This window comes from Zingiber officinale, chromosome 6B (assembly GCF_018446385.1).
Source record: "Zingiber officinale cultivar Zhangliang chromosome 6B, Zo_v1.1, whole genome shotgun sequence".
NCBI lineage: Eukaryota > Viridiplantae > Streptophyta > Magnoliopsida > Zingiberales > Zingiberaceae > Zingiber > Zingiber officinale.
Window position 1 is genome coordinate 134804765 of NC_055996.1, and position 72089 is coordinate 134876853.

The following is a 72089-nucleotide window of genomic DNA, read 5'->3' on the forward strand; positions in this document are numbered from 1 at the left end:
GAAAGATTAGCTAAACATTCCTACTTTTGTTACTTGGACGGATATTCTGGATTTTTTCAAATTCCAATTCATCCTCAAGACCAGGAGAAGACTACTTTTACTTGTCCTCATGGTACTTTTGCTTATCGTCGGATGCCATTTGGGCTTTGTAATGCTCCAGCCACTTTTCAGAGATGCATGATGGCAATTTTTTCAGATTTAATAGAAAAAATTATGGAGGTGTTCATGGATGACTTCTCAGTTTATGGAAATGACTTTGATTCTTGTTTGTCAAATCTTTCTACTGTTCTAAAAAGGTGTGAAGATACAAACCTAGTGTTGAACTGGGAAAAATGTCATTTTATAGTTAAGGAAGGAATAGTTTTGGGGCATAAAATTTCAGAGCGTGGTATTGAGGTAGACCAGGCAAAAGTGGAAGTAATAGACAAATTACCCCCACCCATCAGTGTAAAAGGAGTTAGGAGTTTTTTGGGACATGCTGGTTTCTATAGACGTTTTATTAAGGACTTTTCAAAGATTTCCAAGCCATTGACTAATCTGTTGATTAAAGATGTTGAGTTTTGTTTTGATAACGAATGTATTGAAGTCTTCAATAAAATCAAGAGTGCTCTTACAACAGCTCCAGTCATTCAAGCACCAGATTGGGATCTTCCTTTTGAAATAATGTGTGATGCTAGTGATTTTGCTGTAGGAGCAGTTTTGGGACAACGAAGGAATAAGATTTTACATGCGATCCATTATGCAAGTAAAACACTTGATGCAGCTCAAGTAAACTATTCTACTACAGAAAAAGAATTATTGGCAGTGGTATTTGCTATTGATAAATTCAGATCCTATCTAGTAGGATCAAGAATAATAGTGTATACTGATCATGCAGCTATTCGGTATTTACTTGGAAATAAAGATGCTAAACCCAGGTTAATCAAGTGGATTTTACTTTTGCAAGAGTTCAACCTTGAGATTAGGGATAAGAAAGGAGCTGAAAATGTAGTAGCGGATCATTTGTCTAGAATATCTCAAAAGTCAGAAAATGAGGTGGATTTTGATTTACCTATTGATGACATATTCCCGGATGAACACTTATTAGCTTTATCAAGTGTGAAAACTCCTTGGTACGCAGATTTTGTGAATTTCCTTGCTAGTGGAGTGTTACCTCCGGATTTTTCTCATCAACAAAGGAAAAAGTTTTTTTCAGAAGTTAAGAATTATGTTTGGGATGAACCTCTCCTGTATAAGAAGTGCAATGATGTGATTTATCGAAGATGTATACCTGAAGAAGAAGTTAGAGATATCTTGTTTCATTGCCATTCTTCGTCCTATGGAGGACATTTGGGTAGTTCAAAAACAATTACGAAAATTCTTCAAGCAGGATTTTATTGGCCAACCTTATTCAGGGATGCTAAGTTGTTTGTTCAGTCTTGTGATCAATGTCATAGAACTGGGAATATAACTAAAAGAAATGAAACGATGTTAAATTACATTCTTGAGGTTGAGTTATTTGATGTTTGGGGAATTGATTTCATGGGACCTTTCCCTCTTTCATATGGGAATAGGTATATTCTTGTGGCGGTGGATTATGTGTCCAAATGGGTAGAAGCTGTGGCATCTCCTACGTGCGATGCGAAAATAGTTATCAAATTATTTAGGAGTATTATCTTTCCAAGATTTGGGGTGCCAAAGGCAGTCATTAGTAATGGAGGATCACATTTTATAGAGAAACAGTTTGAAAACTTACTTAGAAGATATGGAGTGAAGCATAAAGTAGCAACACCTTATCATCCTCAAACTAATGGGCAAGCTGAGATATCTAACCGGGAAATTAAGTCCATATTGGAAAAGACTGTATCCACTTCAAGAATGGATTGGGCATTGAAATTAGATGATGCTTTATGGGCATATCGAACTGCTTATAAAACTCCTATTGGGATGACCCCATTTCGATTAGTTTATGGTAAGCCTTGCCATCTTCCAGTTGAACTAGAACACAAGGCTTATTGGGCAATTGCAAATTTGAATATAGATTTAAAGGAAGCAGGGGAGAAAAGGAAGCTTCAGTTGAACGAACTTGATGAATTAAGGATGGATGCATATGAGCATGCTAAGTCTTACAAAGAAAGGACGAAGAAATGGCACGATCAGCACATTCTTCGTAAAGACTTTAATGTAGGAGATTTGGTTTTGTTGTTCAATTCGAAATTAAAACTTTTTCCTGGGAAGCTTAAGTCAAGGTGGGAGGGTCCATATGAGGTAAAAAAGGTTTATCCTTTTGGAGCTGTAGATATTTGGAACAAAGATTTTGGGATAATTAAGGTAAATGGTCAACGGTTGAAAAAATATATTCATGGTGCGAAAATAGAAGAGGTACAAATGTTGTATTTTTCTGAACCTCGTCCTCCAGATTGAATTCTTTTAACTAGTATAAATTCATTTTGTTGGTTTTTACTTGTTTTTTGATTTTATTTTCAGATTAGGTGCAAAACAGAGCCAGGCCGTGTGCTATACACGACCAGGTAAAGGTTGCAGAGAAGGGAAGTGTTAGGGCCGTGTCATCCAGACACGGCCGTGTGGGATCTCCTGAGGAGAAAAAGGTATAGGCCGTGTCCCAGACACGGCCGTGTAAATAATCCCGAGAAGAAGGATGGAGAAGCCGTGTCCCAAACACGGCCCGTGTCTGGAATCCAGAGAAGAAAGAGAAGGGGGCCGTGTCACAGACACGGCCATGTGATGAGAAATGAATATGGCCGTGTGATATCACACGGCCCGATCCACTTCTTTCTAAGGAATTAGGGCACGGGGTGTGGGCGGAACACGGCCGTGTACCGCCGCTCGTTCCTCTTTCCTATTTCCCCATTTTTAAAGGTTTAAATTACTTCTTCTAATTTTTCTTTCTCATTCTTCTTAAGGAGATTTGATTTTCTTCCATGGAAAACGTGATTGAGGAGATTTCGGCCACAAGAAAAGGGAAGGAGAAGGTGGTTGCAAGAAAGGAGAGGAATGTTTGCTTTAAAGGTATTTCTAATGACTTTGGTATTGTTTTCTCTAGTGATGAGCAACGGTATAGATATTCTTCTTTATGTAAACGACCTCTTTTAGGCACTAGGTTTCTTGATGTTGAAACTTTAGAAACTTTGGGGTTTAAGGATGATTTAGTTTGGTTATTTGAAAGGATAGGATGGAGTGGTTTAGTGAACATGAAATATCCTACTTGTCCTAGAATTGTTTTTGAATTTTTAAGCTCAATAGAGGTTGATAATGTTCAAGGTGGGGGGAAGTTTAAATTTCGTTTGTTTAATGAAAATTATGAATGGACGTTGGGAGAGTTTAATACTTGTTATGAATTGCCAAAGAATGAGCTGTGTGTGATTTTGCCCCAATTTGAGAATTCACATTTTTGGCAACAAATTTATGAACAACCGCTATTTGATCCTCATAATTCTAGAGTTTCCCAAATTATCAATCATATTTTTAAATATGCTTACTTATTCATGAAAAACACTATATTTGGAAGGGAGGACAAAGAGGGATCAGTAAGACTTGTAGATTTGTATTGTTTGTGGGTAATGGTCGAAAATGTTCAAATTAATTCTGGTTATTTCTTTCTTAAACATTTGGCAAAATTAGGAAAATCGAATTCTACCACACCTATTATTTTAGGGGGATTACTTACTCAATTGGCCTTAGTATTAGGATGTGATTTGAGTGAATTAGAGGTGGTGGAGAGTTCTTGTACATTGGATTTGAATTCATGTTTAGCAATGAAAATGATTAAGCATGAAGAGCATAGCTTTAGTTTAGTCATTAAAAATGGTTTCCCTTTAAAACTGGCCAATCATGATTTTACTACAATTCATAATAAAGAGAATTGGTGTTTGAAGTTAGCTAGGCAACAATCTAGAGCTTTGTCATCTTTTACTCCAAGAAATGTTCCTAAGGGTAACCAAGAGATTCATAGTTTTATGTTTCAAGAACTTAATTCTGCTTTAAAGAATATTCATAGTGATTTAGATTCAACTTATGAATTTCTTGAGAATAAGAAGTTTATGGAGAAGGAACTATTTAAAAAGTTACAAGATTGTTTTAAGAGTGAGAGAGAATTGTGTGATAAGATTTCTAAAATGATGAATGCTTATAAGGCTAAAATGGAATTTCAGGAAGATCTTAGAGGTTTTATGAGATTTGTGCAGGATGATATTGATAAATTGCTTGAGTATCATAATTTTTTCAGAAACGAAGTTAGATGGTTTGTTGAAGATTTTGCATTTCTCTTCCCTGATTTTCCTGATTTTCCACCTCCTCCACCATATTGATTTCATCGGGACGATGAAAAGTTTAAGTCTGGGGGGGGTGTCATGTACTGTTTAGTTTGGTTTTCATTTTCAGTTTTTAGTTTTTGTTAGTTTTTCATGTTGGTTCTTGTTGCTTTATTTTGCTTGTTTTTGAAATAATCATGGCAAAAAAAAAAAATTTGAGAACATCAATCTTCACTTATATGCTTTCTTGGATTCAAGTGAAATGTTAGCACGATTATTGTCTTGATTCATGGTGTTCGAATGATGCTAGTAGTAAACTTTGTGTAGTTCTTTTTTCTATCTTGGGAAGCATTAATAAGCTGAGAATCTTATGGTGATGAGTTTTAGTTTTGGTTCAACCTTAAGGATTTTATCTTCACTACACTTGTGCTTGATGCTTGAATAGTTGATGTCATTGAAATAGTCATGATTCATCTTGTTTGCTTAGTACTTGGTTTCCATGGTGATTTCTCAACTTTCATTTTGGTTACTGGATGAGGCTCAAATCATTAAAGCTCATTTGGAAAAAATCAAAATATTTGTGAATAAGTACATTTGTGTGCTAAAAAGTACATTTGTGAATAAGTTTTGCACAATGCAAACACTTATAAAAAAAAATAATAATAATAAGGGATATAAAAAACAGTTGTCATGAGTGGAATCTAGCAAGTCACCCCTTTGAGACCGAGTTAGGTTACTGGGGAAATGACTGCTTAGCTTCCCTTGAGATTGAGCACACCTTTGAGACCTTGGGTTAGTTGAGAAATATGAACCAAGTGAATGGTGAGTAAGTGCCTATCACTGGTTACTTGTCTTTCACTGGAAACATTAGGAATTCAAATTTGATGACGACTTGATTAGGACATGGATTGAATCTTGAAGAGTGTTGAGTTACTTTTACACTGTGCACAAGATTCTTATGCTTGAACCATACTTTACTTGTTTCTATGATCATGCTTGTTAATGAAACTTTTTGATAGAGTTAGGAAAGTGCACTAGGTTTTATGAATGTGTTGTAGAACATATGAATTTAGACTGCGACATTTTGCTTGAGGACAAGCAAAGGTTTAAGTCTGGGGGTGTGATGTGCGTAGATTATATACTCTTTTATGCATGTTTTTACGTACATTTACATACTTTGAGCATGCTTGATCTATGCATTTGTATACTTCCAGCTTTCCTTTTAGCATATTTACTCTTTTGGTTCGGAGATCTGCTTTTTGTGCATTTACTGTACGCAGGAGTCGATTTGGTGAAGAATTTATATCTTTGGGCAAGCCTTGGAGGAAACAAAGGGAGAAAGCACCAGGCCGTGTACCTCACACGGCCCTGCATTGGTATGGAGCTCGGGCTGTGTGGGGTTTGGCACCAGCAGAAGAGAAAGATGACATGGCCGCGTGAACCTCACACGGCCGTGTCAAGATTTGAAGCCAACCAGAGCAGAAGCCTTACATGGCCGTGTGGATCTACACGGTCGTGTGAGGTTTCCAGAAACCAAGCAGGCTGTGGCCGTGTGCACCACACGACCGTGTAGTATTTCTAGAGAGCAGAAGGGTCCTGGCCCCGTGTCACGGGGCCGTGTGACGCCCGATTCCCTCCTCTATTTAAACCCTCCTTCATGAATTGAAAAGGGATCTCTCCCCCTTTGGGAGAAGGCAAGATTTGGTGGTTTCCTCCCATTCTCGGGAGGATTTCTGGGCGATTTTAAGGGAGTTCTTGACAATTTCGACTCCGGAGCGAGGATTGGATCCGAAGACGAGGCTTCTTCGTAGATAAGTTTTCTCTTTCCCCCTTTTCTTGGTTTCTTGGATTGGGGATTTAGGAAATGCTTGTAATCTTCATTTCTTCGGATATTCTTCCTCGATTCATGGAGTAGATCTTGTATTCTAGGATTAAGGGAGTATTTGTATGATGGATTGATGTAATCTCTTATGGATTTGGCATTTTCTTGTTTCAATGACATTGTCTTGCTTGTATCAATTAGATCTTGAATGATTAATGGTGATTTGTGCTTAATTCTCATTCTTGATTGATTGTTTGGATTTCTTGTGGACTTTGTAAAGATAAACTCTCACTCGATCATCCGAGGGATCCACGTGACAGGTGCAAGCCCGTGTAAGGACGTTTGAGAGATAATCTTGAAGAGGAAATAGGAATATTCAAGAGAGTAGGATGGATTTTGTGATTAGATTCTTGTATCTTGATAGATTAATAAGTTGTGGGCTTCTATGTTGATATCCGAGGAAGGCATAGTAATAGGTGCGCTTCTGTGTAAGGACAACGTAGGTTCACGTCTAATTGATCATATTTAGATACATTTCTCAGTCCTTAGCCGGTTATCTATTGCAAGAGAGAACCGACAACTTTCTACAAGTGTTTGGCAATTGAGGGATAAGAATTGGTGAACCATTTACATTCAAGAAATCTTACAAAGAAACCGAAACTCCTAGAATCTCCCTTATCATAACCCAAAATACTAAACTCTTGTTTGTTGATCTATAATATTGGATTTGTTTACCTTCACTTTGCATTTGAAACGATTGGATAGTTGTTTAGCTAATTCGCATTGAGACATTTCTAGTGCTTATTCCAGTCCCTGTGAATACGATAATCTTTTATATTACTTGCGATATTTCCGTACACTTGCGGAGCGTGACACGCCACTAGAGGGGCGTTTTGCAGGAGGCGGCCAAGCACAGGAGGGAGAGGGGCCGCCGCCAACAGGGACCAAAAGAAATTCAGCAAGAGCAACCCTTCTTCCTTTCTTGTTCTTCTACTCCTAACACCAGCAAATCAGCTAGAGCAAGAGCAAGAGCTCAACCGTCAACAACAAACCATTAACAGCAGCTCTTTCCTCCTCCTCCTTCCAGCATAAAAACTCTTATAATCTTGCTGTTTTACCAGCAAGAAGCTTAGCTGAAGCAACAACAGCCCGCTCTCCTTCCTTTTTTCCAGCAAGCCACAGCAACAAAGATCAGCCTCTTTTGTTCCCTGTACTTCGGCCAAGGGCCGCTACGACTCGATCAGTGGTCCGATCGGCTCACTCATCCATCCGAGGGCGCCCCCTGGGCCAGGGTAAGTTCTCGTACTCGGTATCTGTTCATTTTATTGCTATACTATTATGCGGTTACTTATATGTCTGTGGGATTCGCCTCGAGCACCGAGGTACCAGAGACCGGGGGAACCCGGTCGCTGGATACAGGTACAGTTGACCGGAGGAGGACTTCAGACGACTTGGTCAACGCAGCGGACAGATCATCAACCGGGTCATGGGGATGCGGTCAACCTTCCAGACACGTCATTCCGACAGGTTCGTCTTCTCAGCTTCCCGACAGGATCACTACTGAATATGATCCTTCAGTTCTTTCATTTCTGCCGGAGCAAGTCGATACGGTGCCTTAGAGATTGGCACGGTACCTGGTATCAGCTCAATGGAAAATTCAACCTCCCTTTTTGGAGGAATACCAGAGACATCCTCAGGAAATACGTTAGGAAATTCTCGGACAACTTCGACATCCTCCACCTTATGACCGACTGCATCAGGTATCAAAATAACATTGGCTAGAACTCCTTGGCATCCCTTCATCATGAGCTTCCTTGCACTGATGCAAGAAATGAGGTGCAACCTCTTTTTGTTCCTGGTTGCCTCAAAAATAAATGGCTCCCCGCGGGGTGGTCGGACGGACACTGACCTCCGCCGAAAGTCGATCGAAGCTCCATTCTGCGATAACCAATCCATTCCCAGAATAATGTCGAACTCAGGCATTGGCAACACAATGAGACTTGCCTGAACCACATGCTCCTGTAGTCTAAGCTCCATGTCCTTCGTTATCTTGGTAGATAACATCTACTCACCAGAAGGTCCGGTGACTCTAAATCCAATTCCCCTGTCTTCTGGTAAGATTCCTAGTCGCTCTACTGTTACGATTCCGCAAGTGCACGGATTTGTCACCAGTAAAATAAAAGATTGTCGAACACACAAGGACTGGTTATAAGCACTAGTGATGACACACTTAGGATTAGATACACTATTGATTGTTGTAAATAATCTAAGAAAAGAGATCGAGAAGCGAGGAATGAGAACTAGCAACGAGAGGAAATCAACCTGGTTAATGAAGAGTTCTAGGAGTTCGGTTTCATTGTGGTGGTATTGATGTGTCTCATACTATCCTTTACTCATTGTCCATCGACATGCATTCGCCGGAAGCTAAAACAACTATCTTTGAACACCAGACAAAGACAATCCTTACGAAATCTTATTACGGTTAACCCCTGTCACTAGGACTCCTCGGTAGATCGCAAGGACACGACTCTTACTGATGTTATCAAGGATAGAATTAAGAAGCTAGGTTTGGTCTCTTACTTCCTTGCGAAGGAGTCGCCTCTCCTTTCGAGGAAGTACCCTAGATATCCGTGAACGAGTTACTCCTGTCACTAGGACCCCTTGGGTGTACGATCTAAGGTATTCCCTTTACGAGGTTGGCAATTCCTGCACAATCAATCAACACGGCAAAGAGATCGAGCAATCGAAACAAAGCAAACAAAATCATCCAATGAATATAAACGTGATATGAGTTTTACATTAAAACCAATCCACAATTACTCCCTCATCCTAGAACAAAGACTCTATTCCATTGATGCTAGAGAAGAACCCGAAGACATTGTGAATCTAAACATACAATCCTCAAAAACGAAGAGAGAAAGAAGAAGTATGCTTATCCAATGACGATGAGTGATCTTCGGATCTAATCATTTGCTTCTGGAGTTGAGGTGGTGATGGAAGGTCACTGGATCGATGTCCTAGATGGCGTAGAACGACACCAGAATGAATCTCCTCTTCACGGCTCGCCTCCCGGCTCCTCCCCTCCTCGGAAAAGGGGTTAAAACTCCTTTTATAGGCTAGGACACGGCGCGGCGGCACGATCGTACAAGGATGGCACGACCGTGCCCTAACTGGGCTCTGGATGTGCTGCACGGCCGTGCCAATTGGCATGGTCATGTGATGCTAGGGCTCGGTTCCTGGGGACACGGTCGTGTAAGGGTTGCACGACCGTGTGCTGCTTGGCCTCGGTCATGGAGTGCACGGCTGTGCAGGGTTGCACGACCGTGTTCTGATCTGCCTCTGGTTTGGCTGCACGACTGTGCAAGGGTTGTACGGCCGTGCACATCTTCCCTTCTGTTTGGACACATGGTCGTGCAAGGTTCGCACGGTCGTGTTCTCTGGCTTGCTCCGGTGCGTCGACAATCGCTGTTTTCGTTTCAAAAGTTATCCCTGTCAACACAAAACCAAACAAAAAATAGATATCCGTACAAAAGAGTATATATGATGAATACATGACAAAAGAGGCGATCATACAAAGCATACGTACGTATAAAGTAAGCGAATGTGCGTAAAAGCATGCATAAACTGTCATAATATTTATGCACATCATCTACGAAGGCCTCGGATATAAATGAATGTGTAGCTCCCGAATCCAGCAAAGCATAGGTAGGTATATCTGCGATGGATATCCTACCTGTGACAACAATACCATTATACCCACCTAAGCATAACAATTACCAAAAATTTGCCCGTTAACCCCTTAACATTTCGAATCGATCAAATTTTCGTCCTGATTATGTTTGGAGCTCTATATTTCTTGTCTATATTTTGGTTATTGGAGGTCCCATCTCAGATCATGTAAATCGGTCATGCTGAACATTTTATGTGATAGGCAATAAATATATTAAATTAATTGGATTACCTGTGACAAGCATAGTGTCTGGCTCTGCTTCCTTGGCATGCATCACAAATGCTCGTCCGGTCACCGGTTCTCGCAACTTTGGACATTCTTTAGCTTTGTGTCAATCTCCTCCGCATTTGAAGCACTTGTAGGTACCCCACAGGCATTGGCCATAGTACTGGCGATTGCACTCCTTGCACAATGGCTTTTCCTCTATCTTCGGGGCAGTTGCTTCCTGTGGTTGTTGCTTCATTTTCCCTTAAGACTTCGGTTGTCCTTGTCCTTTCTGTGATTCGGTATATAACTTCTTATTCTGTTGTTGTTGCTATTGTGGAGGAGGTCTCTTCCTCTGCACTTCCCACTTGATATCTTTCATGAACTACTCAGCTCTGAAGGCTCTAGTGACAGCGTCCTGGTATTCAGTTGGATCGGCCAACAGAACGTCCTAGCGGATGGTAGGCCTGAGACCATCCAAAAATACCTTAATTTTTCAGTAGCATCATTTGCAATTAGGGGCACATAATGGCATCCTCTATCGAACTTCTTGACAAGCTCAGCAGTAGACAAGTCTCCCTGTCGGAGACTCATAAACTCCCTCTTCAACCTCGATCTCACATCAACGATAAAATACTTTTCGTAGAAGATCCTCTTGAACTCCTCCCAGGTCAGGGTATTCTAATTAACCCCCTTTTCAGCTTCCTCCCACCATAGAGAAGCATCATCTTTCAGTAGATATATGGCACATCGAACTCTGACAGTGTCAGCCATATCCATGTATCGAAATATCACCTCCAAGGATTGAATCCATCCCTCAGCAACAAAGGGGTTGGTAGTGCCAGCAAAATCCATAGGGTCCATCCTCCTGAACTGCACATACACGTCCTCCTGTCGTCCCCTATGAGCATTACTAGTATGCCGCTCCAGGAGTCGAGTCATCCCTTCTAATATATGGGTAACAGCATCTGGTAGCGGAGATGGGGGATCAGGCGCGACATGTCTCTCATCCTCACGTTCTCCTCCATCAAGGTCATCTATCCTACGCCTTTAATAGACCTGTCTTGGAGGCATACCTGCACATATCATCCAATCCCACTCGTAACCATCTTACACTCGTTCGAAACATTTAACCGCCTAACTTTTATAACATATAAGCATTTAAATTCAGCATATACAATTCAAAGCGATAATAACTCATAGACTTGGAGCTCAGCTCTTGGACTTCCCGAAACTGGCAGTACTCATCCCTTATAAGATCCTTGCTCTGATACCAACTGAAACAATCCTAAGTTTTTTTTTTCCACGCATCATATAACATTCCAATAAATAAGAAAATTATTTGTAATTAATAAACCAGTCATACATCCTGGGGATCTAAATTGGAAACTACATTATTCTCTCTAAATCATAAACGTTGTTTATTTATTCTTTATGCGGAATCGGAAGGTCCTTAGGAGTGTACTGTCTAACCCATTCTGGTCAAAGGTCCAAGCCTCCAACGTCGTCTGTTTCTACACCTGCCACAAACCAAACCTAGTGAGTTTAACTCAGCACCTCCAAACCATAGCAGCAAAATTCCTTAACTACTCGCATGCATCATTAAATCTACCTTCACTTGAAACTTGTTGACAAGTATACAAGTAAGCAGGCATATAAGCATTTTTCCATAAAATATTAAATTATGAGTATCACACAATATTAATTATTTTGAGTATCCTTCAATCATTACATTATGGAGCATTTTCCTTTAGTATTTATCGTATATCATTCTTAGGTAGAGATACATTAGTCATCCTTTATCCTTTGTTCGATTGATCAATCTGTTTAACCATGGTACCAGGTAGCAGGGCGTCAACAACTCTCGTCACTGGACCGTGGCCAAATATGGAAATCTGGAATTGGGGTCCCTCTGGGGCCTTGTCCCGTAAACGGGGTCCCTCTAGGGCCTTGACCCCCACAGAATTTCCATTAATCCTCATCATCATTGTCATTTTTCATTTTTTCCATCATTAAATAAGCATTCATACCATTCATTTAAATAAGACTCACATAAACATGTATATAATTAATTACATGAGCTCAATAAACATGGATATCACTAACTAAATAAGGCAAAATAAATATGATTATTATTTACTATATAAAGATAATTAAATAATCATACCATTAACTACATGAGCTCGATAAGCATGGATATCATTAACTAAATAAAGCTAAATAAACATGATTATCATTTACTATATAAAGCTAATTAAACAATCATACCATTAACTACATAAGCTCGATAAGCATGGATATCATTAACTAAGTGAAGCTAAATAAATATGATTATCATTTTCTATATAAATCTAATTAAACAATCATACCATTAACTACATGAGCTCGATAAGCATGGATATCATTAACTAAGTAAAGCTAAATAAGCATGATTATCAATTACTGCATAAAGCTAATTAAATATTCATATCATTAATCTACATGAGGCTCAAATAAGCATGCATATTACTAACTACATGAAGCTCAATGAATATGACCATCATTAACTATTTAAAGTTAAATAAACATCCACACTCCTAAACCTCCTTGAACATCAAGTTACCAACCATCCGTCAAAATCTGCTACACACCCTTCAACAACTTCTCAAACCTTGTCACAAATAGCTCAACTAATCCTTCAGAAAATCTGCTGCTTATAGCTCCCAATTCCCCCTCAAAACTTGCTGCACATACCCTAAATCCCTTCAAAAATCTACTGCTCTTAGCCCTCAAATCTCCCTCAAAAACCTGCTACGTATGACCTCGATATATCTCAAAAACCTGTTGCTCTTAACCCTCAAATCCCCCTCAAAAACTTGTTGTGTATAATCCTTAAATCTCCCAAAAATCTGCTGCTCTTAGCCTTTAAATCCCCCTCAAAAACCTGATGTGTATAACCCAGAAATCTCCCAAAAATCTGCTACTCTTAGCCCTCAAATCCCCCTCGAAAACCTGCTGCTTATGACCCCGATATCTCTCAAAAACCTGCTACTCTTAACCCTCAAATCCCCCTCGAAAACCTACTGTGTATAACCCAGAAATCTCTCAAAAACCTGTTGCTCTTAGCCCTCAAATCCCCCTCGAAAATCTGCTACATATAACCTAGAAATCTCTCAAAAACCTGCTGCATATACAAGTTTAAAGGCATGGGAAGAAAATAAAAAAACTGCCACATATATAAATTCAAAGGAGTAGAAGGAAAAGTCGAAAAACTGCTGCGTATTTAGATTCAAAGGTGTAGAAAGAAAAGTCAAAAACCTGCTGCATACACAGATTCAAAGGAGTATAAAGAAGGGTCGAAAACCTGCTGCATATACAGATTTAAAGGAGTAAAAAGAAAAGGGTTTAAGAGGTGTCTTGCTCGGAGGCTTGCTTTTGGCGCAGGTGACGACGAGGTGCAGCGGTGGGGCATCTCTTTGGCCTCGTTGTTCCTTCCAAGGTCAAAGCCAAGAGCTCTCCCTCCCCCTTTCTTTTCTCCTGCCGAGACTTCTCCCTCCCCCTTTCTTTTCTTCCGCCGAGAGCCCTCCTTCCTCTTTTCTTCTTTTTTGTTTCTTCTTCACCACCCCTCTTATAAGAACTAAACCCTAGGGTTAGGCCTAGTCCTCACCAATTGGGCCGAACCCATGTGTCCATTAGTTGGTTATTAGCAAATTAGCCCCCCCTTGAGTAAATAAAGAGCTTATTATCATGCTCCCCCTTATTTTATTTTTATTTTTTTTAAAGTCGGGCCTTACACCTTGTCTCCCCTATTCGGGGTTGAGTAGTCTTCGAAAGCTTAGTGAGTGGGTGAGCATTGATGTACAGCCAGCCGACCATGAACCCAAGCTACTCAAAAGCTTGAAGTCTTCAGAATATAGCGATCGTTCGACGTTATTCTTTAAAATACTCCCAAGGCCGAGAGGGAGATCGCGGAATCATGGACCCTGAATACCAGAGGGGTTGATCGGCTGATAAAAAAATTATCAATGAGGCCAAGAGCTTTTACAAATAATCAAAAGGAGTCGAAAAACATGCAAAGAGGTAAAGCTCATCCGAACGGACGAGTATGCATTTAAACTAAAAATTTTGCATTCTACAAGAACGCTCAATCTTGTTGGTGCAATTTCCAATAGGTCAAGGTTGACCTAGTTGACCAAGAGTAAACCTTGGTCATGGTTTCGATGTTTGACAATACAGAAAGACGTGTAGACATGGACAATGCAGGTGCAGTTGTCCATGCGAAGAGATACTGATCAAGGTCTGATCAGGTTGAATGAAGAAGAGTCAAGTAGGTCAAGGTTGACCAGATACTTGACTGGGAAGTCCTAACTGGGATGTTAGGCAGTTCGGAAAGTCCTGGTAAGTGAAACCAAACAGTTCGGAAAGTCCTGGTAAGTGAAACCAGGCAATTCGGAAAGTCCTGGTAAGTGAAACCAGGCAGTTCGGAAAGTCCTGGTGAGTGAAGCCAGGCAGTCGGGAAATCATGGTGAGTGAAGCCAGGTGAAAATCCTAGTGAGTGAAGCTAGGTGAAAGTGGAAGTCCTGGTGAGTGAAGCCAGGCAGTGGGAAAGTCCTGGTGAGTGAAGCCAGGCAGTTGGAAAGTCCTGGTGAGTGAAGCCGGGCAGATTGGAAATCCTGGTGAGTGAAGCCATGTGAAAACCCTAGTGAGTGAAGCTAGGTGAAAGTCCTGGTGAGTGAAGCCGGGCAAGGGAAAATCCAGATGGATCAAGGGTGATCGGACATCTGGTGTTGAGAAGGTCAAGTAGGTCAAGGGAGTGACCGGATACTTGACACGAAGAGAAAAGTCCAAGTGGGTCAAAGGGATTGACCGGACACTTGGTGGGGAGTCTTAGCAGGTCAAGGGAGTGACCAGATGCTAAGCATGAGATACCAATAGGTCAAGGTTGACCGGATATTGGTTTGGAAAACTTGGAACTTGGTTTGGGCAAAAACCAAGCTCTGGATCGATCAGTGGATCGATCCAGCGATACGCTGGGTGTCTGATCGGTCTGGTGACCGATCAGATAACGATGAGTGGCTTACTGAGGTTCTTCTGATCGGTCTGCAGACCGATCAGAAAGCGAACAGAAGGCAAAGAGAAAAGGAGGGGATCGGTCTGTGGATCGATCCACATGCACCCTGATCGGTCCACAGACCGATCAGGAGACGATCAGAGAGTTGGGCAACTCTCTGCGAAGTGTGCTGATCGGGTCTGGGGACCGATCAGCATAGGGCCTGATCGGTCCCCATGACCGATCAGAGAGGCTCTGGACCGATCAGGGTGGAGCCTGATCGGTCCAGGTCCTAGCCGTTGTGACACAACGGCTAGTCTTCTTCGCTGTCTTCTGCAGGTTATAAAAGGAGATCGAGCATCTACTTCTTCTTTTTCTTCTTGCTCTTCTTCCTACTGAGCTGCTGCTGTGCTCTTGAGCTTTGTTGAGTTCCGAAGCTTCGTGTGAGCTTCTTCGACTGGTCTCGCTGCAGGCGCCGTGAAGTTGCCGCTTCACCAACGATGACGAGAAGGCAAGCGTGTTTGTTTTACATTCATATTGTCTTGTGCTTCTTTGTATTTTGTGTACTTCTATCTTGCTGTTGCAAGAGTTATTGTGGCGAGGTTTCTCCACCCACAAGGAGTATATATTAGCCGGTTCTCCGAGGACTCATCCACCGACGGATTGATAGGCTTCGTCCACCTTACGGACATGCCGAGGAGTAGGAGTATCATCTCCGAACCTCGTTACATCGACGAGTTTGAGGTTTGCTATTCTCCGTTGTCGTTTCTTTTGTTTATTTCCGCTGCGCTAACGTCAACTTGTAGAAAGAAACGAAGATTTGTGGTCGGCTATTCACACCCCCCTCTCTAGCCGCGATCATCGATCCTAACAAGTGGTATCAGAGCGAGGTCGCTCTTCGTCGGATTTACACCCGAGGGAGCATAAGCTAGAGATGGATCAACTCGGAGAGGACGTCACGATTCCACCCTTCTACGATCGTGACGACTTCACGTTTTGGAAGGTAAGAATGAAATATTTTCTTATGACTAATCTTGAGAATTGGAGGTGTGTGCAAGTAGGTTTCACTCCTCCGGAGGATGAAGAAGGAAAACCTCTCAAGAAGAAGAGGTGGACGAATGAGCAAATCCACCAATCAACCATCAACGATGTGGTAACGAAAATCATTGAATTTTCTTTACCTAATGATGTTTTGTGTAGGATAGGTGGATATAACGATGCCAAGGAGTTGTGGAATAACTTGGCAAAGCTCCATGAGGAGAACTCCACTTCAAGTCATGAAGAGGAGTCAAGTGAGCCAAGGAGCTCATTTCATGGAGGAATGGATTTAGAAGTTGAGGGTCACTTAACATCTAAAGAAGAAGAGGAGAAGAGTTCTTCTTCAAGTTCGGAGCAAGAAGAAGAAGCGTCTACCTCCGGAAGGGATGAAGAAGAGAGCTCTCATCCACTCTCAAACCTAGGTAACTCAAGCATTTCAATTTCAAATAAATTGTATATATTATGCTTTGAGTGTAGGGAATTTGGACATTACAAGAGTAAATGTCCAAAGAGGGTTAGGAAGACTCCACCGGCGCCAAAGATCAAGGAAGCCGGAGTCCCGATACGCAAGAGCAAGGAGCACGTGATGTGTTTCCAATGCAAGCGAAGGGGACATTATCGGAGCCAATGTCCGAGGGGGAGGCAACCTCACAAGGACAAGAAACCAAGCACATCGATAGGGGGAGCTAAGGCAAACCCTAAGGTAACCTTTAAGGCTCATTATTGCAATACTAGTAAGATGCATGCTAGTAGTTTGATTGCAATTGCTAATAATGATAGGCATGATAACAATAGAAATCGATACACATGCTTAGGTGCCAAACATGTTAGCCTAGGTAAGGACAATTCTAGAAATGCTAACCCTAGAATTAACTCATCTAAGGCTAAGGAGAACTTAGGTAGAAATCCCAAAACAACTAGACACATGCCTAGGAATACCTCAAAGAAAAATGAAAAATTAAAAATTGAGGTATTAGAGAAGGAGAATCAAGTCTTGAGGTCAAGACTTGATACTTTGGAAAAGGCTCTTAAGAACTTGGAGAAGTCATCTCTAGGGTTTAAGGGTCAAAAACCAATGTCCAAGGACAAGAAAGGTTTGGGTCACAAACCTAAGTCCCAAGTGGTCAAGCCCACTTATCATAATGTTCCATTCGATTATGGAACAAAATCTAGGGCTAGAAAGACCATCACCAAGGTCACAAGGGGAGTCATCCCTAGAGTTGATCTTGATGAGTCTCAAATGACCAAGGCTTTAAAGCCTAGGAGGGTCATTAGAAGGGTTGCTAGGGAAGTCATCCCTAGTGAATATTTAGTGAACCCAATGAGCTCCAATAGGTATTGGGTTCCTAGGAGCATGATTTCATCACGCTAGATGGTTTAGGGTATGCCAACCTTACTTGAATAGGTAGTTAACCTAATCATGGCAAAATGTGGCACTTTAGGATTTTTCAAGGTATAATCAAGCCTTGAAAATGAAATTAAGAATTATTCCTAAGGTGATTAGAATGTGCCAATCAAATTTGAGGAGTTTTCTAGAGTCAATCTAATTGGCACATAGTGATCTAAAAGTCTTGAGGATATGATTTTAGGTCTAATACACTTAGGAATATAGAATTTATGGTAAAATGATCAAAATTATCAAAAATAGCAACTAAGACTAGAATTAGGTATTTTCTATACCATTACATGTTATTTGCCATATGCTATGTCATGACATCATATTTATTTTATGATCATTTAAAATGTTATGATAATGCTTAGGTTAATTTAAATGTCATGCTTTATTTAAGTTTCATACTTTATGCCATGACATCATGACATTGGCACATGTTTCATTTATGATATCATTATATGTCATGTCATCATTTCTTGCATTTATAATCAATGAAATTGATATAAGGATAAGAAACACAATTTGATATGGAGATCAAATTGTTGTTTAGAAAAATGCATGAGAACTTAGAATAAGCTAACCTAAACCCATATCTCACATCAAAATTGACTTGGATGTGTTTGATACACCTTAGATGTGTGTGAGATATTATGATCATGAGTTAGGATCAAGGTGCATAGTTCTTGTACCTAAATGAGCCTAATTTTAATTGGGGATCATAGGGAAAGCTTATGTACAAGTCATGTACATTTAGCCCAAAGATTGTGGTCCTAAATTAAATGGTTTAAAATCATTTCAAAATTGATTTGAAAAACCTTGATGAAGCTTTTCTTGTAATAGCATTCATCATTGAACAAGTTGATACAAAGATAAGTTACCTTTGAGCTATTTCAAAGACTTTTGAACTTTGTATCAAGATTGAAAAATGGAAGTTATTTTCATACAAAACTATTTTTCCATGATAGTATATGTTATGAGGAATGTATCCTCAAAATTTCACAATTTTTCAAATTTTCTGTGATTTTCTAGAGGTTTCTGAATTTCGGGAGAAGAAAAATTCAGAAATCAGAAATCAGAGTTGTGGACCGATCAGGAGGTTCCCTGATCGGTCCAGGTCTGTGTGGATCGGTCACTGTGACCGATCCAGGGAAGGTCTGATCGGTCAGGTGACCGATCAGCGCGTGCCAACCTGCTGAATTTCGACTGTTTTGTCTGAAATTTCAGCTGGGAGTTGGTGTTTTGGATTTCTAAAGGTTTGAGACTCTCCAAGACATTGTTGGTGCAATGGTCAAGGGGGAGTTGACCTTTAGGGGGAGTGTTACCTATTAGTCAAGGAGGAGTAGACTTTTAGGGGGAGTTTTTACTCGTCGAAATTTTTGAGGATGAGTGATATGGGATTATCACTAAGTTGATTGGTGAACTTAGTATCAAGGGGGAAATTAAGAGTTTCAATGAAAGGTATGGGACTTTCATTAGGAAGAAACTCTTGACTTTGATTCACTCCTTTTGATGTGTGTCAAAAAGGGGAAGAATGTGTTGGTTGTTACTCGGAAAACCTATAGGTTCCACTGTACAAAAATTTTGTACAAAGGTCTGAACCTTTTCCTAGCTACCATGTGTTCTTTTAAATTAAATTTTGGATCGCCTGCGGAACTTAACACGTTTGATCCAAAACTTAATCTATTTGTTCTTTTAGGTTTTGACTTGGATCTTCTGCGGAACTTAACACGTTCGACCCAAGTCTCCTTAAGTTATTAATTCCATTAAATATTAATTTCCATAATTGGTTCCCAGTACTGACGTGGCGAGGCACATGGCCTTCTTGGATATGGGAGCAACCACCACCGACTAGACAAAACCTTTTATAGAAAGCTAATATTTAATTTCCTAAAATAACTTTAGGTTAACCAAAGAGAACAATCAAATCACAAGGAAAAGAAAAAACAAAAGAACACAACATCGAAAAATATATTCGAAATTCTAGAACGTAAGCCTCTTGTATTTGGTATTATTTCCATAAATAACTAGCATGATGCGGAAAGAAAAATTACTAGTTATACCTTGTAGAGAAACATATTGATCTTCTACCGTATTCCTCTTCTAACCTCGGACGTTGTGTGGGCAACGATCTTCCGAGATGAGAAACCACCAAACACCTTCTTCTCCTCCTAGCTAGGTTCGGCCAAAACAAGAAAGCTTCACCAAGGAAGAAGAAAAACACCAACCAAGCTCTAAGAGATGCAAGCTTCCTCTCCTTCTTCTTCTTCTTCTTCTCCAAGTAGTATCCGGCCTCCACAAGAGCTCCAAGCAATAGAGAGTTTCGGCCACCACAAAGAGGAAGAAGAGAAGAGATGATGGCCGGCCACAACACCAAGGAAAAGAGGGAGAGAAAATAATAGAGGTTGTGTCTCATGAAGGCACCCTCACCCCTTCTTTTATATTCCTTGGCCTAGGCAAATTAGGAAATTTAATTACAATAAAATTTCCTCAATTTCCTTGACAGGATTTAATTGAGAAAAATAAAATAAAATTTCCCAATTAAATCTACATTGGCCGGCCACATCATTGGAGAACAAATTGGACAAGTTTCAATGAACAATTAAAACTTCCTAATTTATTTTCGGAAATTTTAAAAAATAAAATTTCTTTTTAAAAATCTCTTCATGGTTGATAAAAGGAAATTTCTATAATTTTAATTTTATCAACATGTGAATAATTTTAAAGCGAAAATAAAATATCTCACCAATCTACAAATAAGGAAAGAGATCTAATCTCTTTCTTTAATCTTTTGTAGATCTTTTATAAGAGAGATATTTTAATTTAAATTCTCTTTAATATATTATTTCTTCCACATAATAAAAATTAAAATTAAAATTCCTTTTTAATTTAATTTGGCCGGCCCCCACTAGCTTGGGTTCAAGCTAGGGCCGGCCACCCAAATTCATACCTAGGCCGGCCCTAGCTTATTCCCAAGCTAGCTTTGGTCGGCCCCTATTGGGTGGGTATAGAAGGTGGGTATAGGTGGGTATAGAACTCTACAAATAAGAGGCTACGATAGGGACCGAGAGGAGGAATTGGTTTTGGTCTCCCGATAAAATTAAGCATCCCGTGTTCGCCCCGAACACAACTTAATTTTATCAATGATAATTCATTCCACTAGAGAACTATCATTGAACTACCTCACCAATCCCAAATTATATTTTTGGGCTCCTTCTTATTATGAGTGTGTTAGTCTCCCTGTGTTTAAGATATCGAATGTCCACTAATTAAGTGAGTTACTGACAACTCATTTAATTAATATCTAAGTCCAAGAGTAGTACCACTCAACCTTATTATCATGTCGGACTAAGTCCACCTGCAGGGTTTAACATGACAATCTTTATGAGCTCCTCTTGAGGACATTATCAACCTAGTAACTCTAGGACACGCTTCCTTCTATAATCAACAACACACACTATAAGTGATACCATTTCCCAACTTATCGGGTTTATTGATTCATCGAACTAAATCTCACCCATTGATAAATTAAAGAAATAAATATCAAACATATGTGCTTGTTATTATATTAGGATTAAGAGCACACACTTCCATAATAACTGAGGTCTTTGTTCCTTTATAAAGTCAGTATAAAAGAAACGACCTCTAATGGTCCTACTCAATACACTCTGAGTGTACTAGTGTAATTATATAGTCAAGATAAACTAATACCTAATTACACTACGACCTTCTAATGGTTTGTTCCTTTCCATTTTAGTCGTGAGCTACTGTTTATAATTTATAAGGTACTGATAACATCATCTTCTGCATGTGACACCACATACTATGTTATTTACAATATAAATTATATGAACAACTACAAACAAATGTAGACAATTTGACCAAATGTGATTCTTTATTCATAATGAATGTTTTACAAAGCTTAGGCTTTCAGTATACACTCCAACAGAATGTCTAGAGAATGTTCAAGGAAGAACATTGGAGTTAGTGGGAGAGTTTGTTGATCACGACGAGTGAAGTTGTGAACAACGATAACTTACTCTTCAGGGGGAGAGTTTGTTGATGTGTGTCAATAGGGGGAGAATGAAGGGTTTAAGTTAGGCCTTCATTATCTAAGAAGGAGGTTGCCTTCTTAGAAGGAGAATGTAAGATTGTAACTTATGTTTCATTACCTAGTGGCATGAGGAAAGTTGAGGCTATTGGATTAGCCTAACTTAAAGGTATTGTCAAACATCAAAAAGAGGGAGATTGTTGGTGCAATTTCCAATAGGTCAAGGTTGACCTAGTTGACCAAGAGTAAACCTTGGTCATGGTTTCGATGTTTGACAATACAGAAAGACGTGTAGACATGGACAATGCAGGTGCAGTTGTCCATGCGGAGAGATACTGATCAGGGTCTGATCAGGTTGAATGAAGAAGAGTCAAGTAGGTCAAGGTTGACCAGATACTTGACTGGGAAGTCCTAACTGGGATGTTAGGCAGTTCGGAAAGTCCTGGTAAGTGAAACCAGGCAGTTCGGAAAGTCCTGGTGAGTGAAGCCAGGCAGTCGGGAAATCATGGTGAGTGAAGTCAGGTGAAAATCCTAGTGAGTGAAGCTAGGTGAAAGTGAAAGTCCTGGTGAGTGAAGCCAGGCAGTGGGAAAGTCCTGGTGAGTGAAGCCAGACAGTTGGAAAGTCCTGGTGAGTGAAGCCAGGCAGTTGGAAAGTCCTGGTGAGTGAAGTCGGGCAGATTGGAAATCCTGGTGAGTGAAGCCAGGTGAAAACCCTAGTGAGTGAAGCTAGGTGAAAGTCCTGGTGAGTGAAGCCGGGCAAGGGAAAATCCAGATGGATCAAGGGTGATCGGACATCTGGTGTTGAGAAGGTCAAGTAGGTCAAGGGAGTGACCGGATACTTGACACGAAGAGAAAAGTCCAAGTGGGTCAAAGGGATTGATCGGACACTTGGTGGGGAGTCTTAGCAGGTCAAGGGAGTGACCATATGCTAAGCATGAGATACCAATAGGTCAAGGTTGACCAGATATTGGTTTGGAAAACTTGGAACTTGGTTTGGGCAAAAACCAAGCTCTGGATCGATCCAGCGATACGCTGGGTATCTGATCGGTCTGGTGACCGATTAGATAACGATGAGTGGCTTACTGAGGTTCTTCTGATCGGTCTGCAGACCGATCAGAAAGCGAACAGAAGGCAAAGAGAAAAGGAGGGGATCGGTCTGTGGACCGATCCACATGCACCCTGATCGGTCCACAGACCGATCAGGAGACGATCAGAGAGTTGGGCAACTCTCTGCGAAGTGTGCTAATCAGTCTGGGGACCGATCAACATAGGGCCTGATCGGTCCCCATGACCGATCAGAGAGGCTCTGGACCGATCAGGGTGGAGCCTGATCGGTCCAGGTCCTAGCCGTTGCGACACAACGGCTAGTCTTCTTCGCTGTCTTCTGCAGGTTATAAAAGGAGATCGAGCCTCTACTTCTTCTTTTTCTTCTTGCTCTTCTTCCTACTGAGCTGCTGCTGTGCTCTTGAGCTTTGTTGAGTTCCGAAGCTTCGTGTGAGCTTCTTCGACTGGGTTCCTGCTGCTGTAGGCGTCTCGTGAAGTTGCTGCTTCAACCAGTCGACGAGAAGGCAAGCGTGTTTGTTTTACATTCATATTGTCTTGTGCTTCTTTGTATTTTGTGTACTTCTATCTTGCTGTTGCAAGAGTTATTGTGGCGAGGTTTCTCCACCCACAAGGAGTATATATTAGCCGGTTCTCCGGGGACTCATCCACCGACGGATTGATAGGCTTCGTCCACCTTACGGACACGCCGAGGAGTAGGAGTATCATCTCCGAACCTCGTTACATCGACGAGTTTGAGGTTTGCTATTCTCCGTTGTCGTTTCTTTTGTTTATTTCCGCTGCGCTAACGTCAACTTGTAGAAAGAAACGAAGATTTGTGGTCGGCTATTCACACCCCCCTCTCTAGCCGCGATCATCGATCCTAACAAATCTCACTCAGGAACGCTCGGCCTCACTCAATATAGTCTAAGGTGTCGTCCGGCAGAGAGGCGGTGAGCTTGTCCCGGCTGATGACATCGCTGGTCAGAGCAGCTGGTAAATGGCCTCCTTCTTGGAGCTGGCTGATTGTCCTGTCGATTGCCAGATCGAACAGCCGGAGTGTCCGGTGGACGACTTTGTCGCAGAATGCGTCCAAGCGGATGTAAGCTTGCTTCATTGCATCAAACATACTCACCTTAGCATCCTGATAAATCCTCAAGGCCCCTCGGGAGCCCTCTAGATGATCCTTGGTGGCGGCCAGCGTAGCATCCTTGGAGGTAATTTGGTCGCGAAGGGCGGTTTCTTCGGTCGAGTGGTTGTTCCGCTCGACAATCAGGAAGTTTTCGGCCTCCTTGAGCTTTTGGGCGAGGGCTCGGGCCTCTTTATTTTTCTCGTCGAGGTCGGCCATGGCTCGGTTCTTCCGCGCGTTCACCGACTCAATCTTATTTATCGAAGCTAAGGTGGTAACTTACTTATTGAGCCGCTCCTGCATAGTGGCATGCCCGGCGCTCTTGGTCCGTTCGGCCTCAAGCAATTTGTCTCTCTTCTCCAGAGCGGCTTGGAGTCTGGCCACCTTGGCATCTGTCTTTTCCTGAGCGGCGGAGGATTGGCCGCTCGACGCCTTAAGTTGTTTTACTTCCTCCTCCAAAAACGCGAGCCTGTGGCACATGATCAGGCTCTTCATCCAGTACTGCGGACAAGCAAAAAAGAGTTCATGAGCGTCGATCAGAGGTAAATTGTGAAGTTACATTAAAAGTACTTACTTCAATGGACATTTGGGTGTGGCTGCTAGTGAGTGCGTCCGGAGGCATCATCGTTGCACGGGCTCGTGCGCCCTCCCAAATCTTGGCGATCGGCCCCTGGATGATTATCTGATGCTCGGGGCCTCGAGACTCGGCACTTGGCTCGCTATATTCTTCAGTGGGTAGATAGAGGATCGCCGTGATATGGCGCTAGCCACTCGGGGCCGATTGTGCCGAGGTCGCCCGACTCGAGGGGTAAGACACGGTCGTCGGACGGATGCGTGACTTCTGAACCTTCGAGGGCTTCGAAGGCGGTGGCATGAAGACAACTGGCGGCGCGACAAGAGCTCCCTGTGGTAGATCGGCCAGGGAAGGCGTTCAGTCAGACGGCACGAACGCCACCATTTGTTGAACCGGAATTGGAGTCGAAGTTTCGACCCACTCGGCCAACTGCGCTCTTGAAGTTGCGGAGCGCGATATAGGATTTGCTCGACGCCTCTTGTGCCTGTTTAGTGGCATATCGGAGGAGGCTGAGCCAGATGGCTCCTTAAGAGGGATGATGGGGCGCCGTTAAACACATTTATTTTGTTCAATAGTAAAATTTGATTATTTTTTAGCAATCATAAATAATTTATAAATAAATTAACTTATTTAAAACTTAATTATAAATTTATTTTTTTTATTTTTTTTATTAAGTACATAAAAATATATAATAATTTATATTTTTTTATATAATTTTAAATTATTTATAATTTGCTACAAGTAAAATAAGAATAACATACGTTTCGTATATTATTTCATGCATTAAAAAAAGTTTAATTTAAATTACAAGTACACTAACTTTTAATTTAAATGGTAATAGCGCAGGCAAGAACTTACAAAAAGAGCTTGAACAGTGGAGCTCAAACGGCGTCTACTCGTCGATTTTGCTGAATGATGATTACATTTGCCTTCACCGTGATGACCGTACGGGAAGGCAGCACACTGTTCTTCTCGTCCTTTTCCCTGTCGATACGATCCAAAAGCCAGTGTGGGAGTTCAGTCGAGTCCCGTGCGAGGAACAAATCAGGGCAATCGTCCATTTCCATTGTCTCTCGCCTTCTGAATTCAACCTCACTCAACTGATCGCTGGTAGAAACGACGACAGTCTTCAGTCTGGCGGCGCAGTAGATGCTCTCCGGAAGTCCTCTGAGCTTTGGGCAGCCTGTAAATGTGCACCGTTCCAATCTTGGAAACAGATTCATGCTTCTTTCTTGTATATCTCCGACCTCCTCGGACGCAGCGTACAACGTCCACTCTTCCCAATTCGGCATGCCCATGAATTTCAGGACTTCGAGTCTTGGAAATGCCACGGCTTGAGGGAAACAGACGCCGAGAAACTCAGGCCCGACCTTTCTTACCGCCGACGCTCCTTCGATACTCAGGAATTTCAGCCGAGGCAGCTGCCCCAGCGGCGGGAGCTCCGTGCAGCACGGGAAATTGCGGAGAATCAGGAATTCGAGGTGATGAAACGAAGTCCCCGACGACGTTGACATCATCCAGTTGGGAAATCGCCGGCCTGGGAAGTTGTGGAGAGTAAGTTCCTCCAGGCTCGACGGAGGAAGCAGTCCGCTGCATGTCTTCTCAGCCGCTTCTTTTTCGCCGTCATCTCCCTGTTTTCGATTCGTCCATAACAAAGACAGATGCCTGAGAAGTGGTTTGTTCTCGAGCACCGAGGGTCCGGCCATTGATGTTGCCCTTTCCAGCTTACAGGCGCTCAGAAATCTGAGATTGGGCAGAGACCGCAGCTCTTCCATGTCACACCCGACGTCCGCGTTGCTTGGCGAATCACCATGGCCGACGACGAATCCTTCCATGTGATTAAGGTTTGTCAAGCTCCCCATTCCTCTGGGCAAATGAGCCAACGGTGTTCCTCGAACTCGCAGCCATCTGAGCATACCCAAGCTCGTGACGGCCTTAGGAAGGTTGCGCAGTGACGTGCACCCGGAGATGTTCAAAATCTGCAGGTTCGCAAGGCGCCCTATGGATTCAGGTATCTCATGTATCATCGTTCGGTCAAGGTCCAAGTATCTCAGAAGCAACAGATTCGTGAAAATGAAATCTGGAAGACGTTCAATCTGCGTATCGCACACATCCAGCACTCGAAGATTCTTTAATGCTGGGAGTGCAGCTGCCTCGTCTTCGATTGTCTTTGTTTCAGGGCAATCGTAAAGTTGCAAGACTCTCAGACTCTTCTGCTCAAGAACTGCACCAGGAAGCCTTAGCGTGTCTCCTTTGCTCGACATCCACAGTCGACGAATCTTTGTTAAGGGGTTTGGGTTCGTGTCTGCAACTCGGCCATCACTGATTACAAGTGCTTCATCTCCGATCAAATTAGTACCGAGTGCTCGCAAAAGGTCGTGCATGGAGTAGCGAATCTCATCTGAATATCTTGGATCGAGATGAAGAAGATTTCTCATAACTAGTTCTTTGTAATAATCCTCTGCCACCTCTTCCATCAATCCACCATTTAGCACGTGGATCAAGCCTTCAGCAATCCAAAGCCGGACGAGGTCAGTGCGATATGATATGCCAATGTAAGAAGCACAGCAGAGGAAACACTGCTTGAGAACGGATGACAAATCCTCATAGCTCAAGTATAAAGCTGCTGGCAGTTCATCCTCCTTGTCTCTCATTCTCCATAGATCACTTTCCAGGACTCTTTCCCACTCTCTCCTTGTCCTTTTCTTCGAAATTAGCATTCCTGCTATCACCTTGATTGCCAAAGGGAGCCCATCGCATTTGCTAACGATTTTAGCCGCCATTTCATCCAGGTCAGGGTCCTCGTTCTTCTCGTCTTCGAATACGACCTTGTGAAATAATTCCAATCCATCATCTTTGTTCATCCTCTGAACATGGTGGATGTAGCTGGCTATCAAGTCCTCCATAACCGTTTTATGTCTACCCGTGATTATGATTATGCCATTAGACTTTGCATTTAGGATGGGATTCCTCAACACATCTGTCCACGCATTCACGCTCCATACATCATCAAGTACGAGGAAAAATCTGTTAACCAAAGCACCAACAAGTTTGAATTCAAGTTCTTCTATGCTTTGAGTTCCATCGTCACTCCCTTTTGCTTGCTTCAACATTTCCTTGAGTAGCTCTTGTTAAATATCAACTCCAACCCAAATAAAGGATAAAACTTATCCAATAAAAGATAAGAGTTATAGATAAGATTTGCTATTTAATTATTTATTTTTCTAATAGATAAAGATGACGACTTGGTAAAAGATAAAATTAAATGTGTGGTCAAGAGTGTTTTTCTCATTTCATGGATAAGAATTAGAATTTCAATGGCTAGGATTTAATTTAATTGAACGGTCCAGATTGTATGAAGAGTACTATAAATACTCTACCTTGTATTTAGTTTCATTGATCAATCAAGTATCAATTTGTGAGTCAAAGTTTTTTGTTTTTCTTCTTTGTCTTAGAATTGTGAGTGATCCACAAAAAGGGTGTTGTAGTGTTGTTATTGTTAGTGTAAGACAAGTAATTTATTTACTTGTTTGTTGGTCCAATTTTCAACAATTGGTATCAGAGCCAGGTTAATCAGGAATTATTCTTGGTGGAGCTATCTTAGATTGTGAGGAGTTTTATGCTTTACAAGTTTTTTAATCAAACTTGTTTGGTATAATCAAAGCTTTTCGACGTGATGGGGGACCTTCAAGTAGTAGGAGGTATCAAGAAGCTCAACAACAAAAACTACAACACGTGGGCAACATGCATGGAGTCTTACCTACAAGGTCAAGATCTTTGGGAGGTTGTTGGTGGTAGTGAAGCTACGCAGCCGGCAGAAGACGCCAATGGCATTTTGCGAAAATGGAATATTAAGGCAGGTAAAGCAATGTTTGCCTTAAAGATCACAATTGAAGAAGAAATGTTGGAGCACATCCGAGATGCCAAAACACCAAAGGAAGTGTGGGATATCTTTGCTACACTTTTTTCAAAGAAGAATGATATAAGATTGCAACTTCTGGAGAACGAGCTATTGTCAATAGCGCAATGTGACAAGACGATTGCCCAATACTTCCACAAGGTGAAGTTGATATGTCGCGAAATTTCAGAGCTAGATCCATCAGCTCCTATTGGGGAAGCAAGGATAAAAAGAATAATTATTCATGGTTTGAGGCCAGAATATCGAGGATTTATTGCTGCTATACAAGGATGGCCAACACAACCATCGCTTCTTGAATTTGAAAATTTACTTGCAGGTCAAGAAGCTATGGCTAAGCAAATGGGAGGACTCTCACTAAAAGATGAAGAAGAAGCGCTCTACACCAACAAAAATAAAGGCAGCTTCAAACGGCACACTGGTGGATCTAAAAAGGATGGCGACAAAGGAAAAATCTATCATGGGAATGGAGGCTCTCGTCCAGGGGGAGCCTCGAAGAATTATGGTGATCGTAAAAAATGTTCTGGCGAGTGCTACAATTGTGGGAAGGTGGGCCACATGGAAAAAGATTGTTGGTCCAAGAAAAGGTTCGTTCAAAGCAACACTGCTACTTCCAATTCTAAAGAGAATAGCGAAGATGATTGGGATGCTGAAGCTTTGATGGCTACGGAGGAAAAAGACTTGGCTCTCACAACAACGCCAGAACAGATTGACTACAAAAATGATTGGATCGTGGATTCAGACTGCTCAAATCATATGACGGGTGATAAAGAAAAATTGCAAAACTTATCTCAATACAAAGGAGCTCGTATGGTGGTTACAGCCGACAACTCAAGGTTACCAATAGCACATGTTGGTAAGACGGTAATTATGCCTCGATATAATTCTAACCAAGTGCCTCTTCAAGATGTCTATCATGTCCCAGGAATGAAGAAGAATTTACTGTCTGTGGCCCAATTAACATCTTCAGGTTATTATGTTCTATTTGGTCCTGAAAATGTAAAGGTATATCGAAACCTCAAAATTTCAGAAACACCAACAATGGAGGGTCAACGATTAGAGTCGCTCTACGTGATGTCAGCAGAGTCTGCATATATAGACAAGACAAGAAAAAGTGAGACAACAGTTATATGGCACATGCGGCTAGGTCATGTTAGCTATTCCAAATTAAACATGATGATGCAGAAGTCGATGCTCAAGGGACTTCCTCAACTAGACATACGAACAGACACAATATGTGCAGGATGTCAGTATGGTAAAGCACACCAATTACCATATCAGGAGTCAAACTTCAAAGCAAAGGAACCATTGGAGTTAGTTCACTCTGATGTATTCGGGCCTGTTAAGCAGTCGTCAATTGGTGGTATGCGGTATATGGTGACATTTATTGATGATTTCTCAAGGTATGTGTGGATTTTATTTATGAAAGAAAAATCTGATACCTTCTCAATGTTCAAAGAGTTCAAGCAGTCAGTCGAAGGAGAATTGGGAAAAAAGATATGTTGCTTGCGCACAGACAATGGAGGAGAATATAGCTCAAGAGAGTCTTTCAATACTTGAGAGAAAGTCGAGTATATCATCAATACACTTGTGCCAACACACCACAGCAGAATGATGTAGCAGAAAGAAAGAACCGACATCTTGCAGAAATTTGTCGAAGTATGCTGCATGAGAAGAATGTACCTGGACGTTTTTGGGCTGAAGCAATGAGGGCTGCAGCTTTTATCATCAATAAACTTCCTCAACCAAGGTTAGAATTTATTTCACCCTTTGAGAAGTTATGGAACAAAAAACCTACAGTTAGCTACTTTCGAGTATTTGGATGTGTATGTTATGTATTTGTTCCTGATCACTTACGAAGCAAGTTTGACAAGAAAACTATTAGATGCATCTTTGTGGGATACGATAGCTAGAGAAAGGGGTGGAAATGCTGTGATCCAACAAGCGAAAGATGTTACACTTCACGAAATGTAGTGTTCGATGAAGCATCTTCTTGGTGGACCACAGAGAAGGAGGTCTTGCCAGAATCTAAAGACCTTGAAGATAAAGTACAACAAAAGATGAGGGAGCATATAGTTCAACTTCAATCAGGTTCAGATGAATCAGGAGGTCCAAATGATAATGATGAAGAGCAAAGAGTGACTCAGAGTCCTTGGCAAACCGGCATATATCAACATCCAAATGAAGAAGAAAGGCCTAATGAAATGGAAGAATTAACTCCACAATCTCAACTCCGAAGGTCAACAAGAACACGAAGGCCAAATCCAAAATATGCAAATGCAGCCATAGTTGAAGAAGCAGTAGAGCCTGAGACGTTTGAAAAAGCATCACAAAGTTCTGAGTGGATGACAGCCATGAAACAAGAGATTGATGCACTGCAACAAAATCAGACTTGGGATCTCATACCAAAACCAAGAGATGTGAAACCCATTTCGTGCAAATGGGTTTACAAAATAAAGCATCGTCCAGATGAGTCAATTCAAAAGGTTTCGTGATCAACTCGGCATAGTACAAAGGGTTGGTGTTGAGGGGGAGTGTTAAATATCAACTCCAACCCAAATAAAGGATAAAACTTATCCAATAAAAGATAAGAGTTATAGATAAGATTTGCTATTTAATTATTTATTTTTCTAATAGATAAAGATGACGACTTGGTAAAAGATAAAATTAAATGTGTGGTCAAGAGTGTTTTTCTCATTTCATGGATAAGAATTAGAATTTCAATGGCTAGGATTTAATTTAATTGAACGGTCCAGATTGTATGAAGAGTACTATAAATACTCTACCTTGTATTTAGTTTCATTGATCAATCAAGTATCAATTTGTGAGTCAAAGTTTTTTGTTTTTCTTCTTTGTCTTAGAATTGTGAGTAATCCACAAAAAGGGTGTTGTAGTGTTGTTATTGTTAGTGTAAGACAAGTAATTTATTTACTTGTTTGTTGGTCCAATTTTCAACAGTTCTATCCTAGTGTAATTCTTGGACACACATATCCATATACGCGTTGGAAAATTATTCTTGATTCGTTCGTCATGGAAAATTTTATGAGCCATAGTGGTCTTGCCAATACCACCCATGCCAACTATCCCAAACACACCATTATCTTTATGATCATGCTTGAGTATCAAGCGGATGAGAGTTTGTGCATCATCTTCAATCTTTGCCCCTAGGATGTCAGCCTTAACTTCCAAAGAAGTGGTCAAACGTTGACTTGTTGGATGATCTTGCAGCCATTGATGGCTCATTAAGGGCACTAATCCTGTTATTATTTCACTATCATCTCTAATCTCTTTCAGTCTATCATTAAGTCTTTCAAAACTCACAGCAATTTCATGGCGGAACTTGGTACATGCAAAGCAAGAAGCAAGCAGAGTGAAGGGACGACTTACTAGTGTAGAAGACGACGACAACGGCTGAAGGCTCATTAACTCGCTGCCACCTGGAATCGTACAGAATTCGATGATGTCTTCGGCGTCGTAGACTATGCCTTTTAAGTCCCTCAACCAAGTATTCACTCGATTATCTTGGTGCCTCTTCTGCTCGGCATCCTGAAGGTAGGGGCTGAGTCTTTCCAATCTCCTTTGAAACTTTTTGATCTCTTCCTTCACGCCGAGCACTTTGCAGATCTCTCCCTCAAGTAAATCTGTTAGTTTTGTGAGGTATCTGGTGACAAGGAAGTCTGGGATCATCGCCATTTGTGGAGACGTGAAAGAGGCTCTTCGGATCCAGAGCCTTCATATGGAGAAGATGTGGTTGGCTTTGCTCTGTCGTTGTCAGTAGAAAGTTGACTTTTTGGCGCTGGCCACCCAACAAAACAGATCTACCCGAGAGAGGTTGCAAGTAATTAAAATGTGTAAGAGTAATTAAAATACAGGTAATCAATCTAATAGCCGGCTGTCTAATTAGTCAGTTCTCAAATGGTAGGTTGGATTTTATTTTATTTGTATTACTTAAAAAAATACTTTTAACTTTCTTTTTATGTTTTTTTATCAAGTAGCATTTCGTCTATAATTAAAAAAAACATTTAACTTGACTAATGTCAAATGTAAAAAAAAAAATTATAAAAGATAATTATATCTTTATCTTTTTAATATTTTTTTTTGATAATTTTACTAGAAAAAAATCATATTAAATTTATTGATAATTTATGTCTACTTCTATTTTTTTTATATCTGAAGTAATTTTAGGTAATTCAATACCCTAATTAATATTTTTTAATTAGTGTATGATCGCTGACTTACTAATTAAAATAATAAATTATATGTAATCATCAACAATATATAAAAAGATTAATACTTAATTATACGAATAAAATAAAATTAACTAGTTTAAAATGTATATTTTCGTCGCTCGACTACGTAACCTTCAAATACAATGTATAATAATTATTTTCTTCACTTCTTCTCAAATTTAAAATTTTAGATCTGTCCCTGTCCATGATTATATAAGGTTCCGCGAAAATAGGCGAAAGTATAATTTTCTTTTCTTACGTGAAAGTAAATTTTCTCCATCTTCTTCAAGTTCTTTTGCTTTTTCATATATGCACATGAGTCTCGCATCTCAGTTTATCACTGACTTAATCATCAAAGAGGGTAACACCGACAATGTCAACCCTCAGCTAACAGGCTTTGCTTTATAAGACACCGAGAGCAGACACACCGACAAACTGACATCAATTTCTATACTCCTTACTGAACTGTCAATGATTGTAGGAGGCTTCTTCACCTTCAATGAAGGAAATTCTTATTGAGCTTTTACTTATCTTAGATTAATAACCACCTAAGTTATAACCAAGTAAACTCTGATGTATCTTACTCTTTTATATTATTTATTTTAATCGTTTAATTAATAGTCTATCCTTGCTAGCTCCAAAGTAAAAGTTTTTTCTAACTCTTATTCCAGGGTTATTCACCCCCTCTAGTATATATACACACAAATTTAAATACCTATCTTTCATCACCAAAAGATGTAAAATGAAAAAGAAACACAACACATATCCTATAGAATTGTAGGCATGTGAGAGGGGGAGGGTTAATCACATGATTTTAAAAACATTTTTTTTTTCTAATTTTTAAACCAAGTGCGCAGCTGAAAAATACTTAAGCACAAAAGAATGAGACAAGATACAAGATTTACTTGGTTCAGAGCCTTCGACAACTCCTATTCCAAGACCCAGGTCCTTTAGACCTTTCCGAGGTAATCCACTAAATTTGAATCTCAAATGCAAAATACAATGGCAAGTGTAACACCCTACACTTTACTATGCAAATATAATAATAAGCATGCACAATAATAGATTCCTTACCAACATGAAGATGTCGAAATGGATATGCTTGTGTGTTGGTATCGATCTGCCGACAGCGGTCAGATGTAGTTGACTAACAGTAAGGCAGTAATGCGACGTAGCAGTATGAAGTTGAAGCAGCTGGATGGTCGAGAAATTGCATAGTAAATCTGTATTTAAGCCTCCGCTCAACCGCCTCTTTTAAACAATGTTGGAGGCACCTCCAAGAGTCCAGGGCGCCTCCAATAGTGCTTATCCGATCCACAACCTCTAGTATTTATCCGCGTGAGGGTGCCTCTATCAGCTCCGAGGTGCCTCCAATGGGCTCTGAGGTGCCTCCAATACGCTTCGAGGCACCTCCCCGCAACGAAACTCTATCCGCAAACTTTATCCATATGGGGGCGCCTCCATTCAACTCCGAGACACCTCACTACAGCACCGAGCCGCCTTGAGTACTGTTCATCCGAGACTAACTTTTACATTTTAGCTTCTGTAAAATATGTTAGTCCAAATAACATAGATACGCTGCAAAATAAAGTTAGCATATGAATACAATAAATTTATGACTTAGATCTTGTTTTACCAATACTAGGATCTGCTTTGCCAATGCTGCATGGGTGAGAATCACCACATGGCCTAGGTCACTCTCCCAGACATGGCCATGTGGCACTCCAAGATGGTGTCTTTCTCCTTTCGTTAGCTTGCAGATTTGGCCTCGATCATAAATTCTTCTCCAAATACGACTCTTGCATATAAAAAATGCACAAAAGTAGATCTCCGAACAAAAGGAGTAAGTATGCTAAAAGCAAAGCTGGAAGTACGAAAATGCATAGATAAAGCATGCGCAAAATATGTGAATGTACGTCAAAACATGCTAAACAAGTGTATACAATCTACGCACATCAGGTGCTCTCGCTGACGGGTCGAAGACTCTGAAGGCGTGGATCTCTTGCTGACGTGGACCTACAAACACAATGTTAAGCCGGAGAGGGGTTCCTCGGCGATGACCCTCTGACGCTCAAGTCAATCTCCGACGAAAGAAGTAGAGAACAAGAAGCGAAAACTGTAGCTATAGTAGATGAATGAGTCTACCTCTGTCGAAGTATGAGTGTCCTTATATAGGGCTCCCAGAAGGCGCGTACATGCTTCTCGAGGCGTGCTCGCTCCTCAAAGCATACCTAGAAAGGACGTGTCAGAAAAGCGTGTCTGACGTCATACCTCAATAGTCCGAGCATATCCCTAACGTGACAGTGGAAGTTTTCACCGTACGATTCTTTGTCTGAGACCATGCCTCCAGCCATGCCGCCTATCGACGACACTAGTCCCTCGAAAGATATTCCCAACTACTCCTCTTGTCGGTTACTAGGCCGAGCGGGGGAGCCACTCGGCTAAACTGCTGTCCGATTGATACAGTGGCCGGGCCGAGCGGGAGGTCCGCTCGGTCCATAGTTCGCTGTCTCGGCTCCGCCTTGTCGAGCAAAGGAGCCGTACATGTTCTGGCTGGGGCGGTGTCTACTGTTCGGCCGAGCGGGACGACCGCTCGGCCCTCATCCCTATCATGCTTGAGCCCTTTGAGCGTCGGAAGCTCGGTACTTGCCCGAGCGGTCGTAGTGCCGGATCAACTACTCCTTGGTCCGATCGAGCGGCGAATCGTCCGATCGGTAGGATATACAAAGGGCGTTGACCGTCTTGACCTTGACCTTCCATGTGTCATTGACCTTCCTCGGATCAAATACCAAAGGCATGTTTTTTTTTCTTTTGATATATCTAATTATAGTTTTTATTTCTCGTGCTCATATATTTCTGCACTTATTTTCTCTTTTTTATCCAATTCCTGTTGTCTTTTTTCTTTTGTAAGTAGGAGCTAATTACGACAAACTAAATATTATAACGACCGCCAGCTTCCATGATCATATTTTCTACCCATAATCGTAAACCTGGTGTTCTGACATAATATAGTTCTCTATGTAGAATCTTAAGCCGCCAACAATCTTAAACCTGTTTTTTGACAATATATTTCTACCCACAATCATTAACCTGTGTCTTAACAGCCACCAACAACCTATAAACTGCTCATTTCTATGTAGAATCATGATATTGATAACCTTGATTGGAATGACATTGTTGCGAACCTGTGTCATGATAATATAGTTCGACACAGGTTGATCATGCCAATCTGCTCTTTTAGTGGATGCAGAAAGAGGAGTGAGAAGCAGAAGAGGAGCAAGGTGAGGATGATGATGTATGTCTGTTTAAGTTGAATTAAGGCAAACTCTAATCTTTTGCACCCTGTCTCTCATTGATCAATAAGAATCAACCTCTTCCCATGCATACCTATCCTTTAGTGAAATCCATTACCCATCAACTCATATGGAGGTTTTGATGAGTTCCTTCTCCCCTTAATGCTAATAAGAACCTGTGTCAATAACATATGATATAATACACGAACTAGGGTATGCACGTTAAATATGTGCAGATATAACTAAGTTGCCAAATTGTCAAATTTACATGAGCAATGTAATTTCAGTATTGTAATGTTGGTATGGGACATAAGTACAAAGGGGGGTAAATGAAGATTTCGAGTATCAAAGATACATGGTGATATAGCGCATTATGATAGGACCTTGTTATCAGAAATCAAGGGGACGTGACAGTCAGAAGTCAAGGGGACGGGGTAGTTAGAAGTCAAAGGGGCATGACAGTCAGAAGTCAAAGGAACGTGGCAGTCAGAAGTCAAGGTGAAATGACAATCATCAGACAGGGAAAGGTTAGGTAGTATCGCTAGATACTGGCAGGCATCTAAGGCCAGGTCGGGACTTACAGATCAGGAGCCCAGCTCTGCAGCATGGGGCATAATCAAGGGAAAAGGCTGAATTGTCCTTACCGATCAAGGTTTCTCAAACTAGTCTATGTATACAAAACCCGGTGCTCCCGGTCAGGATCCCTCAGATTAGGATCTCCAACCTGAGGCACCCCTAATTGGATCACGGGGCACAATCCAGATAATACCTGATCTGCTCCAACTGATCGGATTTCTACAGCTCAACTATATCAAGGCCGGGTTCTTCAACTACCAATCATATTGAGCTTCCCCCATTAATACTAGGGCAGGAAGACGCTACATGACAAACGAGGCCAAGGAATCGTAACTGTCTGTCAGGGAATAACTGCAGCATGTCAGGGAATATTCCAATGGTCTGTGGTCCCTTGTTAATAGAACCTTCCTCCAGTCCATAAGAAGATGTCATGTGTCATCCATCACCGAACAAGTTTTGACACTCGACATTCCCTGATACCGGTCAAGTTTCAGAGGTATGCACTGTCATATAAAAAGGGAGGTCTCTCCCTTACGCAGGTACGCGTTCTCACCTTTTCACACTTGTCTTCTACTTTTTTCATTATTCTTAGTACAGTATTCTTTTGGAGGAAAAGTACCTGACTTGAGCGTCGGAGGATCTGATCCGTGAATTTTTTCCCTGGTTTCTGGTCTCTGACGTTTTGAGAGCTTGTCTAAGTGTGTGCAGAAGTTCAAGTACCATCCGCTAGATCATCATCAGGAGTCGTCGCCACATGAGGGGTGTGCTTACAGAAACGTACCAGAAAAGCATTCCAGTCACCCCTCCGTCAACCCCAATAACACCTCATCCGATCTCCGTCTGACTCAAATTCCGGACACGAGCACATGGTATGTTAGTGATTGTCCATGCTAAAATACTACTTTAATTCTTAACAACTGAAGGGTGGTAACTTATGATGTTCATACCCTACATTTTCTCACAATATAATGCACAACTTTTAGTTAGTATATACAATTATCTATATATTGTAGCTATTCAGACAATTTGTTTAGTTTAATGGAAGCTAAAAATGAAGTCATATAATATTCCTGTAGTAGTCTTTGTCATCGTAATAACATGTTTGTTGCATGGATTATACATTACATAGATAAAAATATATTCTTTCTTGCAGGTTCTAAGGCTCTTTTATATATGTGTGTGTTTGATGGGTAATCTAGTCCCGTGGGATGTCACAGAAAAAAAAAAAAAAAATCAATTCCCGATAAGTTCATATCCTTGGTAAAAAAAATTATCTTTCCCCCTCTAGCTAATTTGACGATTATAGCTGACCTATATATATAATTAAGAATTTGTTTTGAAAACATGCTCTATAAATTAAAATACAAAAATTGAAAATTCCTTTCCATTTGATGAACAAAGAATTAAAGTGACGGAGGAATGTATTTTGATTTTTAGAAAAATTGATTTTCACCAAATCAATGGATAATGCTATGAATGGCAGAGTAAATAATAATAATAAAAATAATTGATACTAAAATATAAACTTATCTTTAAATGATTTTGCATAATTAATTTTCAAAATAGGTTTTACTCAATTTATTATTATTATTTTAAAAAAACAATAAAAAATATTAGCGCAATAGTTTTGATGTTTAACAAATAACATGGTAACATCAAGGTTGATCAAGCTGCTGAGAGAATCTAAATAAGTCAAAGTTGGTTAGATGCTTTGAAATAAGCAGATGAGAGAATTCGAGCAAATTAAGGTTGATTGGATGTTTAGAAGAACATATCAATATTGACACGATTGACCAGATGTTTGACAGTCAAATAGAAGTCCTAATAGATCATGCTTGACCTAGGTAAAGGAAAAGTTTAGTCAGGTCAAAGATTATCAAATGATTAGTAAAGGAAAAGTCCAGTGTTAATCGGATGACTGATAATGAAAAAATCCAAATAGAACAAAGGTGATCGAATATTTGATAAGGGTAAGTCTAGGCAAGTTAAAGTTCACTGAATGATAAGGATAAAATCCAAGTAGGTCAAGATTTTAGAATTTATCAACTATTTTTTAAATAAGTTAAAGATTAGTTAAAATAAATAAGTAAAAACTTACGATTACAATTTATTCGACAGATGATTTTTTCTAAAAAAAAAGTGTCTTAAACTATAAAATTTATTAAATAACTCTTCATAATAAAATGGAAGAAGAATTTTTAACAGATTTTATGATCACCTATATTAAACCAATTCTAAAAGAATAAAAAAAAATACAACTTCAATAGTATTTTGCCCTAACTTCTTGTAAGGGGCTCAACCCTTCTATCTATGACATAAAAATGAAGTAAAATTTTGACATGCCAAAATTTTTATGGAGCGACAAATACAAATTTGAAAATATGAGCAAATGATAACACATTAAAGATGACCAAAAAAAATAAAAATAAAAATGCTAATGTTTTAATTAGTAGCAACAAATTAGATGTAACCACAAAAAATCCAGTGGACATAAGCAGAGAGTGTGCATTAACAAGAGAGAAGAGAAATCGTTTTAACTTGAGCTTCTACTCATGTTCATGAACCATATTTGTCTAGCCGCCTCAAAATAGTAGAGAATTAAACATTATAATACTGTTGGATGGTGTCAATGTCGAGCCCTTTCAACATCACCACTGATTCAACATGTCCCTCCAGAGTGTGTAGTTCGAGGGCCCTGTAAATAGTCAGGGCATGGAAAAATTTAGAATACTCAAATATACGAATGAAGAAATGAGATCATTTTGTAATGTTTATGATAGATAATAGGTTGTGCTCTTTATTTGTCAGAGCTTCAGAGTGAAGCATCATGAGGGGCTAAAAAGCCATACATTGTCATTGCTGCTCGTTTTTTGGCTTGTTCTGTTATTTCCGAAAGCTCTCCGTAGCTACTCTTGTCAGAGAAAAGGTGGTTAGTGAGTCCATGTCGAGTCCTCTGAGCCCTGGCCCATTGAAATTCCCTTTCTTGTCTACCATAATCTTTCTTGGCAGCGAAAGCCGTCTGCGATGCATAAAGATTATCAAATAGACAAGAAGGGTAGCAACTAAATGAACCAGATGCTGAAAAATATAGGATTGAATAACATCTCTATCTAGACTACCAATTGTTACCTTATTCTCAAAAAGGTTATCCCATGCCTTCCCGCTGAGAATGTAATGGATGGCAAACTTGAACCAATCCAGGACACTCAACAAAGAACCAGCTGCGTGATCTTGTAATGAATATAAGAGCTTGACTAACAATGCTAACTTGAATATATAAAGCAGCCATCATTCCATCATTATTGTGTCTCAATGACTTTACTTTAAATTTTTCCTGAAAATATATGACAAGTATGAAAATTTGTGGGATACGAAAGTGGCAAATGAATTATAACATACTAGTTTATTTTTTATTTTATTTTTAAAAAAATACTACATGTGAATAGTATAAGTGAAAAAGATATGCTGAATATGACTTATAGTCATAATATTAATGGTATTATATATTAATATCTAACATAAATGTCATTCCAAGGGGAAAATATAGTATGCTGTCGGGGAAAATATATATATTTGTTTCTCAAAAAATATATTATTGAAGAAAATAGGAATACAAATAAATATTTAATAAATTTATTTTAAAAATGTGAAACAAATAAATACTCACAGAGAAGAAGTCTGTGTCTTTCATGGCCCAGAAAAATAAAACAGTGATCAATGCCAAATAACCCCCAAACATAATACCAGTAGCAAATATTTCTTTCAACTTCCAACTATCGGGCATTGGAGATGACTTCACCTGGTCTCTTGAAATTGCCAAAATTGTACCTTCATGCAACAAATAATGAACCAAGATCATACTGGAATTCGTTTGGATATAAAAAAATAGAAATAAGGACCCTATATAATTTGTAATTCCATTTACTTACCATGATTTAAGATCGCAATGATTAAAATCATGAAGGGTGAGAAGTCAAACTTCCATATAAATGCAATAAGCATAAATCCAAGTTGAAACATAAAAGAATGAAATGATAACAATTTTGCAAATAAGACCATGCAATTTGTAGAAACAAAAAAATACTTACAATTATACAGATGGTTATTGAGATAGCATAAATCTACAGTGAAATGAAACAAAAAATCCTAAGGGCAACAGCAAAAAAAGGTTTATTGGATGCATCAATTACTAAGATTAAAAAACTGACAGTATAATTCTTCATCCTCTGGAAAATAGCTCTGCTTGTCAGAACGGCACTAATGATGACACTTAAATCGGGTTCAGTAAGAATAATATCAGAAGCACTTATAGCAGCATCTGTTGCATCAGCAACAGCAATACCAATATCAACCTTCTTCAAAGCAGGGGCATCATTAACTCCATCTCCTGTCATTCCACATATATGCTTCCTCTCATAGCCGGGCCCGTATTCACCGTGATTTACTCCCTCTCATACTTGTGGGGCCGGGGTGAGGGGGCCGCTGGATTGGCGGTTCCAACCTTTTGCAGCATATATGCTTCCTCTCCTGTAACTTCTTGACAATTTCGTACTTGTGTTCTGCCCCATAGGAAAACCAACCATGAGTCTTTAAAGAAACAATATCACCTCAAGTTACAGCACTTGAGCACAGTGTAAGTTCATCAAAAACCTGGAAATACGCCTGCAAATCCATCAGCCTTCTCTATTAGTTCATCAAAAGTAAGTGCAGCCAGTGATGCCGATCCATCTTTATTTTGACCAAGCAGTGAAGATGATGGATACATATTTATCCCCATTCCAAGCCTCTTCCCAGTCTCCTTCGCAATAACGAGTTGATCACCTGAATTTGAGAAATTTGGTATCAGAAATTCTTCACGGGAGGGAAAGCAGATACCAAAAGAGAAGTTTGAATTACCGGTGATCATCTTTACATTGACACCAAGATTGAGAGATCTTCTAATAGTTGTTTTACTATCATGCCAAGGGGGATCGAAAAGTGATAATAAACCAACAAATTGCCATGGACCTCCAACACTCTCTTTAGACTTCTCTGGAACTTCCTGTACAATAAAGTTTAACATAGATATTAGGGCATTATACACTTGCCATTTGGATTGGGAAGGACCAATGAGTAAACCTGTCTTGCGACAACCAGTGATTGAAGTCCACGTTCAGCATATTTGTCAATTACAGCTTGAACTTTATTTTTGACAACTTCTTTGCAGTTGCAAAGGCTCAAAATCTATCACCATTAGTCAAATTGTCAATAAGTTATAATAACAATGTAGAGAAATATGCTAAAAATAAAGAGAAAGGCAATAAGAAAAACTCTTACCTGCTCTGGTGCACCTTTACTTGCACGATATCAGTTGCCATTTTTATCTATGTAGGTAAGAACAGTTCGTTTGTCAACTAGGTTGGAAGGGAGGAAATGTAATTCCCTGATACCAGCTCTAGCCTATAAAAATAAAGATTAATTATTGAGTGAACATATAATAATTCAAAAGTTGGAAATAAAATCATATCATAATATGATTGTCGTCATATTAGACATACCTCCTTTGGGTCTGCAAGCATCCCCACCATAGCGGAGTTAATAGCATCCTGGTTCTCCGTCCTTGATGATCTTGCGGCCAACAGGATCACATGCTCTTTATCCATGCCCTCAGCAAATACTTCAATCAGGTTCTTATCAATAATAAACTTGTTAAGAGTTAAAGTCCCCGTTTTGTCACTGTAGAAAACATCCATGCCAGCCATCTCCTCAATAGCAGTCATTCTCTTAGTGATAACGCCTTGTTGGGATAGCAGACGTGATCCAATAAGCATGGTCACTGAAAGAACAGTAGGCATGGAAATTGGGATGCCTCCAATCAAGAGGACCAACAGATTGTTGATTCCATCCTTGTATCTTCTGTGCTGAATTGGATATATGAAAATGATCTCGACGACCATGCCAATTGCAATTGAGCAAATGCAGAAATTAACAATGTCTGTAAGGACCTTTTGAAAGTGCTCAACTTGGTTGGTGTTATCCACTAGATCAGCTGCCGTGTCAAAGAAGGTGTGAACTCCAGTGGCTATGACAACAACCTCAATCTCTTCTTGCATTCATGTTGAACTAGAGAATACTTCATCTCCAGGTTTCTTGGTGACAGGGAGATATTCTCCCGTTAAGGCAGATTGATCAATCTTCAAAGCATCCCCTTCAAGAAGTCGAACATCTGCAGGGACAATGTCTACCAACTTGATGCTGATAATATCACCTGGCACCAGAATAGCAACATCCTGCTCAGTCCAGCGACCGTCTCTAAGCACCTAAAACAATAAACCATGAACAAGCCACAGTGTTGTAATTACCAGAGCAAATTAAACATATAACCAAGCACTAACCTTGGTCTTGGGAGCAACACCAGCCATCGATGCTGCAGCATTGCCAACGTTATTTTCTTCAATAAAGTTGATGGTCGAGTTAACAATGAGTAAAATAATAATACCCATAAAGTCTTGCCAGTTGGGCGGCTTCCTCCTCCGTTGGCCGAGCAATGGCCATGACGGAAGCCATCTCCATGACACATGAGAGGGGATTCCACATGACGCCTAAGAACTTGAGAATCTTGTTCTCCTATAAATACGAAAGTGTCACATCTTTTAGCCTTATTCTTGCATCAAAACAAAAACAAATTAGAATAAAAACAATGAAATTGATTCGCAAGACAAACGAGCAAAATTGACCCTTTTCCCTTCGAGTTTGTTTGGGCCGAAGATTTGGAGCCGGTTGGCTCCTTCCTCGGATGTCAAACCGCCTCTTGTGCATTTCAGCTGCCCGAACACTTCTTCAACCGTAATCTGTTCCTGAAAGACAGATATATTATTCGGCAAAAAATTAAATAAAAATCGCTTTCGAAAACATTAAATCCAAAAAAATAAAACTCTTTTGGAATTGACGCTTGAACCAAGCCGCACCGTCAAATCGGCGTCGAACGATGCGTAGATGGAAGACAATAGCTCATCACGTACCTCACGAATCTTAATAAAGTTATTAAATGAATTCATTTTGGTGCATAATTTTTATATTAATTTCTCAAGAAGTGATCGCCAAGAACGGAGGCGACAAAAAGAGCACTATTCAAATTAAAAATAGTAAATAAAGTAAAACAACATTAAATATAATCACGGAAGCAAATTAATGAGGTCTAGGGTGTCCATGAACGTATGATATCTCTAATGTAATAATCAGAAGTTGATTCTAACGAACTGGAAATTAAGTGTTAAAAGTGAGAAGAAGTTACTTACAAGATCGCCTATCCCATTCTTGATATACTCCAAGCTGATCGTCTTTGTTGTCGGCCATCGCTGCGCTCTAGAGGGACAAAAACAGAAATCTGAAAAATATTCTTCTTCCAATTAATCTCGTCCTCGAACTCTTTTATATATAAAAGTTGATTAAAAAAAGGAAATAAATATTTAATTTTATTGCAGTACAAAAAAAGGAAAATAATAAGCTAATATAAATTTGACTAGAATAAGAATTAATATTTTTCAAAATAGTATATTTCAATATATTTTCATTCGAAATAGCATATATGACAATATTTTAAAAAGATATTTAAAATTATTTTTATTTTTAAACTATTATAGCAATTCCAAGATAATAATTATTATCTAACTATAGTATTTACGATTTGATTCTATAAGTATATAATTATAATAGTTATGATTATATAACTAACTGCTATATATAATATTATTATTTATTAGTATTATTAGAATGTAATTTGATATTGATAAGTGTTAATAAAAAAATATACAGGTGTTATACGTATGGTGGGGTAAATCATCTTAGGTCGTCAGTTCTTGAGAATTAACCCCTGATCATTACGCTAGGTATGTCATATGCCATGATCATGTCTGAGAGTCAAGTCGACGGATGCTGGGGACATGGCGCTCGCTGCTGTCTTCAGGTGAGCTTCGAGATGACGTGGACCTCCAGTGAACCTGTAACAAAGCCGAGCCGGGAAGGAGTTCCCGGCGACGATCCTCCGACGCTCAAGTCAGGCAACAGTCGGATGAAACAGAAGCAAAATAACGAGACTGTAGCTACAGTGATGAATAGCGCATACCTCCGCCGAAGTCCGGGGGCCTTATATATGATCTTGGGGAGACGCATGCACGCTTCTCGAGACGTACACGCTTCCCAAAGCATACCTCAGAATGGCTGTGTCAGAAAAGTATGTCTGACTTCATACCGCAACCGTCCGAGCATATCCCTGACATGACAGTAGAAACTTCCACCGTACGATTCTCTGTCCGGTCCAGCCGTCGACCATGCTGTCCATCGGCGACACCTGGCTCGAGAAGGATATCACCAACCGTCTGCCTCCTTTGTCCTCTTCTACGCCTTTTGTCTGTTTCCGGGCCGAGCGGGAGGGTCGCTCGGCCACCCCAGCGGTCGGGCGTAAAGGAGTGTCGGACCGAGCGGGAAGGCCCCTGGGGCACATACTCGGACGAGAATGCGTCCTCAGTTGATCTGCAGCTCAGCCGAGCGGATGGTCCGCTCGGCGCAGCAACTCCTCTATATGGGCAAATCATGAGTGTCGGAAGCCCGACCCGTGGTCGAGCTATCTTCGCGCCGGCCCTGGCGCTATCATGGCCGAGTGGCCATGGGACCTCTCCAATCAGCAAGACCCTTAGGTTGACCCTCTTGACTTTGACCTCCATGCGTCGTTGACCACTGCCCATGTGGGTCTCCCTATGCTTACAACCGGATCACGTGCCTCCCCTTCAAGTCTAGTCGAAGGAGGCTGTAAGTCCGACTGACTGGACAAATTGGTTTAGTGCTTTGCCGGCCGATCGGCAGTGTGAGTGGAATGATTCAGGTGAGCTTGTGTGATCCGCTCGGCCGAACCTTCGTTGGCCACTCGGCGAGGATCGCGCCGGTACTTGTTAATCTTATTGCTCCCTATCCGGGTCTGCTTGTGGTCAAAGCCGTCGTCATCGAAATCTCCACAGAATTCATGCAAATCCCCGCCATTAACATTGAGCATGCGGCCACGCTGAATGATGGCCTCCATTAAATGCCGCCCTGTAGCCCGGCGCCACGTGGAGCCGTCGACGTCATCGTGCGGCGGAGGCGTCAGCTCCGATGGGACATGCAGCGGTTTGAATTCAACGGCCGGATGCTAACTTCGATCCTCGCGACCTAGATCGGACGGCTGGGGTTGACCGAGCTTGATCTTTATAAAGCACCGACGCCGACTTCTGTTGCCACCGCGTGCTTCATCGACTTCCTCGGCCTCTAGCATTTCGGTGATCTCCTACCTTCCTCTCCTAGGTCTCCTTTTGTAAGCTCTCTGTTCCTCTCTCGTTTTCGCATTTGCTTCACTTTGCTTTCCTTGGCGTCACCTCTGTTGTTAGTCTTTCCGTCAATCTTTTCAACGAACCAAGAAACAGGTCTTTTCAACAAAGAATGTGAATAAACCTCAGGGTACAGGACAGAAAGCTGGAATGAAGAAGCCGAAGGGCAAGTGCTTCATTTGCAAGCAGTCAGGACATTGGAAGGCGGAATGTCCTCGTAGGAATCAGAACAATAAAGGTATATCTCATACTCTAGTAGTTGAAACATGTTCAGCGGTGTCATCTACCACCACCTGGTGTGTAGATACAGGAACCACTGATCATGTCTACAATTCTTTGCAGGGGTTCCAGGAAACCCGACGACTATTTGAAGGAGAGATAACCGTCTACATGGGCAATGCTACTAAGGTGGCGGCTGTTGCAGTGGGAGACGTCTACTTATCTTTTGATAGGAATAGAAATTTGATTTTAAGAAATTATCTTTATGTACCCAGTTTTAGAAAGAATTTAATTTCAGTTTTTAAACTGTATTTGGATGGATATTCTGTTTCTTTTAGTAACAATGTGGTTATAAAGAGAAATAAGGTGATTATCTGTTCTGGTGCATTGGTTGACAATTTATATACTTTAAATCCAATTTCTCCCACAAAGAAAAATATAGAAATTAATAACACATCTTCTAACTCTAATAAGAGAAAAGAACCTTCGGAAATTAACCAAACGTATCTTTGGCTTCTAAGACTTGGTCATATTAACTTAAGTAGGATTCAAAGGCTTGTAGCCGATGGACTCTTGGGTTCATTAGAGTTGGAAAACTTTCCAACATATGAATCCTGCTTGGAAGGTAAAATGACCAAGAGATCTTTTAAGGCTAAGGGGTATAGAGCCAATGATGCGTTAGAACTAGTTCATTCTGATTTGTGTGATCCTATGTCTATCCAGGCAAGAGGTGATTATGAATACTTCATCTCCTTTATAGACGATTATTCAAGCTAAGGATACATTTACCTGATGCGCCACAAGTCTGAATGCTTTGACAAGTTCAAAGAATATAGGGCTGATGTGGAGAAACGTCTTGGTAAAAGTATCAAGACACTATGGTCTAACCGTGGTGGAGAATACCTCTTTGGAGAGTTTAGGAATTACTTATCAGAAGGCGGGATTCAATCCCAATTACTTTATTCTTGAATTCTTTAAATTTTTCAAAGGATTCAGACTTGTGTCTCATGAGATACGTATAACCATTTCTACTGAAATCATCAGTCAAAGTAATAAAGTATTGATAGTCTTTTCTAGCTACTATTCTCACTACAAGAATAAAGCTAATAGACAACGCTTTAAAAGTATTGTCTATGTGGCTGAAAAAGCATTGTTAAAAGCACTGTATACTACTGAAATCATCAATCAAAGTAATAAAGTATTGATAGTCTTTTCTAGCTACTATTCTCACTACAAGAAAAAAGCTAATAGACAACGCTTTAAAAGTATTGTCTATATGGCTGAAAAAGTGTTGTTAAAAGTACTGTTGTTAAAAGTCTGCTCAAAGACAATTTGGCGACGAACCGACTGGGCTCGGCCTCCTGATATTCTTTGAGGGCGGCTCGGGAAGCTTCAAGAGCGTCCTGAAGGGTCTTCAGGTCACCCTGGAGAGAGATCACCTCAGCCGAGCGACCAGTCTTCTCGGCAGTGAGCAGGTCATTCAACTCCTTGACTTTCAACTCGAGCGCTCGGGCCTCGACATTTTTTGCCTCCAAATCTTCGATGGCCCTAATCTTCCTGGTATTGGCCAAGTTGATCTTTTGGTCATACGTCTTGACCTGGGTCTCGAGCCGACCCACCATAGTTTGCAGGCTTGAAGATTTGTGCTGCTCAGCCTCTAGCAGTCTCTTGGTCTTGTCGAGGTCTGCCTTCAACTCGGCGTAAGAAGGGCCTATAGGGGGAGCCCCGCCAGAAACTTTGAGCTTCCTGAACTCCTCCTCTAAGAACGCCAGGCAGTTGCTTACCGCAATTCTTTCCACCCAATACTGCAGCCAGATCGGAGGGGAAAAGGTTAGTGTCGAAGGGAAATGAAAAAATGAAGGCGAGGAGAGAAGTTACCCCGGTGGCCTGTTGAATGTGGCTATTGCCGAGCAGCCTCGGGGGCATCAAAGCAGTGTGCGCCCAAGCGTCCTCCCAAACCTTGGTCAGGGGCCCCCTGATGGTTATTTGGTGTTCAGGGCCCGTCGTCCATTCGGCCGCCTGCAGATATTCCTCCGTCGATAGGTGAAGTATGGCCTTGATAGTCCTGCGCCCACCCAGTGTAGACTGAGCAGACGCCGAAGGGGCAGAGGATTGGCCGACCGGATCGGAACGAATAAGCGATCGTCTGATTTTCCGTTGAGCAGGTCGGAGTGATCTAAGGGGCGGGACAGCTAGGGGGTCAGAAGGCCAATCACCTTGAGAAGGGGTTCGGTCGGACGATAGCGCTTCCACTGTCGCAGGAGCCAGCAAAGGAGGAACATCCGTCTGTACGGAGACATGCACGGCTGAGGTGGCCGAGCGGGTTGGTGTGCTCATTTGCCGACGTTTGCATCCGAGCAATGGAAGTTCATCGCCAAACGACTCAGCTTCCTCGACCTGAATTGTCGATTGCATGCTCGACGGGGCGGTCTCTCCTGACTCCTCGGTAGTGACAGTCCGAGCGGCAGACGCATCGCCCGCCGTCTGCGCCTCTTCGCTCTCGCCTTCATGAGATCCGACCGGAGTGAGGCCAAGTTTCTCCGCCTCCCTCGCTGTAGCTGCCTCTATCTCGGCAGGCTTGAGTTTTAACATGCCGAGCGCCACCGACTTCATCATGGTGGCAGCTGCAAAAGAAAATGAGGAAATCAGTTAGACCCAATGAAGAGAGAAGAGGGAAATGCCTTACTCGGGCCTTTCGGAAGCTCGAGCTCAGATCGGGCTTAAGCCGAACAGATACAGCATCCCCTCGGGCAGCAGCTTGTGGATGTCCAGCTTCAGCCCGGCAAGCAGGTTAGCCGCGTGCAGAAAAGTGGGCTCGGTCCTATACCTTTTCAGGTCACGGGGAGGTGGCAGAGCGGTTTGCCATTGGGTTTGGAAAGGTGGCGACTCGGGAAGACTCAGAAAGAAAAAATAGTCTTTCCAGTGCTTGTTGGAGATGGACATCTTATCAAAGAAAACCAAGCTGATCCAAGATTGAAACAAGAAGGTGTTTATTTCGGACTGTTTGGGATAATAAAAACAATGAAAAATATGAGACTTAAGGGTGATGTTGTGCACTCGGAAGAGCACAACTACGCCACACAACAACCTAAAGGAGTTGGGCACAAGCTGGCCGAGTGAAATGCGAAAGTAGTTACACACTTCTATGATGAAGGGGTGGATGGGAAACCTAAGGTCAGCTACGAATTAGTCACGGAAGAAGGTAACAGTGCCGACCGGCGGGTTATGAGGTCGGTCGGACGGTTCGGCCAGGGTAAGCTTGTGGTTGGCAGGGATATCATAAGCATTAATCAGGTTGAAGGCATCTCCCGAGTCAAACCGACTCTCCATGGCGTGGTATCAGAGGCCAGGAGAGGGGTCGGAAGAACTAGCCATATGAAAATGATAAAGGCGACGATATGATCCTCCAAACACTACCTAGAAGTTTTGAGCAATTCCGCCTGAATTACAATATGAACACAAGGGTATATTCATTGGCGGAACTACTGACAGAACTTCAGGCAGCAGAAGGTTTGTTTCGTCACAATTCTCATATTCACTATGCTGAAAATGGTCCTACTTCTAAACCGAAAGGAAAGAAGAAGAAGAAACAAGTTGGTCCAGCAAAGAAAGTGAATAAATCTCAGAGTACAGGACCTAAAGCTGGAATGAAGAAGCCGAAGGGCAAGTGCTTCATCTGCAAGCAGTCAGGGCATTGGAAGGCGGACTGTCCTCGTAGGGATCAAAACAACAAAGGTATATCTCATGCTCTAGTTGTTGAAACATGTTTAGCGGTGTTATCTACCAACACCTGGTGTGTAGATACAGGAGCCACTGATCATGTCTGCAATTCCCTTGCAGGGGTTCCAGGAAACCGACGACTAACTGAAGGAGAGATTATCGTCTACATGGGCAATGCTACTAAGGTGGCGGCTGTTGCAGTGGGAGACGTCTACTTATCTTTTAATAGAAATAGAAATTTAGTTTTAAGATATTGTCTTTATGTACCCAGTTTTAGAAAGAATTTAATTTCAGTTTCTAAACTGTTTTTAGATGGATATTCAGTTTCTTTTAGTAACGATGTAGTTATTAAGAGAAATAAAGTGATTATCTGTTCTGGTGCATTAGTTGGCAATTTGTATACTTTAAATCCAATTTCTCCCACAAAGCATAATATGGAAATTAATAACACATCTTCTAACTCAAATAAGAGAAAAGAACCTTCGGAAATGAACCAAACATATCTTTGGCATCTAAGGCTTGGTCATATTAAATTAAGTAGGATTCAGAGGTTTATAGCCGATGGACTCTTGGGTTCATTAGAGTTGGAAAATTTTCCAACTTGTGAATCTTGCTTGGAAGGTAAAATGACCAAGAGGCCTTTCAAGGCCAAGGGGTATAGAGCCAAAGAAGTGTTAGAATTGGTTCATTCTGATTTGTGTGGTCCTATGTCTGTCCAGGCAAGAGGTGGTTTTGAATATTTTGTCTCTTTTATAGATGATTATTCAAGATACGGATACATTTACCTAATGCGCCGCAAGTCCGAGTGCTTTGATAAGTTCAAAGAATACAAGGCTGATGTGGAGAAACGACTAGGTAAAAGTATCAAGACACTACGGTCTGATCGTGGTGGCGAATACCTCTTAGGAGAGTTTAGAAATTACTTATCAGAGGCCAGGATTCAATCCCAACTGTCCGCACCTGGTACACCCCAACAGAATGGTGTAGCAGAACGAAGGAATAGGACTCTTATGGAGATGGTTAGATCGATGATGAGTTATTCAGAATTATCAAATTCGTTTTGGGGATACGCTCTGGAAACGGCAGTGTACATTCTGAACTTAGTACCTTCTAAATCAGTTTCTTCTACTCCCACAGAATTGTGGAATGGGCGAAAGCCCAGTCTAAGACATATTCGGATTTGGGGTAGTCCAGCACATGTGCTGAAACCAGATGCTGATAAGTTAGAATCTCGTACAGAAGTTCGCGTGTTTGTGGGGTATCTTAGAGGAACGAAAGGTGGTTTATTTTATAGTCCTAAAGACTAGAAGGTCATTGTTAGCACCAATGCCCAGTTTTTAGAAGAAGACTATATAATGGATCACAAGCCCAGTAGCAAAGTTGTTTTAGAAGAACTTAGAGAGGACACATCTACCTTAGTACCAACAGTACAAGATGAAGTACCACAAGAGACTGCAACACGTGTCACACATGATACACAACCACAGACAGTGCCTCGTCGTAGTGGGAGGGTTGTAAGGCAACCTGATAGATTCATGTTTTTGGGAGAGTTTTCGGATTTAATCACGGGTAAACATGAACCTGATCCCCGAACATATGATGAAGCACTCCAAGATATAGATGCAATATCTTGGCAAAAAGCAATAAATTCTGAAATAGAGTCTATGTACTCTAATAAGGTCTGGGAGCTTGTAGAACAACCCGATGGTGTAAAAGCCGTTGGATGCAAGTGGATTTACAAAAGGAAAAGAGGGACAGACGGGAAGGTAGAAACCTACAAAGCTAGGCTTGTTGCGAAAGGGTACACTCAGAAAGAGGGAATCGATTATGAGGAGACCTTTTCACCGGTAGTCATGCTTAAGTCTATCCGGATACTCTTATCCATTGCTGCTCATATGGATTATGAGATTTGACAAATGGATGTCAAGACAGCTTTCCTTAATGGAAGTCTTGAAGAGAACATCCATATGAAGCAACCAGAAGGGTTCATTGAAAAAGGCAAAGAGCATCTAGTGTGCAAGCTCAATCGGTCCATTTATGGACTGAAGCAAGCTTCAAGGTCTTGGAACATCCGGTTTAATGAAGTGATCTAGTCATATGGATTTATTCAGTGTCCGGATGAGTCTTGTGTATACAAGAAGTGTAACGGAAACGTGGTGGTATTTCTTGTACTATACGTAGATGATATTTTGTTAATTGGCAACAATCTCAAGGTATTATCAGACGTAAGGGTATAGTTGTCCAAACAATTTGATATGAAGGATTTAGGAGATTGTGCACACATTCTTGGGATCAAAGTTATAAGGGATCGTAAGAAAAGAATGTTGTGTCTGTTCCAAGCTTCATATATAGATACAATCCTTGCTCGTTTTAGCATGCAGGATTCCAAGAAAGGTTTCTTACCTTTTAGGCATGGAATAGCTCTATCTAAAGAGATGTCTCCGAAGACATCAAAGGAGATAGAGGACATGAAAGCAGTTCCTTATTCTTCGGCTGTAGGAAGCCTAATATATGCAATGCTATGTACGAGACACGATATCTGTTTCGTGGCATGATTAGCGATATCGAGTAACCCTGACAAGGACATTGGACTGCGGTAAAGCATATATTAAAGTACACGAGAATGACTAGAGATTATATGCTAGTTTACCAAGCAAACGATTTGCTCCCTGGGTTACATGGATTGATTTCCAATCGGATAGGGACAACGTAAGTCTACATCGGGCTATGTGTTTACTTTAGGAGGTGGAGCCATTGCATGGAGGTGTTAATCAGATACGTTTCGGACTCAACCATGGAAGTATGAGCCTCTGAAGCAGCTAAAGAAGCAGTATGGCTCAGGAACTTTCTAATGGACTTAGATGTGATTCCTGGTTTGCCCAAAATCATCACAATTTATTGTGATAATAGCGGTGCAGTTGCAAACTCGAAGGAACCACGAGCCCATAAGGCAAGTAAACATATAGAGCGCAAGTACCACCTGATACGAGATATCGTGAAGCGAGGAGAAGTTGTCATCGCCAAGATTGCACCAGCAGATAACCTGGCAGATCCTTTCACTAAGGCCCTTTCGGCAAAAGCTTTCGATCGGCATGTGGAGGGAATGAGAATCAGATGTATGACAGAAGATATGACAACTTAGTCATTAGTATAAGTGGGAGATTGTTAGAGTGTATACTGCAAGCCTAAGCTTTTGTAAACATTTATTTTGAATAAAGAATCACATTTGGTCAAATTATCTACATTTGTTCAATTAATTTATATTGTAGATAACATAGTATGTGGTGTCACATACAGAAGATGATGTTATCAGTACCTTATAAATTATAAACAGTAGCTCACGACCAAAATGGAAAGGAACAAATCATTGGAAGGTCGTAGTGTAATTAGGAATTAGTTTATCTTAACTATACAATTACACTAGTACACTTAGAGTGTATTGAGTAGGACCATTAGAGGTCGTTTCTTTTATACTGACTTTATAAAGGAACAAAAACCTCAGTTATTATGGAAGTGTGTGCTCTTAATCCTAATATAATAACAAGCACATATATTTGATATTTATTTCTTTAATTTATCAATGGGTGAGATTTAGTTCGATAAATCAATAAGCCCCATAAGTTGGGAAATGATATCACTTATAGTGTGTGTTGTTAATTATAAAAGGAAACTATATCCTAGTGATCTAGGTTGATAATGTCCCCAAGATGAGCTCATAAGGATTGTCATGTTAAACCTTGCAGGTGGACTTAGTCCGACATGACGATAAGGGTTGAGTGGTACTATTCTTGGACTAATATACTAATTAAATGAGTTGTCAGTAACTCACTTAATTAGTGGACATTTGACATCTTAAACACAGGGAGACTAACACACTCATAATAAGAAGGAGCCCAAAAATATAATTTGGGATTGGTGTGGTAGTTCAATAATAGTTTTCTAGTAGAATGAATTATTATTGATAAAATTAAGTTGTGTGTTCGGGGCGAACACGGGATGCTTAATTTTATCGGGAGACCAAAACCAATTCCTCCTCTCGGTCCCTATCGTAGCCTCTTATTTATAGAGTACTATACCCACCTATAACCACCTTCATACCCATGATGTAGGGGCCGGCCAAGCTAGCTTGTGGATCAAGCTAGGGCCGGCCAAGCCTTGATTCATGGGTGGCCGGCCCTAGCTTGAACCCAAGCTTAGGTGGCCGGCCCCCATTAAATTTAAAATAATTTTAATTTTAAAATTTTCTTATGTGAAAGATATAATTTATTGCAGAGATTTAAAATTAAAATATCTCTTTAAAAGGGATCTACAAAAGATTAAAGAAAGAGAATAGATCTATTTCCTTATTTGTAGATTGGAAAGATATTTTATTTTTTTTCTTTATAAATTATTCACATGTAGAAGAATTAAAATTATAGAATTTTCTTTTTATCAACCATGAAGGGATTTTAAAGGGAAATTTTATTTTTTTAAATTTCCAAAGACAAATAAGGAATTTTAATTGTTGATTAAAATTGTCTTGTTTGCTCTTGTTGATGTGGCCGGCCAAGACATGAATGTTTAGGAAATTTTGTTTAATTTTTCTTAATTAATTCATGTCAAGGAAAATTAAGGAAATTTTATTGTAATTAAATTTTCTTATTTACCAAAGCTAAGGAATATAAAAGAGGGGGTTGGGGTGCCTTCATGACACATAACTTTATTATTCTTCTCCCTCTTTTCTTCCTTGGTGTGGTCGGCTCCTTCAAGCTCTCTCTTCTCCTTGTTGTGGCCGAACCTCTTCTTCCTCTTGGAGATCAAGTGGTGGCCGGTTTGCTAGCTTGGAGAAGAAGGAGAGAAAACTTTCATCCCTTGGAGCATTGGTGGTGGTTTCTCTTCTTCCTTGGAGGTGCACTTGATTTGGCCGAACCTTGCAAGGAGGAGAAGAAGGTGCTTTGGTGGTTTCTCATCTCGAAAGATCGTTGCCCACACAACGTCTGAGGTTAGAAGAGGAATACGGTAGAAGACCTAGAGGTTTTTGCTTGTAAAAGAAAAGGTATACTAGTATTTTATTTCCGCATCATACTAGTTTCATCTTCATGTAAAAAATACCAAATACAAGAGGCATGCGATTCTAGTATTTCGAATTTATTTTCGATGTTGTGTTCTTTGTTTTTCTTTTCCTTGTGATTTGATTGTTCTTTTCAGTTGACCTAAAGTTATTTAAGGAAATTAAATATTAGCTTTCCTTAAAAGGCTTTGTCTAGGCGGTGGTGGTTGTTCCCATATCCAAGAAGGCCATGTGCCTCGCCATGCAGTCCTGGAAGCCAATTTAGGAAATTAATATTTAATGGAATTAATAACCTAGGTGATTTGGATCAAACGTGTTAAGTTCCGCAGGAGATCCAAGTCTAAACCTAAAAGAACAAATAGTTTAAACTTTGGATCAAACGTGTTAAGTTCCGCAGGCGATCCAAGTTTAATTTAAAAGAACACATGGTAGCTAGGAAAAGGTTCAGACCTTTGTACAAAATTTTTGTACAGTGGAACCATTAGGTTTTCCGAGTAGCAACCAACACAGGGAGCCTCCAATAGCGCTTATCCGATCCACAACCTCTGGTCTTTATCCACACGAGGATGCCTCTATCAGTTCCGAGGTGCCTCTAATGCGCTTCGAGGTGCCTCCAATGCACTCCGAAGTGCCTCCCCGTAACAAAACTCTATCCTTAAACTTTATTTGCGCGAGGGTGTCTCTGCCCTATCTGGAATGCCTCCATTCAACTCCGAGATGCCTCACCGCAACTCCAACCCGCCAAGTTGATGGGTTGGGTGGACTGTATGGCGCTGACTAGGAGGCGATCCGTCCACCGCCAGCGGCTTCCGGCCGTCTAGCTTGACCTAAACTATAACCTAGGTGAGAAGGTGAATCTAGGGGAGATGATAGCCAATTTTGACCAGATTCTAACAACAATCTTACATGCAAATTGCGGAAGGGAGCAGGAGGAGACTAGGAATTACAGACCAGGTTCACAATCCCTAATCTCTTCTTGGTCCATTCCGCAATTTGCACATCAAATCGTTACTAGAATCTAGCCAAAATTAGTTATGATCTTCCTTGATTTTGATTAGATTCTGACAGTAATCTTAAGTGCAAATTACGAAAGGGCCAAACTAAGAATTACGGATTAGAGGATCTGATCTCATTGAAAATATCAATTAGGACATTGAATTATCTAAAATTAGTTTAGATATTAACAAAAAATTAGAAGTCAACGTAAATTATCAATAAATTTAATATGATTTTTTCCTTTTAAGATTTTAAAAAATTTCAAAAAGATAAGGACATAATTATTTTTCATAATTTTTTCACTCTTAATTCTGGCTAGATTCTGACCAACAAAATTTATTCTTAATTAGGATAATGCTAAACGACCAAAATAGTAAAAGAACATGCAAAAAGTAACAAAAAGAGCTTGAACACTCGAGCTCAAACGGCGTCTACTTGCCATTTTAGTTTTTATAATTTTAAATTATTTATAATATACTACAAGTAATTTTGGTTAAGTTAAATGAAAAAATATATATAAAGAGAGAATGTCCTATAAGGGAATTTAAGGGTGTTCTATAGAAAAGTAACCACAAGATTAGTAACTTTGATATTTGGCTCGGTAAAACACATTTATTTTGTTCAATAGTAAAATTTGATTTTTTTAACAATCATAAATAATTTATAAATAAATTAACTTATGTAAAACTTAATTATAAATTTATTTATTTTATTTTTTTATTAAGTATATAAAAATATATAATAATTTTATTTTTTTATATAATTTTAAATTATTTATAATAAGCTACAAGTAAAATAAGAATAACATACGTTTCGTATATTATTTGATGCATTAAATAAAAGTTTAATTTAAATTACAAGTACAGTAACATTTAATTTATGATTGTACATGTATGTATGCTCTTGTACATGCATGTATATAAAAGGACATTTTAATAATATCATATGTATATATTAATTATCTATATGTATATGCATTATGATTCCATGATAGAAAATTTTAACTTCTAGCCAACAAGATTTACCCTTAATTAGGATAATGCTAAATGACCAGGATGATAAAAGAACATGCAAAAAGTAACAAAAAGAGCTTGAACACTCGAGCTCAAACGACGTCTACTTGCGATTTTGCTGAATGATGATTACATCTGCCTTCACCGTGATGACCGTACGGGAAGGCAGCTCACTGTTCTTCTCTTCCCTTTCCCTGTCGATATGATCCAAAAGCCAGTGTGGGAGTTCAGTCGAGTCTCGTGCGAGGATCAAATCAGGGCAATCGTCCATTTCCATTGTCTCTCGCCTTCTGAATTCAACCTCACTCAACTGATCGCTGGTGGAAACGACGACAGTCTTCAGTCTGGCGGCGCAGTAGATGCTCTCCGGAAGTCCTCTGAGCTTTGGGCAGCCCGTAAATGTGCACCGTGCCAATCTTGAAAACAGCTTCAGGCTTCTTTCTTGTATTTCTCCGACCTCCTCGGACGCAGCGTACAACGTCCACTCTTCCGAATTCGGCATGCCCGTGAATTTCAGGACTTCGAGTCTTGGAAATGCCACGGCTTGAGGGAAACAGATGCCGAGAAACTCAGGCCCGACCTTTCTTACCGCCGACGCTTTTTCGATCTTCAGGAATTTCAGCCGAGGCAGCTGCCCCAGCGGCGGGAGCTCCGTGCAGCAGGGGAAATTGCAAAGAATCAGGAATTCGAGGTGAGGAAACGAAGTCCCCGATGACGTCGACATCATCCAGTTGGGAAATCGCCGGCCTGGGAAGTTGTGGAGAGTAAGTTCCTCCAGGCACGACGGAGGAAGCAGTCCGCTGCATGTCTTCTCAGCCGCTTCTTTTTCGCCGTCATCTCACTGTTCTCGATTTGTCCATGACAAAGACAGATGCCTGAGAAGTGGTTTGTCCTCGAGCACCAAGGGTCCGACCATTAATGTTGCCCTTTCCAGCTTACAGGCGGTCAGATATCTGAGATTGGATAGAGACTGCAGCTCTTCCATGTCACAACTGTCATCCACAGTCGACGAATCGTTCGAAAAGCCTCATCTGTCATCAAAAAACATTATTAGCAGCGTTGAGGGGATAGCCATATTAACACTTTACTTAGCCTGGGCCCTGCAGTATTTGAATTTCTCTCCCGCTACTTTTCTCTCACGACTCCCCAGAAAAGTGTGTGGTAAGCGTTTCCGTACGCTTGCTTCATATCATGATTTCCTTGTCACGTCCATCATTAATACAGCTCCTTGGAGGTCGACACCTGTCCTCTGCCCTTATTGCTTATGCAGGGTGACGCCGCCCACTTCACTCCTTTTTGTACACGCTTACCTATAAGAGTATGTTCTTCGACGATCGGACGATTTTAAGCGCTTCACCCAAAAAGATACTTTTTTCGATATTCCCTATGAGCACTCCCTTTATAAACCCTAAAGGCCGTCCGCCGCCATTGCCTTGCACGTTTTGACTGTTCGCTTCCTGTCGCTTAGACTTCACCGGCGTACGCTCCTTTCCTCTTCTAAGCTTCTCCGTCTAGCGTAGCGTTCTTCTCCTCTTCGACAAATCTCATCCCCAACCCTCCTTACTCTGATAATGGCTGATGGTAAGACCACTCTTTGGTATTCCTGTTTCATTTCCGATATGAATGACCACGACCTATCAGTGATTAGCTCGGACCTGCATCTTGATGACACTTATGAACTCCGAGTTCCCACACCGCAAGAGCATCCGGCTAGCCCTCCAGAAGGTTTCGTGACCATTTTTAGAGACCAGATTCTAGGAGGTCTTCGTTTTCCCATCCATCCATTCATTTCTTCCTTAAGCGAATACTTTGGTGTTTGCATTTCTCAGCTTGTTCCCAACTTCTTTAGGGCAGTTTGCAGCACCATTATTCTCTGTCGAGTATATGAGCTTCCCTTGATTGTTCATCTTTTTCACCACTTTTATTTCTTCAAACGTTCGGAGCCAGGCGTATTCATGGTACAGGCTAAGCCCGGCTATAAGTTCTTTGCAGATATGCCTTCCTCGAACAAGGGGTGGAAATCCCGCTTCTTTTTTGTCAGACTACCTCAACCTCTGGTTGGGCCCATACAATGGCGCCCAGACCTCCCTGATAACCTTCCTTCGCACCAGCACCAGCCTGCTTATATCCCAACCTCCGAAGCGCTACAAGGTGTACTTGTTAATTTTTCCGTGTTGTTGTTGGAAGGCATTCTATATTTATTTGGGCTCAGCCCTGTTCAGAAGGACATCGGGGCTCCGTTTGGTAAGACCGCGTTTTCCTTTTATCTATTATTCGCTAACTGAGGTATTTTTCTTCTTTATCGCAGAAGCTGCCATGTATCGAGTCTACTCCTATGATGTTAAGCGCCGGTCCTCCCCTTATTTGAAAAATCTAGGCGAAAAGCTTAGACGGGGTATAGCAGCTTCCTCCCGGTCTGGCCCCTCTGCTTCGCAGTCCGCTCATACTCCATCTACAATTCTACCGACGGCGACTCATGAGGGAACTTCCTCAGCACTTCCCCTAGACGCAGCTCTAGCTGAAGACCCGATCACTGTAGAACAAGCTGATCCATCCGTGATAGGGCAGATGGAGGAAGTCTTGGGAGAACAGGTCGGGGAGGCCACCGTAGAGCAACATGAAGAGATGCAAGTGACATTCCCCCAATTGGCTGAGCGCTTGAAACTTCAACGCAAGCGTAAGAGAGTGACTCCCGCTATTCAAGCATCACCTCCACCTATCTCACCCAACCGTCGCTCATCTGCTACTCTCCGTCCTCTGGCACTCAAAGCCACTACCCTTGCCCAAGAGAGCATTATGGGGCCTAAAGTTCCCATCGCTTCACCTCACGTATCAGTCCTGGCTGCTGGTCAAGGCATAGCTCCTGCACAGGCTTCTTCGCAAGCACCAACCTCTTCTCTCGGTCAGCCATCTTTACACTTAACAGACCAGCCCGGGAGCTCTGACACTCCTTTTGCCCCCCTTCCCTTGGATGCTCCCGCATCTACTTCTAGATCCCGAAAGAAAACTCGCAAGAAATACTCCTTTACTGATTTCTGGCGCGTGCCTTCCTCCGCAGGCTAAGGGGTAGGCACAGAAATGACTGTTGGGGCTCCTCCTCTTACTGCTTTAATCGAATTGGAGGGAGACCTAGCAGCCTCTTGGCGATCTGGCAATCACAAGTTTTATAAAAACGCTCCGCTGGGAGGGCTAGATCAAGCCGCTTGTCTGATGACCGCTGTAAGCCTTGCTACTTTTATGTCTTTCGACTGTCATCTTTTATAACCTTTCTTCTGATATATAACACAAGCCTGCTCCGTCAATCTGAGTGCCGTTAAGTACGCCTGTAACTTGCAAAGAGAAAATGAAGCACTGAAGGCTCGACTAGAGGAAATAGAGCTGCCCTTGACTCTTCGCGACCCGCTCAACCCCACTCCTGGAGATCTGGCACACTATCTTCGCTTTCTTGGAGAATCTGCTGACACTGCCCGCGATATTTTCCATGTAGGTTTTGACAAAATAAGGGCCTTGGAAGCAGCTTTGTAGGCCAGCAAGTCAGAGTTGGCCTCCGAGGTAGAAAAGCGCCAAGGGTTGGAGGCTGAGCTGGAGAAAAAGGACGCCCAACTGGCTAGCTCACAAGAAACCCAGGAGAACCTTAAAAAGACCCTGGCAGAAGTTCAAAATCAACTGGCCTCTAACGCTGACCGGGAGAAGGCTCTTCAAAACTAATGGGAGGCCAGCCAGGCCACACTCAAAGCTGTGCAGGCCGATCTTCTGAAGACTCAAGAGGATGTCTCGCACGGTCGAGAAGCCCTGATTCAAGCCCAGGCTGACCAGAAGAAAGCAGAGACACAGCTAGCCGAGTATCAAGCGGGTGAAGTGGGTCGACTAAGGGCCTACAGACGAGCATATGTCACCTCCCCCTTCTTCATAAAGAAAATGGGAGATATAATGCACTCCATGGTATGCTGCAGAGTGGGTGGAGGAGCTCGTCAAATGCTGGAACAAAATATGATTTTATCTGTCCCTTCGGAGGATTTCGTAGACATAGGTCGCATCATGGATGAAATTCCTGATGGGTCCTTCCCCTCTTTCAAGGATGACGACGATCTCTTTCTCTTATCCGAGCCTCCGGTTGAACCTGTTTCTGGTCCTACTGAGCATATAGCTGGCCCTACCGAAGATAATCCTCCCCCTCTTGATAAAAAACTTTAATCTGGTTGTATGTACTGCTTGCTTAAGTACTTTTTCTTGATGTACAAATCCACTTTCTTGGTAACTTATTCGCTGCTTTTTCTTTATTCCAACACGCTTATATTCCTTGTGATGTCTCTTGCCTGCAGATTTTCATTTGTTCTCTAACTTCATTTGTAATGTGGCTCTCTTGCTGATAATCGGGCATATCTCCCTTCTGAAATATCCTCAAGACACCTCTGTCTAACTCCGACCTGTGTCTTATTCCAGGTCTGTATACTCGAAGGTCAGAAAATAGAAGTCATGCATAGATCGGGATACCCTGCGATCCAGGTCTGAATACGTAGACTGAGGAATCTGATAATTATCTCCAGTTCGAGAAAGCCTGAGCACTTTAACAAATGCAGATACCTTTTCCCGAGATTCTCCTCGTATTCCGCATTAGCGTTCTTCCGAATATGCCCCTGGGCGTTACTTCCGAGGTGGATCCTACGACTCTCGTTGTTCCCGCTCATTATTCTGCACCGATAGATGTCGGTCTGACAAAATTACCCATCTGATAGGCGTCTATAAATATTCTTCCCCCTTTTGACTAGCCACACTTGACATCCCTTTCTTCTTTCTTTTGCTTGCATCCTTTCTACTCCTGCCCTTTTCGACCAGATCCTTTTTCGCTTAACCCTCCTTTTCGCTTACACTTATCATGGCGTCCTCTTCTTTTCTTTCTTCTTTGGTGTCGGTTTTTTATCCTGGCTCTTCCTCTTTTGATGAATGTGCTCGAGATGACCTACGCTACACCTATGGGGTCGAGGATGACGTGCAAGTGATCATCCCTACTGGAGTACATCGATTCTTTGATCCCCCTATTAGCTCCAGCACCTTTTTCAGTGAACAATTTGTGGCTGGCTTCCGTCTTCCCATCCATCCCTTCTTTACCGATATAGGCCACTATTTTCAGATTCCTCTAGGACAACTAACACCCCACTCAATAAGAATCCTTTGTGGCTTTGTAATTCTGTGCGAAGTGTGTGAGATATCTTGGTCCGCCTATTTATTCCACTGCTTCTTCACCCTACAGCACCAAGAAGAAGGCACCTTTCATTTCCAGCCCCGTCTTCGAACTAATTTTTTCTCGTCTCTACCGCCTTCTGACCCGAGCTGGAGAGGCCAATTTTTCTTCATTGCCTTTCCCCGTGATGTGAACTGGCCCCTGCGATGGCAACAATTACCTCCCTCTTCTCTTGAACTAGGAGAGTTCCATCTAGACGCTTCTTATTTGGAAGCCTCGTCTCGCCTGGCTGGCTGGCGTATTAATCTAATGCGTCTACTATCTGAGGAATTGTTGTCCTACTTTCGCCTGAGCCATCTGACCCAAGAGACGCCTCACTCCCTGGGTAAGCTTTTCTTTATGCTTTGTCATTACTGCATAAATATTTTATGTCTTATGGGGGGCCTGGGGAAACTAATCCCACCCTTTACCCGCTGCAGCTGTAATCCTGACCTATGCTTCATAAGTTCATCCCCTCCTTTTAAGTGACATGGAGATAATGAGACGAGGGCGAATTATCATGGAAAGAAGAGCACTGCCCCATTCGCTCTCATCCTCAATCGGTGTGGATTCCTCGTCTCATCCTCCACGCAGACCCATTCGGCGAGGGTCTCCTGCTGCTTTACCCTCTTTGCTGTCTCCTCCTACTCGCCCCTGGACGGCTAGAGCCTCTCGATCAGCCACTCCCTCTCGCCCCGGGGTTGCTCCTCGACCTCGGCCGGCTACTCCCGTTCATCCCCGGGCTCCCACTCGCCCCCGGGCCCCACGTACTGTCCAACCTGCTTCATCTACACCATTATCTCCTGTTAGTGCTCCTAGATCCACTTATATCCCTAGTCGGGGGCTCGGCGAAAGAGTGATGGGCCTTGGTGTGGGTACAAGCAATGTTTCCTTTACCAACTCTGCCTCTCGGGATGCTTACCAAGCGGCTCGTCAAGCCCGTACTGCGAATGATCGCTTGAACCAGAATGTTTCCAGTCCTTCTAGGCGCAGGGCTCGATCACCCTCAGATGACTCCGATTCTGATGACCAGCCACTATGTCAGAGGCGTCGGCGCCTAGTCCCTCGCGTAATACCAGACTCGAGCCCCTCCTCTATTCCTTCTCCTCCACGTGCAGCTGACTTTACCCCATCCCATCAGGTGATTCCACCTCCAATCCCGAGCCATGCAGACGACCTTCCTATTCCATCCAGTAATCAGACTGTGCCCCCGTTGGCTCAACCGTTCCGCACGCAACACACTCAAGGTGATGAAGCTGGCCCTTCAACACGCCCTTCGACTGTCCCTCCTGCAGAGCCCCTTCAGGGACCATCTTCGGCTCCCTCTGGTGCAACCGCCGAGCCTTCAGCTACTCCCGGCTCAGCCGTGGGTCCTTCAGGACCCCCTCCGCTTACTTATCAAGACTATTGCACTACCTTTCCTTCTGAAGCACAGTTATGGTCTCAAACAGATGTTCCCACAAGCTCTTTGAAAATGAAAGGTCGTCTGGCCACTCTATGGGAAGAAAGTCTGTAGCATATGGATTCTTTGCCTCCTCCGACCCAAATGGATCAATTCGTCCGAGTTATATATCAAGGTAACCCTCAAAAATTTCCCAACTGTTGTTTTTCCTGCTTTTATCAGATACTTCTGGCATATTTCAGGCCTGTGCAGAATCCTTGATAATGAATCATTCTTTCCATGCCACCCATCATCAGAATAAGATGTTGCAAGACCATGTGGCTGAACTGGAATTACAACTAAATGATCCTGCCCAGGCCAGTCATGCCTTGCGAGCAGAGATAAAATCTTTGACCAGTAAGAAAAATAGTCTAGAGGTATCCCTAGCCCTATCTGAGCACGACCTTGAAGAGCTTAGGGAGAAACAGAGTCAAGCTGATAATGTACACCAGCAAAGTATAAACCAGCAGGCTTCAGAGCATCAAAGAGCGATGGACCAATTAGCTCAAAAGTTACGTGCTGCCAAGGCCTTGGTGCTGGCTCAAGATCAAAGTTGAAATCACAGGAGGTCCGTTTGACATTTCAAGAGACCCAATTGGCTTCCCAAGCAACAGAGTTGGCCACTGCCAGAAGTGAACTGGCTCAAGCTAGGGCCACCACAGAGGGCGTGTCAACAGCTCTAGCCCTTTACAGAGAAGGGGAAAACGATCGCTGCCTGCAACACCGAGCCGAGTATCTGCGTTCTCCAGAATTTTGTGCACAGGTGGGACATCGCTTTTCCACATCTGCTATCTACGGGGCGGGAGGGGCTCTACGACAACTTCATGAGCAGGACTATTTAAGGTCCATTCCACCTCCTGAATTCTTAGACCACGATCGGATCATCAAAGAGATTCCAGATGAAATATTTGCCCCTTTCGACTGATTTTTTTTTTACTTTTTGTACACAATGATTCAAAAATTGTTTGTAAAATACTTTGCTGTTTTTGTTTTCCCCTTTCAATGCTTGCCTTAAATTGCTTAGCTTTATCATGACGTTTTACATATACTCTGCTTTCACATTTCTCTTTTTTCCGATCTACTTCTCTTCGATCTGCCAACCCAACCCATAAGATAAATCATGACTTAGCTTATCTCTCGATCTGTGCCTCCAGGCCTGTCTCTTCAAACTCGATAAGGTCGTATATAATTAGCACTCTAGGGTCTATCTAGCTTCTTGCCTCGTTCATCTTGTAAATAATAGGCTCCAGAGGTTAGCTTTTTAATGACTTTATAAGGTCCATCCCATTGTGGTGCTAGTTTCGTCATGCCCCCCACTGGCTTGATTTGCTTCCAGACCAAATCTCCTTCTCCGAAGAATCGGGGAATTATTCTTCTGTTGTAATTTTGCCTCATTCTTTGTTGATAAGCCTCCAACCGAGCCACCGTTTGATCGCGGGTCTCACTAATAAGATCCAGCTCAGCTAGCCGCCGTTCTGCATTTCCTTCATCGTATAATGTCCTTCTGGCCGACGGTACTCCAATTTCTATGGGTACCACTGCCTCATTACCATAGACCAAGTGAAATGGTGTCAGACCTGTGCTTTCCCGAGGTGTTGTACGATAAGCCCACAGAATGCTTGGTAGCTCTTCCACCCAATTGCCACCAACATGATCTAGTTTGACCTTCAAGCCTCGAACTATTTCTCTATTAATTACCTCGGTCTGCCCATTGCTTTGAGGATAAGCTACTGAAGTGAATGCTTACGTTATGTCAAATCCCTTGCACCAAGCATATATTCTTTGCCCTTGAAATTGTCTTCCATTGTCGGACACCAGCTTGTGAGGAATACCAAATCTGCAAAGGATGTTCTTCCACAAGAACTGGATGACAGCATCTTCCGTAATCCGGGCCAGGGCTTCTGCTTCTACCCATTTGGAAAAATAATCCACAACCACCAACAAGAAGCGCCTCTGACCTGGTGCCATTGGAAATGGTCCCACGATATCCATGCCCCATTGATCAAAAGGACATGACACTATAGATGTTCTTAACAGGGTTGCAGGCCGATGGGTCAAGTTTTGATGTTTCTGGCAGGACAAGCATGTGTTCACTAACTTGTGAGCATCCCTCTGTAAAGTAAGCCAGAAATACCCGGCCAGGAGCACTTTGCGAGATAATGTCTGACCACCTACATGATTGCCACAACATCCCAGATGTATTTCTCGTAAGACCTGGTCGGCTTCCTCCATACTCAAGCATTTAAGTAAGGGTCGGGAGAAGGACCTCTTGTAGAGCTGGTCCCCAATCATGACATAAGCATGAGCCTGCCTTCTTATCAACCTAGATTCCTCGGGGTTGGTCGGTAAGATACCACACTTAAGATAACTGATCACGGGTGCCCGCCAATCGATAATTGCTTCTGTGTTGTTTTGCAAATCTATCTAGGATATCAAAAAGGTTTGTGCCGTTGATCGATCTAACACCCAAGTAGTTAAGGAACTGACCATCTTGGCTAACTCATCTGCCCGCTCATTCTCTGATCTGGGTATCTTTGTGACAGTGACCTCTACAAATTCTGCCTTCATCTTCTCATAAGCTTCTCGATACATTTGTAATTTATCATAATTTATAATAAAGTTGCCTGTAACCTGCTGAGTCACCAACTGGGAATCTGAATAGATGATTACCCGAGCTGCCCCAACATGCCGAGCTGCTTGCAATCCAGCCAATAAAGCCTCATACTCTGCTTCATTGTTCGTGGCTCGAAAATTCAATCGCACTGCCACCTGGAGTATATCCCCTTGAGGAGATATTACTAAGACCCCGACCCCGCTTCCATGATGATTAGCAGACACATCCACATAGATCTTCCATGTTTCTTCAGGGCGGATTTGATGTACTTCTGTTAAGAAATCTGCCAGGGCCTGTGCCTTAATAGCAGTGCGCAGCTGATACTGTATGTCATATTCTCATAGTTCTGTGGCCCATTTAATAAGCCGACCTACAACTTCCACATTAGTCAGTGCTCTTCCCATGGTGTTGTTGGTTAAAACTATGATTGGATGCGATAAAAAGTAAGGTCGTAACCACCGAACCATGAGAACCAATCCATAAACCAACTTTTCGAGTGTCGTGTATCGGGACTCGGCTCCCTTCAATAAATGGCTGAAGAAATACACTGGTCATTGTACATTGTCATGTTCTTTAACGAGCACTGCCCCTACAGCCTCAGGGGTGGCCGACCAATAAACCCATAAAGGTTCCCCTACAACTGGCTTAAAAAGAGAGGGCAGGGTCTCCAGATACTTCTTCAGCTCTTCAAAAGCTTTAGTGCATTCTTCATCCCAGTGGAATTTGGAGACCTTCCTTAGCACCTTGAAAAAAGGAGCGGCCCAGTCCGCAGATCTAGAAATAAATCTTGACAGGGCTGTTATTCTGCCGACCAACTTCTGGGTTTCTTTTAAATTCTGAGGAGGCTGCATATCCTTGAGCACTTGAACCTTTTCAGGATTGGCCTCTATTCCTCGCTCGGTTACTAGGTAACCCAAGAATTTTCCTCCTTTAGCTCCGAATAAGCATTTCAAGGGATTGAGCTTTAGCCCATACTGTCAGAGAGTTCTGCATGTTTCCTCCACATCCTTGATCAAGTTTTCAGCCAGCGGGGATTTGATGAGTATGTCGTCTACATAGACCTCCACATTTCGCCCAATCTGCTCCCGGAAGATTTTGTCCATAATTCGCTGATATGTGGCTCCGACATTCCTGAGGCCAAAGGGCATGACAGTATAACAAAAAGTACCGTCAACCGTAATAAAACTAACCTTCTCTTGGTCTTCCTGGGCTAGAGGTATCTGATGATACCCCTGGTAGGCGTCCAGCATACATATTCTTTCACATCGGACGGTGGAATCTACCATTTGGTCAATCTGGAGCAGAGGATAGCAGTCTTTGGGACTGGCCCGGTTGAGGTCACGGAAGTCGATACATACTCTCCACCTATTGTTGGGCTTTTTCACCAAAACGACATTGGAGAGCCAGGATGGGAACTGAACCTCCCGAACATGTCTTGCTTTTTTGAGCTGATCTACCTCGGCTCTTATTATTTTGTTCTGCTCAGCTGAGAAATTCCTTTTTCTTCTGCTTCACGGGCCGGGAGTCTAGTAACAGATACAACTTGTGCTCAGCCACCTCTGGTTTGACCCTAGGAAGTTCTTCAGTAGACCAAGCAAAGACATCTCGATTACGGATTAAACACTGAATCAGTTCTTCTTTGAGGAAAGGGGGAAGGTCACTAGCCACCCTAGTCAGACTCTCGGGTCTATCAGCATGTAGTTGTATTTCTTCCCAAGGGATGGGTTCCTCAGCTATAGGAAGAGGCTCTTCTTGAACAACATGAACACCTCCATCCTGCATCCTTTGACGTTTCCGAGCCTCCACTCGGACCATGTCAATATAACACCGCCGAGAAACCTTATGCTCTCCTTTAACTTCCCCGACCTAATCGCCCACAAGAAACTTGATTTTTTGGTGAAAGGTCGAGACGGCAGCCCTAAATTCATGCAGGGCTGGCCTCCCTAGAATAACATTATAGGAAGAAGGGGAGTCCACTACTATAAATGTGCTCCTCCTTGTACGCACCAGTTGCTCGGTGCCCAAAGATATTGCCAACTTAATCTGGCCCATAGGCTTCACTTCATTGCCGGTAAATCCATATAGAGATGTAGCCACTGGCTGAAGTTCAACAGCATCAATCTGCATTTCTTCAAATGCAGTCCTGAATAAAATGTTAACGGAGCTCCCGGTATCGACAAAAACCCGAGCCACTCGACTATTGGCAATGATGGCTTTGATGATGAGCGCATCATCATGAGGCAACTCCAGACCTTCCAGGTCTGCAGGTCCGAAGCTAAGAACAGGGCCAGCAGCTTGCTCCTGACTGCATCCGACAGCATGAACCTCTAACCGCCGAACATGAGACTTACGTGCTCTTCCTGAGTCTCCGTCGGCCGGCCCTCCAGAAATCATGCCGATCTCTCTAACAGCTGCATTACCTCTGTTTTCGACCTCTCGTGATCCTTCCGGCTCTTTTCCCCGACCAGGATGATGAGTGCTAGGTCCCGCTAGGTCAGGACGAGATGATCCGGCCTGCCCTGCCATCCTTTGTTCTTCCATCATCTTGATCAACTGAGGCGCTAGCTCAGGTGGGGGCAAACCCATCTCTGCAGCTCGTTTAGAGTCTCGAGCAAATTGAAAACATCTGTTAGTATCATGTGTGCGAGATCTATGATAGGTGCAGTACCGATTACTCCCTGGCCCGGGTCGGGGAATGTGTACAGCAGCAACTTGAGGAGCAGGTCGAATTTCCGGCCCGGGATGAAAGGCGGGTTTGGCTTCTCGGACTCGTGGTAGGGGTTGAGGGGGTGGTTGAGGCGTTCTCCTTTCCTGCTTGGGGGTGGAAGGAAGTGGTCTTTCGGCCTTCTTTCGAGCCGCTTGTGCTTCTTCTACCTTGATGTAGGAAGTAACTTTTTCTACCATCTTATCAAAATTCTGAACGGGGTTTTTGATGAGATCTCTAAAGAACTCTCTCTCTCCCAATCCATGAGAGAAAGCGCTCATCAGAATCTCCGAAGTGGCAGTAGGGACATCTTGAGCCACTTGATTAAAGTGGTTGATGTAATTTCTCAAGGGCTCAATCGGCCCCTGCTTTAGAGCGAAAAGACAATGATCTGTCTTCTGATACTTCTTGCTGCTAGCAAATCGGCGCAAGAAAGCTGTCTTGAAATCCAAGAAACAAGTGATGGACCCTTGAGGCAACCCATCGAACCATTTTAGGGCTGAACCAGATAAAGTGTTCAGGAAAGCTCTGCATTTGACAGCATCGCTATACTGGCGTAGCAGTGCTGCGTTTTTGAATTTTCGCAAATGATCCTCTGGATCCTTGCTCCCCTCATATTCTCCAATCGATGGAGCTCTATAACCCTTAGGCAGTCTTTCATTTAGAATCCTGGTTGAGAAGGGTACTTTCTCGTCCGGATCTTCGGGGAATGCCTCAGGTATGACGAGGGCCTTTCCTTTCTTCGAATCCCAAGGCTGTGAACTCTCAGCTACAGATGCTTGAGGCTGCTCCTTCTTTAGGCTTTACGCTTGGGGCTCTGGCTAATAATATCCTATGCCCGGCTCACGATAAGGATGTTGAGGAAACACCTCAGGCTGCTTTCTTTTGGAACCCCGATCTGAAACAGGCAAGAGCTCCTTGGAAGCCTCAACAGGGGCTTGTCGTGGTCGCGAGACAATTGCCTGTCTCTCCGAGGCCGCCAATCTTTTGGCCTCCTTGAAGAGTTCATACTCCCCAGCAATCATAGTAACGTGAATGCGGTCAGACTCCTCCATCGTCACGTTCCGGATCAGGTTGTTGTGTTCCCACAGACGAGCCAAATTTGATCCTGTCCGGAAGCTGAGTCGGATGAAGGCGGGCCTTATGGTGCTAAAGGTTGATGAAGAGTCGACGGGGTGCTGAGTCAGCGAGGTACCCACTGGACAGGTGCACACGAGCGGTTACAAGAAGGAAAGAAAGGACCAGGATGATGGCGCTGTTGTTCTGCACACACTAAGACAAGTCACACGGTCGTTAGAGACCAGAAACCAGGGAAAAAGTCCCCGGGTCAGGCCCTCCGACGCTCAAGTCAGGTACTTTTTCCCCAGAAATCACAGAGAAAGTAAGAAAAAGTAAAAGACTGATAAGAAATCACGAGTGAGCGTCCCTGCGTAAGGGACAAAGCATCCCTTTTTATACTGCAAATGAAGCTTCTGGAACCTGGCGAATGTCAGGGAATGTCGGGTGTCAGGCTCTGTCTGGCGGTGGTCGACATGTGGCTTTTTCTCATAGGCCGGCGGAGAAACCGAGAGGGGTATGAGCTTCCCACTGTTAGAATATTCCCTGACATGTGATGATTGTTCTCTGACAGGTGGTTACGATTCCTGGCAGGCCTATTTGTCATGTAGCGTCTGGCCTCGTGACCCACCTTCGTCTGTGTCATTTGAAGTATGTACATCTCGACGGTCTACTAATTCCTGACCTGCACTCTGGGTTAGCTCCCCGACCCGCATGCTGAGTTCGCTCCATGATCTGATTCTGTTTGTTGTTATCCATGGAATGATCATCCCGACCTGCACGTATGATCTTCCCAACCTGCATGTTAGGTCGGATCCCTGACCTGTGTCCGTCTGTTATCCATGGTATGATCGTCCCGACCTGTACGTATGATCTTCATGACCTGCATGTTGGGTCAGATCCTTGACCTGCATGTTGGGTCATATCCCTGACCTGTGTCCGTCGTTATCCGTGGTATGATCGTCCCGACCTGCACGCTAGGTCCGTCCGACGACCCACATGTGTTTGCTGTGATCCATGGGATGATCGTCCCGACCTGCACGCTGGGTCTGTCCGCCGACCCATATCTGTTTGTTATTATCCATGGTATAATCGTCCCGACCTGCACGCTGGGTCTGTCCGCCGACCCATATCTGTTTGTTATTATCCATGGTATGATCGTCCCGACCTGCACACTGGGTCAGATCAATGACCCGCATAGCTTCCTCAGAAGTTTTATTCGGTATACCCATCCGATCCATAAGCTGACTCCTTGGTTGCACACAATCCTTGATTATATCTGACTCCCGGGTCTGATCCTCGATTGACCTTGATCCTATGGGTTGGGTCCATTTCTGATTCCCCTTTGGGGTCAAATCCGACCCCCCTGGTACTTCTGATCCCTGACCTTCACGATGGCGTTGTCCCAGAGGCTAGACTTTTGACCTCCAGGCTGGCATGACTTTTGACTAACCACGAGGGCTAGACTTTTGACCTCCAGGTTAGCATGACTTTTGACTAGCCACGAGGGCTAGACTTTTGACCTCCAGGCTGGCGTGACTTTTGACCTTTCTGTAACTTTGACTCCTTGCCAGATCATCTCACAGACCCCACATTCATATACCGTATATATATATATATATATATATATATAAAGAGAGAATGTCCTATAAAGAAATTTAAGGGTGTTCTATAGAAAAGAAATCACAAAATTAATCGACCATTCGGGAGTAACTCTTATATTTGGTTCGATTAGTAAACACATTTATTTTAGTTCAATAGTAAAATTTGATTATTTTTTTGTTTTAGCAATCATACATAATTTATAAATAAATTAACTTATGTAAAACTTAATTTATTTATTTTAATTTTTTATTAAGTACATAAAAATATATAATAATTTATATTTTTTAATATAATTTTAAATTATTTATAATATGCTACAAGTAAAATAAGAATAACATACGTTTCGTACATGCATTAAATTAAAGTTTCATTTAAATTACAAGTACAGTAACATTTAATTTAAATGGTAATAGCGCAGTTAAAAAGTAACAAAAAGAGCTTTAACAGTGGAGCTCAAACGGCTTCTACTCGTCGATTTTGCTGAATGATGATTTCATGTGCCTTCACCGTGATGACCGTACGGGAAGGCAGCACACTGTTCTTCTCTTCCCTTTCCCTGTCGATACGATCCAAAAGCCAGTGTGGGAGTTCAGTCGAGTCCCGTGCGAGGATCAAATCAGGGCAATCGTCCATTTCCATTGTCTCTCGCCTTCTGAATTCAACCTCACTCAACTGATCGCGGGTAGAAACGACGACAGTCTTCAGTCTGGCGGCGCAGTAGATGCTCTCCGGAAGTCCTCTGAGCTTTGGGCAGCCCGTAAATGTGCACCGTTCCAATCTTGAAAACAGCTTCAGGCTTCTTTCTTGTATTGCTCCGACCTCCTCGGACGCAGCGTACAA

At 42.0% G+C, this 72089-nt stretch overlaps 5 protein-coding genes, 1 long non-coding RNA gene and 1 pseudogene across 6 annotated transcripts in view; 1 reads left to right on the plus strand and 6 right to left on the minus strand.

Moving 5' to 3' along the window:
* Positions 1-7629: 7629 nt before the first annotated feature.
* Positions 7630-8109, minus strand: LOC121991588. The gene has a single exon (XM_042545575.1). The coding sequence runs from the start codon at positions 8107-8109 to the stop codon at positions 7630-7632; it is 480 nt and encodes a 159-aa protein (XP_042401509.1).
* A 3016-nt stretch (positions 8110-11125) lies between these two features.
* On the minus strand, positions 11126-13583 carry LOC121989685. Its single transcript, XR_006114303.1, has 2 exons — positions 13350-13583; positions 11126-11526 (listed from the first exon to the last, which is right to left on the minus strand). It is a non-coding gene; the product is annotated as an uncharacterized LOC121989685 (long non-coding RNA).
* An 11556-nt stretch (positions 13584-25139) lies between these two features.
* Positions 25140-27371, minus strand: LOC121991589 (putative disease resistance RPP13-like protein 1). The gene has a single exon (XM_042545576.1). The coding sequence runs from the start codon at positions 27369-27371 to the stop codon at positions 25140-25142; it is 2232 nt and encodes a 743-aa protein (XP_042401510.1).
* Positions 27372-31102: 3731 nt separating this feature from the next.
* On the minus strand, positions 31103-31867 carry LOC121991590 (disease resistance protein RPP8-like). Its single transcript, XM_042545577.1, has one exon. It carries the CDS (start codon positions 31865-31867, stop codon positions 31103-31105), a length of 765 nt encoding a protein of 254 aa, XP_042401511.1.
* Positions 31868-38870: 7003 nt separating this feature from the next.
* LOC121991591 lies at positions 38871-45327 on the minus strand (annotated as a pseudogene).
* Positions 45328-62319: 16992 nt separating this feature from the next.
* Positions 62320-64195, plus strand: LOC121991592 (formin-like protein 13). Its single transcript, XM_042545578.1, has 3 exons — positions 62320-63337; positions 63454-63627; positions 63741-64195. Exons 1-3 carry the CDS (start codon positions 62320-62322, stop codon positions 64193-64195), a joined length of 1647 nt encoding a protein of 548 aa, XP_042401512.1.
* A 7507-nt stretch (positions 64196-71702) lies between these two features.
* LOC121991594 (putative disease resistance RPP13-like protein 1) overlaps positions 71703-72089 on the minus strand; it is a 2973-nt gene continuing 2586 nt past the window's right edge. The window contains exon 1 of the mRNA XM_042545579.1: positions 71703-72089. This exon is cut by the window's right edge and continues 2586 nt beyond it. Coding sequence (XP_042401513.1) covers positions 71703-72089 — 387 coding nt within the window.

Coding starts and splice junctions, on each gene's coding strand:
- LOC121991588 (XM_042545575.1), bottom strand. CDS start 8,109: ATGGAGCTTAGACTACAGGAGCATGTGGTTCAGGCAAGTCTCATTGTG.
- LOC121991590 (XM_042545577.1), bottom strand. CDS start 31,867: ATGGCGATGATCCCAGACTTCCTTGTCACCAGATACCTCACAAAACTA.
- LOC121991589 (XM_042545576.1), bottom strand. CDS start 27,371: ATGTTGAAGCAAGCAAAAGGGAGTGACGATGGAACTCAAAGCATAGAA.
- LOC121991592 (XM_042545578.1), top strand. CDS start 62,320: ATGGAGATAATGAGACGAGGGCGAATTATCATGGAAAGAAGAGCACTG. Junction 63,338..63,453: donor GGCCACTCTATGGGAAGAAA/GTCTGTAGCATA, acceptor TGCTTTTATCAG/ATACTTCTGGCATATTTCAG. Junction 63,628..63,740: donor AGAGATAAAATCTTTGACCA/GTAAGAAAAATA, acceptor ATAAACCAGCAG/GCTTCAGAGCATCAAAGAGC.